Consider the following 64942-nt stretch of genomic DNA (forward strand, 5'->3'; position numbering starts at 1 on the left):
CCACCGTGAAAGTTTCGTTCAATTTTTGGGGATTTTGACTGAGTAAGTGTTTAAATTTATGACTCACGAAACTTCGTTCCGCCCCAATATCAAATAAGATGCATGCATAGATGTTGTTGAGGAGGAACGTACCGGTGACTACCATTGGATCCTACACAACATCCCCTTGTCCCATTGCTAGGACTCTGCTTGTCCCACCTACACTCCGATTTTTGGCCTTGGGACAGTTTCGTTTGTAATGGCCAGTCTCCCCGCACCCGTAACATGCTTGACTTGCTCCAACATTGTTGGGTTGGCTGTTTTGTTGTGGCAGTGCTCTGCAATACCAGGCGGTGTGCCCTCTTTGGTTGCAGTTGGTGCACTACAGGTCTCGGCACGTTCCATTATAGTGGAAATTACACTTATCACATTTTGGGAGAGAGCCTGCATATGGCTTTGCAGGTGCTGGTGCAGCTGTTGTTGATGTAGCAAGAGTGGTAGCAGCGTGAACTGCTACGATTTGTTGCTTCTTCCCCGACTCTTGAGTTTGTTGTCCCTTTCTCTTCTTTCCCCAGTTTTTCTTGTTATCATCCCCCTTATTTGGTTTAGTGACAGCAGCCTTCATGCCCTTTGGTTCTCCATGGTCGTAAAGCTTTTGCGCCAGGCGCTTGGCACTATCGAAGGTTGAGGGGTTAGCAGCAATCACGTTCCCTTGAATTGGGGGAGTTAGTCCCCAGATGAATCGTTCGACTTTCTTGCTCTCGGAGGTAATCATTCCTGGGCACAAGAGCGTCAGATCGCTGAACCTGGAAATATAAGCTTCAATGTCGGAATCCTTTACAGTAAGATTCCATAGCTCTTGTTCAAGCTTCTGCACTTCACCCCTGGGGAAATACTCATCAAGCATCAGGTTTTTGAGTTCCCCCCACGCCATGGAGTTTGCTACTGGTAGAGTCAGAGCCTTGACATGGCCGTTCCACCATGAAAGGGCCCTGTCGGAAAATGTACAAGTTGCGAAATTCACTTTACTTTCTTCAGGACAGCCGCAGATTTCAAAGACATACTCGATCTTTTCAAACCATCGGGTGAGAGCTATTACCCCTCCGCTCCCATTAAACGGTCTTGGCTTTCCGTTGGTGAAATCCTTATATGTGCATGTTCTCTAATGTCCTGGATTATCTCTGTGATTGGAGCTCCCCGTCCCATTTCCGTTTCCTCCTCCGTTTGTGCCATTGTTGATATGTGCCAGCACTGTAGTAATTGCAGCTGAGAATGCCGCCTGGAATGCAACATAATTCATTTCTGGTGGAGGCGGCGGCGGTGGTGGTGTTGTTGTGGTGTTTTTGCGAATGTACCTTCTGGGCATTTCCTGCTATGAAGTAGGAATGACGATGAGTTTATGGAAACCCTTTATTTTTAGCAGTTACGGTGGTTCGATTGTACTTATAATTGAAATTATATTATATCAAATAAAAATGAAAAGAGAGAACATAGCAAGTAACAACATCACAAATAAAACACATAATCGTTTCATTAATGACAACTTTTTAGTACATAATGCATGAAGATTGACCCTTTTAAAAAGGTCTACAGTACATCGAGGATAAAATCTGACAGCATAACAACCCTGCGAGTAGTGTAATCACTTAAACGTAGGGTCGATCCTACATACATAGAGAAAAGAAAAGGGGTAGCACCAACGCATACCCATAACCAAATCTAAATCAAGCTGTGGGTAGGATAAGTCCTACTCACGACGAGTGATCCCTGGTGGTGCCTGCGATGAGGTGGAAGCGCCCTGAAGCTCGGCGAGTCAGGGCTCGGTGATTCGCACCCTCTCCTCCAGAGCAGCATGTCGCTCCTGGTACTCCCTTACCTCTGCTCACGCAGTGGTAAGATCCTCAATGAGTCGCTCCATCGGATAGTAGTCCCGCTCGAGGTCCCATGTATGGGCGTCTGTAAGTGCGACTGAGACTCTCATCTCCACTACTCTAGTCACCATCATCTAGGCCTGGTCGCTTTTGTCGGAGATGCGACAAATCATAACAGGTTAGGCTCGGTCGGCGGGTCCTTCGTGGCGAAGGTCATAGAACCCTCGCTCCAATCCGAACGGTGGACGCTGTCCCTGGTGCCTGCTCCATCACTCTAAGTCGTAGGCCCACGGGGGCGTAGGGCCATTGGGGCCCAAAAGATGCATCGGTACCCTCACCATGTAGGGACGGTCGATGACTTTGGACTCGGCGTTCGAATCATCGTCCTCATCGCCAACCTCTTCTTCTATCTCCTCCTCTTCGAACTCTTCCTCCTCGATCTCTTCTGGATCCTTCTCGGGATCCTCCTCAATCCATCCCCTATTTCCCTGATTGGGGAAGTATGGGTCCCCTGGGTGATGGAAGCCAGCCATAGTGTCTGCACGAGAATATATAAGTATGAGAAAATAGATAGAATGTTAAAATACCCCTATAGTATTTTATGTCTTTTAGCTTTGTTCTTAGACCCTTTTGATTTACAGTTGATGAGTTTTAGATTTGTTGTCCACCTTGACCACTCATAGACACATGTTGGTCATATCTCGAATAAATATAGTTGATCGGGCTATACTTACCCTAGATAAGATTACATAACTGTCTAAGTTTAGTCACGATGTCCAACTCTTCTTATTGTGTAACACCTGGTTCCTGGTACGTATTTAAACTCATGTAATGTACCAATTTACTCTGGAACTCAGCGAGTTGGAGGCCTAACTCGTCGAGTAGACTCGACTTTGATCGAGGGTTTAAGTGACCTACTCGACGAGTCGGGAGACTGACTCGACGAGTAGGAGCTGTCTAGACAAAACCCTAATATTTAGGGTTTGCACTCTATTTAAACAACTTAACTCGTCCCAAACCAGCCTCCATCGTCCCTCTCACTTCCAGAAAACCCTAACTCGAAACCCTAACCATTATTGAGTATTCTAGAGCTTGCGGTGCCCTCTTTGTGTGTGTTTGAAGTTGGAGAAGAAGAAGGAAGCTTGGGAGTTCAAGTAGAAGCAAGGAGATCCAGAAGTTTTACTTCATTCTCAGCTCATTCAAGGTAAAAAGCTGCAACCTTGACCATTTATCTCTTAGATTTTGATTTGGGGCTATTTCTACCTTTTTATGAGTATAGAGAAGCCAAAAATCAGATTTAGTGGATATGCTTAGAGTTGCACTTCGGATCTGGGGCTATTGGGGGTCTTTATGGCCTAAAGGTGCCAACTTTGTTGCCATAAACACCCCGTGCATCTTGTAGACCTCCTTTTATGGCTTTCTGAGCCAAAGGCCCCATGCATGTACATTAAGCTTGAAGCTTTACGTATAAAATGGACCCTAGGAGGCCAGATCTATGGTTTTGACGCGTTAAGACCCATTATAATCGACTTTATAGTTTTGGACAAAGAGGGACTCGGCGAGTCACTTGGGTGACTCGGCGAGACGGGACACTTTTTCCCCCCAAAACGTCTTCTGGAAATGGTTTTGATTGAGTGGAGGGAACACTCAGCCTACTATGGGTTTGTCTTGGACCTGGAAATCATAGGACTCGGCGAGTGTATGAACAGACTTGGCGAGTCCAAGGCAATCTCCCAACTCATGAAGACGGACTCGACGAGTTGTTCATAGAACTCGGCAAGTCATAGACTGGACACATTCATATGATGAAGATGAACTCGACGAGTTCAAGGATGAACTCGGAGAGTCGGTTGAAGATGGTCCCGATGCTATGGTTGAAGGTGAATTCGTCGAGTTCTTGCTAAACTTGACGAGTAGAGTCGGGGGTTGTATCATTTTGAAAGAATAGGGACTCGACGAGTTGGTGGACCAACTCGGCGAGTCAAGTCAACTGGATGTTGACTTTGACCAGGTTTTGACCTCGACTTTGACTTGGATTTGGATTGACCCTTGTAAGGGTTATGAGTATGTAATAGTAATCAGAAAAGGTCGTTGTATAGGGATTGGGGAGTAGAGACGAGTCGATTCCCGTGCCGAGGACCGTGCAAATACTACACGACATCGAGGTGAGTTTCCTTCCAGTAGCGGTGGGTCTATGGCCACAATGCCGGCCCACCAGTAGGAGTTGTATGTTAGATGATTGTCTTTGTGATATTCATCTAGGTGTGCTACTACCTGAGATGTTTATGTGCTAGTATGATATGTTTTATGTGGTAGTGGTAGTAGGAGGGGAATAGTCCCCAATTTCGGTTGTTAGGACCAAGGGGTAGATCGGACACCCTGGTATGTCTGACAGGGGTAGGTTGAGCACCCCGGTATGCTCAGTAGGGTAGGTCGGGCGCCCAGATATGCCTGACAGTATGTTATTGTATGGTATGTGGTATGACGGGGGAACTCACTAAGCTCCATGCTTACAGTTTTCAGTTTTGTTTCAGGTACCTCTTCAACGAAGGGGAAGGAGCCAGCGCGGTAGCTGCACATCACATTCACATAGGATTCCATATTTTGAGATCTATGGGATTGTACTCTGATTTTATTACTATTTCTATGACATGACTTTGAGACATGAGATTATGGTTTTATGAAATGATGTGACTCAATGATATTTTCTTATAAATGTTTTCTAAATTATTATATCAAAATGAAATTTTTTTGTCTTGAAAATTGGGATGTTACAAGTTGGTATCAGAGCCTTGGTTTGAGGGATTCGGACACACCTTCGGGGGCATCTGAACTCAAATCGAGGGTTTGAAAGATTTTTCACCAGAATTTTTTTTTTCCAAAAGATAAAGTGAGGAGTTTTGAGAAAGAACGAGGTGTGTGATGTGCGCGATCGACTGAGCTCAAGTAAGTTTTCCCCAAGATACACATACATGTTATGTTACGATATGATTTGTATATGAGAATTGTGATGGGTTTTGAGCATTCTAACACTTCCTAAGTGTACATGCAACCCTAATAACCTTGAATCTATGTTTTCTCTATATACATGCAAATTTCTTTTCAAGGTTATTTCCTAACTAGCATGGCATGGGGATTACATAGAACATAAAACTAGTAGAAATACATACCTTGTTGTTGCTTGGATTCCTTCAAGACTTTGTGAGCCTAGCACCCCAAATGTTGTGCCTCAAATGCTTCACACAACACCACAAGACTTGGAATAACTTGAGAGAATACTTCTTACACTTGAAAATCGGTTATGCCCTCACTAGAAACACTAGGTCACGATTTTGCTAGCCATAGGGTTCCTTTTATAGTGTTGTCACAATTAGGGTTTACACATGAATGCCCTTAATTGTCATGACTCTTGATTTCTCATGACCCATGGGTTTGTAACTCCCATGGACTATCCATGGAGCTCCATATGGTTATAACCAAACCCATAAACCATGGATCATTAATCCACCATAAAAGAATTGATGATTGTCATAATCAACCCTATATATTTAATTAGTCTCACTTTGATCACCAAATTAATACTAGATTAATACTTGATCAATACTAATTAAATAATACTATTATTAATATATTAGAAATTATAATATATTAATAATCATAAGTGCCTTATTCTCTCATCTAGTCTATCCAAGTATTGCAATGCCATGCAACCCAAATGGACCATGCCGGGTCGGGTCAAGTACATACCAAATAAAGTTATGGACTTAGACACTATATCCAACAGTCTCCCACTTGGATAAGTCTAATAACTATATTTGCAAATATGACTTCAAAATCCGACTAGCAATCGTAGCTCTTTCAAAGTCTCTCGGAACTGAGATGATGATGATACGCCATTTAAGATAAGTGATCATATAATCCTCTGTTCTCATGATATCCGCCGGACAAACACATGGAACATGGTCTTACTTATTGTCCAGCATTTGTTTCTCGATCTCTGATTTGTTTCGACATAGAACTAAATTGAACACATCAATTAGGTTCTGACCGGGCCCGGTACATAGGTCAAAACCAAATCATCGAGGGGCCCAAATATCGCTTCTATTTCTAGAAGGAACAGATGAACTTCGACTGATATGCTTGTACTAACTACTTGTTGAATTATTCACAAAGGCACGTTTTATGACATCGAGTTACCAATGCGTTTTCGTGCAATCAATGAATAACCAACTCATAGTCAATAACTCATATCTCTAGGTTTGAAGATTTATATGATATTACCGTCTCACGATCACTCGAGATAAATTCCATGAAGTGATGCAAGTGAGCGTGGGTTGGATCCAATACTCAGCCCTTATGAGTACTCATGAATGTTGTAGCAACCATTGCATTGTCCAAAGTACTTTTAGACAAATCATACAAGCCAAATTCATGACAGTCTTAAATCAATACTTACTTCCAAAGTTTGACTGACTGTGGATGGTTTGAATAATAACATAATTATTCTGGAAGTAAAAACATGCAAAATTGAAACATAGTAAACAATCAACACAAGATAGTAACACCTTACTCATAAATAAATAACAACTTTTATTTATCATCAAATGTCAATTACATTTTACAAGTTTCAGGAATCTGATTATTGAAACTAATATCATCCTTCAGCCCAATGCGCCTCGCATGCTGTAAATGCTTAACCCTGCTCAGTCCCTTCGTGAGGGGATCTGCCGGGTTCTCATCTGATGATACCCTCTTAGCCACGAGGAGTCCTTCTTCTATTCGATGTCTGATGAAATGGTATTTTCTGTCAATGTGCCTAGATCTCCCGTGATCTCTCGGTTCCTTAGCCAAAGCAACCGCACTTTCGCTGTCACAGAAAATTTCCATTGGCTCCTTTATAGCTGGTACAACTCCAAGGTCTCCGATGAAGTTCTTTAGCCATATCGCCTCCTTAGCTGCTTCATTTGCTGCTATGTACTCTGATTCACAAGTAGAATCAGCTACTGTCTCCTGCTTGGAACTTTTCCAAGTAATTGCCCCTCCATTTAGGATAAAGACCCAGCCTGACTGAGAGCGGAAATTATCCCTATCTGTCTGGAAGCTAGCATCGCTATATCCTTCCACTCTCAAGTCATCACTGCCTCCGAGGGTAAGGACCCAATCCTTAGTCCTCCGCAGATACTTGAGAATGTTCTTTACCGCTGTCCAGTGTGCCTTGCCAGGGTTCCCTTGATATCTACTGACCATGCTCAAAGCAAAGGCCACATCAGGGCGAGTACAAGTCATAGCATACATGATCGAGCCCACAGCGGAAGCATATGGTATATGACTCATCTCAGCTATCTCAGCCTCTGTACTCGGACTCTGAGTCTTACTCAGCTTGGCATTACTCTGGACGGGTAGTTCCCCTTTCTTGGATTCTTGCATGCTGAACCTCTTCAGCACCTTATCCAAGTAAGTACTTTGACTAAGTCCAATTAGTCTCTTACTCTTATCTCTCAATATCCTTATCCCTAGGATATAGGCAGCTTCCCCAAGGTCCTTCATAGCGAAACACTTCCCAAGCCAGGACTTAACCTCCTGCAAGGTTGGGACGTCGTTTCCTATGAGAAGTATGTCATCCACATACAACACCAAGAAGCTAACTATGCTCCCACTAGCCCTGACATACACACAAGACTCATCCTCACTCCTAGAAAAGCCAAACTCTTTGACTTTCTCATCAAAGCAAAGATTCCATCTGCGAGATGCTTGTTTCAATCCATAAATGGATTTATCAAGCTTACACACTCTATTAGGGTATCTTGTATCGACAAAACCCTCTGGTTGAGCCATGTAAACATCCTCAGCCAACTTTCCATTAAGGAAAGCGGTTTTGACATCCATTTGCCATATTTCATAATCATGAAATGCAGCTATGGCTAACAATACTCTAATAGACTTAATCTTAGCTACTGGTGAGAAGGTCTCATCATAGTCAACTCCCGGAGTTTGAGTAAAGCCCTTCGCAACCAGTCGCGCTTTGTAAGTATGTACCTTCCCATCCATGTCGGTCTTCTTCTTGAAGATCCATTTGCACCCAACTGTCTTACGACCTGGTACATTGTCAACCAAGTTCCAAACTTGATTGTCATACATGGACTGAATCTCGCTATCCATAGCCTCCTTCCATTTAGCAGACTCAGGGCCTGCCATGGCTTCCCTGTAATTATTAGGTTCATCCAAATCTATTAGTGTACTATCACTAATAAATGTATCACCTTCAGTGGTGATGTGATAACCATAATAAAAATCAGGTGTGTTCCTCACCCTAGTGGAATGTCTTGGAGGTACAGACTCATCTATCGGATCAACAGGAGTTTCCTCCTCAGGTTGGTCGATAGCATTTGAGGTTCCTTCACCACTTGACTCTTGAAGATCTTCAAGGTCAATTTGCCTCCCACTGTCCCATTGGCTTATGAATTCTCTCTCACGAAAGACTCCTCTTCTTGCTACAAAGACCACATTATCACTGGGTCTGTAGAAGAGGTAACCAAAGGATCTCTGTGGGTAGCCGATGAAAATACACCTCTCACTTCGAGGTTCAAGCTTATCATGAGTCTCACGCCTCACGAAAGCTTCACAACCCCAAATCTTGATGTGGTCCAAATTGGGAACTTTCCCAGTCCACATCTCGTGAGGTGTTTTGGCAACCTTTTTAGTAGGGACTAGATTAAGGATATGGGCGGTAGTCTCTAAGGCATACCCCCAGAAAGAGATTGGTAACGAAGCTCGACTCATCATGGAACGAACCATATCCAGCAAGGTTCGATTGCGCCTCTCAGCTACACCATTCAACTGTGGTGTTTTGGGAGGTGTCAATTGTGAGACAATCCCACATTCCTTAAGATAGTCAAGGAACTCAATGCTAAGATACTCTCCTCCCCGATCGGATCGGAGCATCTTGATGTTCCTGCCCAATTGATTCTCCACTTCCTGCTTAAACTCTTTGAACTTTTCAAAGGTTTCTGACTTATGCTTGATTAAGTAAATACATCCATATCTACTGTAATCATCAGTAAAAGTCACATAATAGCGATTAGCATCCCTTGTAGCAACTCTGAAGGGCCCACACACATCCGTGTGTACAAGGTCCAACAAACCTTCACCCCTATCACAAGTACCTGTGAAGGGTGACTTTGTCATTTTTCCAAGTAAACAAGACTCGCAACTATCATCTGACTTGAGGTCAAATGATTCCAAGACTCCAGCCTTTTGGAGTTGGCCTATGCGCTTCTTGTTAACATGTCCAAGACGACAATGCCACAAGGATGCTTTATCCAAGCTATCTGAAGAATCAATATACAACACATTATTTCCTAGATTGTCTACAACATTCACGGCTTCATATACACCATCACAAGGTAATGATTTAAAGTAAAATACATCATTGTAATAAACATTAATAGCACCATTTTTATTATCAAATGAAAATGAAAAACCTTGTTTGTACAAGCCATGAAAAGAAATAATATTTCTCGCCGTTTCGGGCGAGTAACAACACTTATTCAAATCTAACATTAACCCATTATTAAGCAATAAAGAATAAACTCCTATCTTGGTAATAGGTGATACTTTCCTGTTGCCCATGACTAAGTTTATCTTCCCGTGCTCCACTTGCTCACTTCTTCTTAGTGCCTGCAAATCAGTACAAATGTGAATACCACAACCTGTATCAAGCACCCAAGAATTAGTATTAGATGAGTTATTAGACAATATTGTGTAAATACCTGCATGGGTGGGTTTAACCTTCCCATCCTTTACATCTTGCAGATATTTAGGGCAGCTTCGCTTGAAGTGTCCCTTATCCTGGCAATAGAAGCACTGTGCTTCCTTTGGGTTTGAAGAAGGAGTAATGGGACCTTTCTTTGTCCCACTTGAAGAGGAACCATCAAGAGTCTTACCCTTGGTACCCTTCGAAGGGCTTTTCCTCTTCTTACCCTTTCCCTGCCCAATAGCCAGAACAGGGGCTGTTGAAGGAGTAGAAGTAGCAACCGCTTTACCCTTAAGGCCATTTTCAGCTGTCCTTAAGAGTCCTTGAAGTTTGTTAAGTGTGACTTCCTCCTTGTTCATATGATAAGTCATACGAAACTGATCATAACTTGGAGGTAAGGAATGGAGAATGATGTCAATCGCCATTTCCTCAGGAAAGTCAACATTTAGCTCTAGCAACCGGTCAACGAACCTTTGCATCTTCTGCAAGTGACCGGTGATGGGTTCACCATCCTTCATCCTTGCGGTTATCATGGAGGAGATGATTTCATACCTCTCCTGACGCGCGCTCTGATGGTACCTTTCCATCAGATCCAGGTGCATCTCATAGGGGTAGAAATCTTCATAGGATTTTTGAAGTTCAGGAATCATGGTGGCCATCATGATGCATGCTACTTTAGTAGCATCCTTTTCATGTGCAACAAACTCCGCAAACTCTTCAGGAGTAGCAGTGGCTTCATTCACAACCTTAAGCTCCCTATCGAGGACATATTCTTTGTCCTCATAGCGGGTAATCATTCTGATGTTTCTGATCCACTCATTGAAATTGGATCCATCAAAGATGACCTTACCACACAAGTTCATAAGGGAAAAGGAGCCTGTTGGGTTTGAGCCAGAAACATTGTTGGAAGACATCTGAAAGGAAAGAAAGACAAGTTTCATTAGATTAGGAATCCTTAATAATTCACCCAAATGAAATATTAAGGCTAGGATCCAACAAACTCTTTATAGTTGGAAGAGGGATGCCGTAATCCATACTATAAAATATTTGAGATACATTGAACTTTTCAATGGCATGTTTGAATCTCGATTGTGCCCTCTCAAGTTTGTGACTGGGATGCCGAGGATCACAAACAAGGTGTGAATAACCATACAAATTGACTTGGTACCCTCAACAATATTACCTAATCGATGTGCCGGTTAACCACACACGCTCCACCGATCTATAATAAAGTCAAGTTACCCTTTGCCACTCTTACTAGTCCATGTTAGTGTGCTGGTTAACCACACACGCTCCACTAACGACTTGGTAAGGTACAAAGTGTAATTTTATGGGCTAGCACCAATTTCACATTTTCCTAAAGTAACTAAGATTGGGAATTTATAATGTATAGTTACTTTATAATTCATTATACTTTTAACGAGTATTTAAAGTCGTATCCTACCCGTTCGGATAACGACCCTCCACCGATCAAGGAAGCGGTGGGTGAGAGTGGACACCCATTAAGTCACCATTTTATAGGCAACAACCTTATACCCCCCTTATAGACCGGCTTCGTGAATGAGGCCTACTAACGGTAAGAATGACATATTCTTATACATATCTATATAATAAAATTATAATAATAGTATAAGTGTTGATTTTTAAACCTTTTAAAAATCTAAGGTTTAATTTGGAATTAAAGTATTAAAGTGTAAGACTTTTCAAATTCCAAAACTTGAGGGCAAGATTTGAAACTATTCCAAGTCTCTTCAATTTGTAACTTATGAGTTTTAATGGTTCATAAAAATGAAGACTCTTCATTTTATGAAACCTCTTTAGTTCTTTAATCATAATTAAAAGAAGTGACTTTTGGTTATCCATAACTTGAGGACAAGTTATGGACACCATCATAGCCATTAAGATCATGAATTAAACACACATGGAGGTTACACATAATTCCTATGATCTTCTAAACTCATATGAACACAAATTCATGTCAAGCAATTTCAAGAAAATCATATAAACATATACAATACTTGAAAATTGATAAAAGTCATGTAAAATGGGTTAACATAATCATTATCATTTTGAAAAACAGATTTTACAAGTCCAAAACAGATTGGGATAATGATCTTAATCCATTTCCAGCAACAAAACTCGAAAAAACTGCCCAGCACGCTCCTACTCGTCGAGTGCATTATTCTACTCGTCGAGTAGGATGAATTTGTTCATGGACTCGGCGAGTCCTCCCCATGGACTCGGCGAGTCCAGTCGTCAGAGTGCAGAATTTTCGATTTTTAAGCAGTTTTGCATCAAGTATACAGAAAACAATCCTAGGCTCTGATACCACTGATGGGTTTTGAGCATTCTAACACTTCCTAAGTGTACATGCAACCCTAATAACCTTGAATCTATGTTTTCTCTATATACATGCAAATTTCTTTTCAAGGTTATTTCCTAACTAGCATGGCATGGGGATTACATAGAACATAAAACTAGTAGAAATACATACCTTGTTGTTGCTTGGATTCCTTCAAGACTTTGTGAGCCTAGCACCCCAAATGTTGTGCCTCAAATGCTTCACACAACACCACAAGACTTGGAATAACTTGAGAGAATACTTCTTACACTTGAAAATCGGTTATGCCCTCACTAGAAACACTAGGTCACGATTTTGCTAGCCATAGGGTTCCTTTTATAGTGTTGTCACAATTAGGGTTTACACATGAATGCCCTTAATTGTCATGACTCTTGATTTCTCATGACCCATGGGTTTGTAACTCCCATGGACTATCCATGGAGCTCCATATGGTTATAACCAAACCCATAAACCATGGATCATTAATCTACCATAAAAGAATTGATGATTGTCATAATCAACCCTATATATTTAATTAGTCTCACTTTGATCACCAAATTAATACTAGATTAATACTTGATCAATACTAGTTAAATAATACTATTATTAATATATTAGAACTTATAATATATTAATAATCATAAGTGCCTTATTCTCTCATCTAGTCTATCCAAGTATTGCAATGCCATGCAACCCAAATGGACCATGCCAGGTCGGGTCAAGTACATACCAAATAAAGTTATGGACTTAGACACTATATCCAACAAATTGCATGCTAGATTAGGGCTAAGGATCTAGGAATGATGCCTTATATGCCTATTGTTGTACATGAGAACTGCATGCTAGATTAGGGCTAAGGATCTAGGAAGATGCCTGATATGCCTGCTATATGTGTTTATTGAGCAGCAAGATAATATTGATTAGTCAGTTATATGATGGCTTGGATAGAGAATGTTTGATTGGATTACTTAACGCCCGAATGCTGCTTGTTTTGTGCTAATAGGAGTTCTAGTTATCTTTACTTAACTAATAAACGAATACGTTACATTACATATTATGAGGATTAAATAATTTCAGAAGGTTAGGTTTAGCCCTATTTCGAAGAACCTCTCATTCGAAGAATTATCTAGTCTTAGTGATATGTGATGGTATTTGCAAGTTAGTTAGGTGAAGGTAGCATGGACTTCTTATGCAGCTAATGGCGGAGGGTGGGTTGGAGAGTTACCCTAGGGTAAGCCTAGGATGAGATTAGTGCAGAGAACAATAGTAGTAGAAGGGACTTGGTGAAGTCGAGGCAATCCTCGAGGAAAGTACGAATAGATGTGGAAGGTAGTATGGGCCCGTACTACTGAAAGCAGAGGATTCGTACTCGAGTCAAGGAGGGATAAGATGGAATCAGGGAACTGTAGAGTATATGAGACTTCCCGAGAGTTATGTATGATTCTGACGATTATGTGTTCTGTTCAGAATGGTGATGATCACACGTCATGGAGGGGGAGGTTCAGGATCAGGATCCGGTTCAGGATCAGGTTCGGGTGCAGGTTCCGAGCCAGTGGATGAGGGACTACACGATTTCATCACGTCTGAGATCACGAGAGGCATCCTTGAGTCGACCCCGGTGATTTTCGGGTCGATCAAGGAAGGGATCATAGAGCTGATGGAGGATCGCCGCAGGGCATTCAGGAGCGATATGGCATTCAGTCAGTCAGGATCACACACACTTTCCTTCAAGGACTTCAGGGGCAGTGGTGCGCCGGATTTCCATGGGGTGAAGGAACCTATTGCTGCCAGACGATGGATTGCAGACATGGAGACTGCACAGCTAACGAGCTTCTGCCCTGAGGGGTCGAAGGTTCATTATGTTGCGAGATGTTTGAGGGACAGAGCTAGGGATTGGTGGGAGTCGGTTGGTGACTCTCTGGGAGCCTCGGCTATTGAGGCTATGACTTGGCCGGATTTCGTAGCCCGGTTCAGGGCTGAGTTCGTGCCAACTGTGGAGCTTCAGCAGCTGGCCATGGAGTTTCTCGATATGAGGCAGACGACTGAGTCAGTGGCGAAGATTACTACCAAGTTCCGGGAGAGGGCATTGTTAGTGCCCCAGTATGCGGGGGATGAGGAGATGCGGAAAACCCGCTATCATGATATGTTACGAGCTGATATCCGGGAGCATGTCAGTTACTCAGCGTGCCCGACCCTGGATTCTATGATCGCCAGGGAGAGGGAGAGGGAGATTGATTTGGAACACATCCGGAAGAGGAAGGCGGAGGAGGTTCAGGTGACTGGGGTTTCGGGGAAGAAACCCAAGGGATCCGACGTTAGGTCGAAGGGCCATCAGGGTCGGAGCCGCTGTGGGAAGTGCGGCAAGCCGCACGAGGGGGTGTGTAGACTAGGGTCATCAGGCAGCTATAAGTGCGGCAAGGTTGGGCACTTTGGCAAGGATTATACTGCCACCACTCCCACATTCTAGAAATCAGAACTGATTTGCTTTCATTGCAATCAGAAGGGCCATAAAAAATACGATTGCCCGAGATTGACAACAGCAGCGTCAGTGGCGGCGCCAGCTCCAACGACCCTGCGGATTACTGATGGCCGGTAGGGCAAGTCAGAGGCTCCAGTGATGAGGAGCCGAGCCTTCCAGTTGATTACCGAGGAGGCACGCGCCTCACCCAATGTGGTGACGGGTATGATTTCTTCTCCCTAGCTTTTATTATATGTTGTTTATGATATTGATGTGTCATGTTGTACGCTTGTTTAGGATCGTTCCATGTGAACGGTATCCCAGTACAGGTTTTGTTCGATTCAGGTGCCACTCGATCATTTGTTTCTCTTGCACTTAGCAAGAGGTTCCCTGAGTCTTCGGGCATGTTGGATTGCCCTCTAGAGGTTGAGATTGCCGACGACCGATCAATATGGGCGTCAGAGGTTTTCAGAGATTGTGTTCTGAGGCTATTCGAGGAGTGCTACCTGGTAGACTTGGTTCCCATTCCGTTGCGTGGGAACAAGGTGATTATAGGCATGGATTGCTTGAGCCCCAATGGGGCAGTGATAGACTGCGCAACAGTTGGTGCGCGTCAGAACCCCGAGTGGGGGAGAGCTGGTGATTCAGGGTGAGAGGCCACAGGGCAGACCGACTTTATGTTCAGCAGCAAGGGCTAGGCGCTACCTGCAACAAGGTTGCGCAGAGTATGTCGCCTATGTTATGGATACCCGGGAGGTGGGTAAGGCGATGGTGAACGATGTTCTGGTGGTGTGAGATTACGCGGATGTATTCCCAGAGGAGCTGCCCGGGATACCTCCGGAGCGACAAGTGGAGTTCAGGATCGACCTTGTCCCTGGTGCGGCTCTGATAGCCAAGGCACCATATCGGTTGGCTCCTACCGAGATGCAGGAGTTGTCTACGCAGCTACAGGAGCTGTTAGACAAGGGATTCATCAGACCGAGCAGTTCACCCTGGGGAGCCCTGATACTATTTGTGAAAAAGAAGGTGATGGGTTTTGAGCAATCTAACACTCCTATGGTGTACATGCAACCCTAGAAACCTTGGATCTATGTTTTACTATCATACATGCAAATTTGATTTTCCAAGGTTCATGACCTATCTAGCATAGCATGGGAACTTTTAAACATAAATGCTAGTTGTAGAACATACCTTGTGTTGTTTGGATTCCTTGGAAACCTTGTGATCCTAGCACCTCAAGTGTGATGCCTCAAATGTCTCACACAACACCACAATATTTGGAATAACCTTGAGAGAAGTTCACCAACACCTTAAAATCGGCTAACCCTATATCTTGTACAAGTAGTGCCAATTTTGCTAGACTAGGGGCCTTTATATAGTTGTGGCACAAGTAGGGTTACATCATGTAAACTCTAATTGTCATGACTTTCCATATTCCATGATCCATGGGTTTGTAACCTCCATGGACAATCCATGGAGCACCTTATGGGTTTTAACCCAATCCATACAAACCATGGATCATTAGCCTACTATACAAGAATAGATGATTTACAAAATCAACCCCATATATTTAATTAGTCTCTTTTTGATCACTTAATTAATTTCAAATTAATTCGTTGATAAATACTAATTAAATAATATTATTAATATATTAGAACTTATAATATATTAATAACCTTAAGTGTCCTTTCTCTCATTTTGGTCTATCCAAGCATTGCAATGCCATGCAACCCAAATGGACCATGCCGGGTCGGGTCAAGTACATACCAAATATAGTTATGGACTTAGACACTATATCCAACAGTCTCCCACTTGGATAAGTCTAATAACTATAGTTGCAGATATGACTTCAGAACCCGACTAGCAATCGTAGCTCTTTCAAGGTCTCGCAGAACTGAGATGATGATGATACACCATTTAAGATAAGTGATCATATAATCCTCTGCTCTCAAGATATCAACCGGACAAATACATGGAACATGGTCTTACTTATTGTCCAGCATTTGTTTCTCGATCTCTGATCTGTTTGACATAGAACTAAATTGAACACATCAATTAGATTCTGACCGGGCCTGGTACATAGGCCGAAACAAAATCATCGAGGGGCCCAGATATCGCTTCTAATCCTAGAAGGAACAGATGGAGGAACATCGTAAGAGTGAGCGTATTGTGGGCCAGGTTTCCTACTTCGATTACGATAACTGAGGGTTCTTGACACTACACCGCAGGGTGTGGGTTCCATACCACGGGGGTGTGCACCAGGTTCTGATGGAGGAGGCGCACAAATCCTGATTTTCCATTCATCACAGGGCGACGAAGATGTACAGAGATCTTCGTCCTGATTACTGGTGGCCCTGCATGAAGCGGGATGTAGCCTGGTATGTCGAGAGATGCCTGACCTGTAGGAAGGTCAAGGCCGAGCACTAGAGGCCTCACGGGAAGACACAGCCATTGGATATCCCTATGTGGAAATAGGAAGATATTACTATGGATTTCATCACAAAGCTTCCCAGGACCGCACTGGGAGTAGATTCGATTTGGCTCATCGTGGATCGGTTGACCAAGAGTGCCCATTTCATACCGATCCAGGAGAGCATCTCGGCCGAGAAGCTGGCCGATATCTACATCCGATAGGTAGTAGCTCGACACAGAGTGCCAGTCTCCGTGATTTCAGACAGAGATGTACGGTTCACTTCCAGATTTTGGAAGAAATTCCATGACGAGTTGGGTACTCGTCTGCACTTTAGCACCGCTTTTCACCCTCAGAAGGATGGTCAGAGCGAGAGGACCATCCAAACTTTGGAGGATACGCTGCGGGCATGTGTTCTAGACTTCAGTGGTAGCTGGAATAAATATCTTCCATTAGCTGAGTTCTCCTACAACAACAGCTATCACGCGAGGATCGATCGTCCTCCTTTTGAGATGTTGTACGGGAGGAAGTGCAGGACCCCGATATATTGGGGTGAAGTCGGATAGAGGGTCATGGGGAGCACCGAAGTGGTGCTCAAGATGACATAGAGGATTCAACAGGTTAGGAGCAGGCTCCAGACTGCTCAGAGTCGGCAAAAAAGTTATGCCGACAAGCGCCGCTCGTGCCTGGAGTTCCAGGTCGGGGATATGGTCCTCCTGAAGGTGACGCCTTGGAAAGGCGTCATCCGATTCAGGAAGCGGGGCAAGTTGGGCCCCAGGTACATTGGACCTTTCAGGATTGTCACCCGGGTGGGCAAGGTAGCGTATAGGCTGGACATGCCAACCAAACTCAGTCAGATTCATAGTACTTTTCACGTCTCCCAGTTACGGAAGTGTCTGGTGGACGACTCGGCAGTGGTGCCTTTGGAGGATATTCAGGTGGACGACATCTTAAATTACATCGAGCGGCCAGTAGCTATCCTCGACAGGAAGTCGAAGGATCTGAGGAACATGAGGGTTGAATTGGTAAAGGTGAAATGGCAGCACCGCAAGGGCTCGGAATGGACTTGGGAGATGGAGGACGAGATGAGGGAGCAGTACCCCGAGCTTTTTCAGGACTCAGCAGCAGACTTCGAGGACGAAGTCTAAAATGAGTGGGGGAGATTTGTAACACCTGGTTCCTGGTACGTATTTAAACTCATGTAATGTTCCAATTTACTCTAGGACTCGGCGAGTTGGAGGCCCAACTCGTCGAGTAGACTCGACTTTGATCGAGGGTTTAAGTGACCTACTCGACGAGTCAGGAGACCGACTCGACGAGTAGGATTTGTCTGGACAAAACCCTAATATTTAGGGTTTGCACTCTATTTATACAACTTAACTCGTCCCAAACCAGCCTCCATCGTCCCTCTCACTTCCAGAAAACCCTAACTTGAAACCCTAACCATTATTGAGTGTTCTTGAGCTTGCGGTGCCCTCTTTGTGTGTGTTTGAAGTTGGAGAAGAAGAAGGAAGCGTGGGAGTTCAAGTAGAAGCAAGGAGATCCAGAAGTTTTACTTCATTCTTATCTCATTCAAGGTAAAAAGCTGGAACCTTGACCATTTATCTCTTACATTTTGATATGGGGCTATTTCTACCTTTTTTATGAGTATAGAGAAGCAAAAAAAATCAGATTTTGTGGATATGCTTAGAGTTGCACTTCGGATCTGGGGCTATTGGGGGTCTTTATGGCATAAAGGTGCCAACTTTGTTGCCATAAACACCCCATGCATCTTGTAGACCTCCTTTTATGGCTTTTTGAGACAAAGGCCCCATGCATGTACATCAAGCTTGAAGCTTTACGTATAAAATGGACCCTAGGAGGCCAGATCTATGGTTTTGACGAGTTAAGAACCATTATAATCGACTGTATAGTTTTGGACAAAGAGGGACTCGGCGAGTCACTTGGGTGACTCGGCGAGACGGGACACTTTTTCCCCCCAAAACGTCTTCTGGAAATGGTTTTGATTGAGTGGAGGGAACACTCAGCCTACTATGGGTTTGTCTTGGACCTGGAAATCATAGGACTCGGCGAGTGTATGAATAGACTCGGTGAGTCCAAGGCAATCTCCCAACTCATGAAGACGGACTCGACGAGTTGTTCATAGAACTCGGCGAGTCATAGACTGGACACATTCATATGATGAAGATGAACTCGACGAGTTCAAGGATGAACTCAGCGAGTCGGTTAAAGATGGTCACGATGCTATGGTTGAAGGTGAATTCGTCTAGTTCTTGCTAGACTCGACGAGTAGAGTCGGGGGTTGTATCATTTTGAAAGAATAAGGACTCGACGAGTAGGAGGGGAATAGTCCCCAAGTTAGGTTGTTAGGACCGAGGGGTAGATCGGACACCCCGGTATGTCTGACAGGGGTAGGTTAAGCACCCCGGTATGCTCAGCAGGGTAGGTCGGGCACCCAGATATGCCTGACAGTATGTTATTGTATGGTATGTGGTATGATGGGGGAACTCACTAAGCTCCATGCTTACAGTTTTCAGTTTTGTTTCAGGTACCTCTTCAGCGAAGGGGAAGGAGCCGGCGCGGTAGCTGCACATCACATTCACACAGGATTTTGCATTTTGAGATCTATGGGATTGTACTCTGATTTTATTACTATTTTTATGACATGACTTTGAGACATGAGATTATGGTTTTATGAAATGATGTGACTCGATGATGTTTTCTTATAAATGTTTTCTAAATTATTATATCAAAATGAAATTTTTTTGTCTTGAAAATTGGGATGTTACATATTGTTTTCTAATATGCATGTATGTTTGTACAGTTTGGTAAAATATTTATATTTTTAAAGTATACTTTTAATCAGAGTGTTTTAGTCTCATTGTATTTATAGTTGTATATCTTGTATGGTTAGATATACTAGTTCACTATAAACAATGCTCTGATTCCAATCTGTCACACCCCCAAACCAGGACGTCGGAAACGTCCGGGGGCGGATGACGTCATTGTATAGTATCATAACAATTGAATATGAATGAAACACAGTAACCAAACATCATACATTAAAAGATACCAACATACATTGTTTACAGATTGTATTTGTTCACAAATTTACACAAAAGTGACATAAAATATGATGTTCCAAAATGTAGCAAATATCCAACTTCCATAGCGCAAATACCTGCTCACTGAGTCCCTGAGAATACAAGTCGTTTTGAAAAGCGTCAACTAAAAAGTTGGTGAGTTCATAAGCATATTTGTATAAAAAGCTTTGTAACATCTTTGATTGTAATAATTTGTAAAACTCCAGAAAATCCGATATTTTCTGTGAAAAATGGTTTGTAAGTCTTGTTCTAAAACTGTGAATAATTGCATGCGTGTCCTTTGTTTTCTTTTATTTGTAATTAGAGAGAGTGTGTGTTCCCAGAAAATCCCATATTTCCTGTTTTATGAAAAATTGTAGTCTTAAAACCGTAAGACTGGGATGGTGATATTAATGTACAAAAATATGAGCGTAGTTTTATATTTTATAAAACCAGTGAAGTGTATAATTTCGTAAATCCAAAATAACATTGTTAATCCCTATGTGTGTCGTTACAACCATGTTTGATACGACTAAAATGCATGTCATGATGTTCTTCAGGCGTCGGTTTCGGTAAGATATTTGTCACCCTAGACTGGCCTCGTCTAGCTGTAGTGAACAACTCAGGTGTGGGGGTGTCAACCCCCTATAGATCTATACACAATTACCTCGCTCTCCCTCTAGGAGACTCTGGTTATAACTACAGGACTTACGGTATACGCTAGGTAGGTACGGCGAAGGAAAGTCTCACAAGTGACTTAACAAATTTATGCGAACTTTGACTCCCATTATTGAATAATGAAAATAACATTACTAGTGTAAATTCGTGACTGGAGTTTTATGACACGCGTTTTACAGCTTTATGACATACAGTTTATACTTGTACTTTTAAAAGCTTTATGATGGACAGATTATGACACACAGATTTTTCTGTCGTAATAATTCTGTTTTGTATACCGTTTTGGTTAAATTATTTATATTACATTTTATAAATAATCATTTATGGACTTGTCTACTTGTAAAATATGTTGTGTAAATAGCATAATCCTCTAAGTTTTTAACCCACAAAAATGGTGACAACATATTACGACTATCTTGCTAGTAAAAATTATTTTTAGTAAAATAATCAAGTTTTGTAGTTTGCTTAACACACCAAATTTAGTTTAAGACTTTTGTAACACCAAATATAACATTTTGTTGTGACTCTAGCATATCACGATTTTCACCAAAATACAAATAAAATCTTGAAATTTATTACGTCCAAACATTTTTGTAAGTATAAGGGGCCGTTTGATAGTTGTTGACTGAGTAAGATCTGACTGAGTCAGGGCCTGAAGCTCTGACTGCATCTATCTCTGACTAAAACTTGGTTGTTTGATTACGCATCTGACTGGCTGTGGTGAATGCTGAAAATGACCATTTTACCCTTATGTTATGTTTTGTGGCGAATAAAATGTATCTCGATAATTATAATGATGAAACACAATCATACAGGATTCCATGAATTCTCAAACACCATTTCAATTACTACGTGACATGATCAATACAACACATCTTTAGATCATATTTCAAGCTATCAAGATTCCATGTATGCTAAACTCCATTTGTGAAGGAAAGCTGGTAGATTGCACCTGAGCACCTGCCACGATTGCAACCAATGAATACTACAAGTTCAAAGAAAATCCAATTTCCTTAAATCATTTCATTTACAATAGAATAAACCATACTATTGGTAATAAATTCAGATGTTCAAACAAGCATTAATAACTCAGATGCAACAATGAGATAATTATCCTGGTGTACGAGCAATATGACACTATACTACACACGCTTCAAGTTATGAGAATAATTTTCCTTCCAAAACAAGTATTTGATAATGTAATTGAGGCATAAGAAATCTCGAGGCATAAGAATAACACAAAAATGTCGAGGCATAAGAATAACACCAATCAATTCATTCACACAGCTTCAAAAACGCAAAAATCAAAATCCATTCAACAAAGCTAAGCACAGCATCACCATAGTTGGTAGAAATTGTAATTGAATCCCTAACATAGTATTGAACATATAGAAACAGATATATCAAACACAAAAAATAAACAATTTAGATCTAGATTATTTACCTAAATCACTGGAACAATATAAGAGGAATTCAAGTTTTGTTTGGAAGCAAAGATTCTGGTAATCGGCGGCCGGAGGATGAAGTAATAGTGCTCAGTAACATCGTCACATCGTCAGGCATGAAGTGGCAGGAGGCAGTTAGTCGGACCTGGAAGAGGAGTGGCGGAGGAAGTCGATGGTCTGCGACTCTGTTGTGGTCGACGGAGCGGTTGTGGTCGGCGAAACTACTCTGATCAACGACGCTTCTACCTATGCCGACAATGGAAGTCGACGGACGTTGGCGTTCGGTGGAGGAAGCTAGAACGGGAGGATGAAGTAGAGGGGGACATTGGAAGCGGGAGATGGAAAAAAAAGAGGCGGGAACTTGGGGCACAAAGGGCAAATGATTTTATTTTCATCGGTCAGCTATATTTTTTTGCTTACCCAGTAGGAGGCAATTGACCGAGTAAGGGATGAAATTCTTGCAAAACAAACGATCTAACCCGGACCCATTCAGGCCTTACCTCTTACTGGACTCAGTAAGAGGCAAAACAAACAAGGCCTAAGTGTTAAAAAAATGCATATGTCCAAAGTTAACCATTTTTTAGTGTAACACCCATATTTTCGCCATTTTAGGTGTTTTAACATGACCCCACAAACTTTTATAACACAAATATGTTATTAACATTGTCTTTCATTTTTAACATACATTAAGCACCCTTTTTATTTGAGAATTTGTTTTATCTTCAACTCATAACCATGATACATGAAACTTTCCAAATGATAGATTTACTCTAGTCTCATGAGGCTTGTAAATCTCGAGTTTATGGAGTGTTAGCATGAGGTATTCAACATTTTAACCACAAGTAGTTACATAAATACACAAGTGCATGCAAATATCCAAAGATTTAAACAAAACTTGACTTGTATTCCCCCTAAAAGGATGAAAAACACGAAAATAGTGGGGTATGAAGCTCACCTTGGTTGATTTCGTGAGGTAGAAGAAGAAGAAGGAAATTTTCGAGCCTAGCCTTGTCTTGGAGAGATTCTCGAGAATGGTGGTGTTCTAAGAGCTTAACACACAACAAAAGTGTGTAAAAAAGGAGTTGTTATCATAATAATGTTTAGATTTACAAGAGTTAGATGAAGGTCTTACCAAACTTATGAACCTTTGAAGAAGACTCCTTTGAAGACGGTACACAGAGACCCACGAAATTTTAGAGGAGAAATGAGAGAAGTTTGATTTTTTGAGAGGAAGAAGTAGGAGGAGTTCTTGAGACTAAGTGAGGGAAACTGAAGTTTTTGAGGTGTGTTGGAGGGGGGGGGGTCGGGCGATCCTAAGAGAGAGGAGGGAGAAAGAAGTTGACTTGTGGAAAGTTGATGGGATGCATGCCTTGATACATGGAGGTTAAAACATTGTTGCATGTAGGGAAAAAATGAGGTGGCACCTCCTTGTTCTATTCATTTTTCCTTTTTTTTGTTCAAACCCTAACCGACCCCATAGGGTTCTTGGTCCAAAGGGTGGGTTTCGATTTTTGGCTTGGCCCAGTAAAAGTTTTCGGTTCATTAAAGCCCAAAGGTAGGAGTTTTCGGCCCAATAATGCCTAAGGAAGGGTTTTCGGCCCAATAGAACTTTTCGGCCCAATAGGGCCCAACGAAGGGTTATTGGCCCAACAAGGCCCAATAGGGTGTTGGGCCGAGAATTCTTGGATGAAAGCCCAAAATGGATTGGTCTTAACTATTGGATCAAGTTTTTGGGCTTGTTCGAGGATTGATTTACAATGTATGCACGTATGATTTTAAATAACATTGTAGTTTGAATTTCACTAAATGGGGTGTTGCAAGGTTAGATGGAGGAAATTGTCTCGTACAAGAATCAAAATCTCAACCCTAATTTGCTAGTTGTGACACCATGGCACTCGGATGTAAGACCATGTGGAGAGCCCATGACTTTCCTATTAAAGACCATGGGAGAGCCCATGGCACTTAGGTGTAAGATCATGTGGGGAGCCCATGGCAGCCTGGAGTAAGACCCTGGGGACGAGCCCGTGACATCCCTATATGTTGTATGCATGGCTTATGTCGTTTATGTAGCTTTTATAGCTAATATGATTATGTGATTATGTGGATTGTGTGGGGTATGCTTTGGGGAACTCACTAAGCATTAGCTTACAGTTTGTGGATTTGTTTCGGGTTCATCTGACCCTAAGGGCAAGGGCAAGGTTTGATGACTCGACGTGCGCCCTCTCAAGCGTTTTTATGGGACACTCTGATGTTTTGAAATAACATTGTTATTGATATGAATTTGAAAAAAATTGTATTTGAGATTTTATGGTTTATGGAAAGTGTGTTTGGCTATTGAAAAATGAAAATTTTCTTTTGAAAATTGGGTCGTTACAATTTCACTCATTTTACACTTTCGGAGGAGATTACATGCCATGCAAACAAAATACATTTTGGACAATGACTTTACACAAAGGTCCTAGATCTAATATATGATGGATAAAACTTTTAACCTTTGGGTAAGACTCTTACATGCATGTTTATGTTCTATTTATGAAATATATACATACATTCATATTTTCAAAGAAAACACACAAGTCTCATTCTTTCATATGCACAAGCTTCTAATATTGGATCTATTGTATGGTGGATAATATCTTTATCCATTGGATAATATTATTACACATTGGATAAACACAAATTAACATTTTTACCAAAAGTGTAGTTTTGAAAGATTAAAACTTTGTGTTTACACATTGGATAAAACCATTACCCATTGGATAATACCATTATCCACTGGGTAATACTATTATACACTGGGTAACCAACATACATGTAAAACAACACTTTGAACATGGGAAAACTTCAATTTCATTTACAGCCTAGAATAACATACTTTCGACGGGTTATGTGAGACATTTCTTCAACCATTATGCTAAGACCCGGACCTTATAATCGTTAAATCCTAAGTGAGCGAGATAATTGTGTATAGATCTATATGAGATTGACAACCCCCAACTATGGTTGCTAGCTACAACCACGATCGACGGGTCAAGGGTGACAATTGTCTTAACATTTTCACGACATCCGAAGAAGCATCGTGGCGGGCAGCATTACAGTCGATAGCTCGATTATAAGGGCTCACTATAACATCGAATAGTGAAATTCTAGTACAAAACACATTTATAAGTATGGTTATTTACTTATACACTCGATTTTTGGATAATAAAAATCACATGACAAGTCACACTTTCTATAAGTTTAGAAGTTATGGGAACTTTTATTTTATTAATGCTTTTGGATACATTCTACACACATACATTCTTCTTTTACGCTGAAGGCGTACAAATACAAAACTTTTTACAAGACGGAGATACAATTTTCATCTAAGGAAAAATATCGGATTTTTCTACAACTGGACTCTTATGAACTCACCAACTTTATGTTGACTTTTAAAACGGCATGTAATCTCAGGAAACAATTAAGCTCGGATCAGTGGAGCTACTTTTGAAGACAAAAGACCAAATATCATTACGAGAACTACTTTATTTGATAACATGCAAACCTTGTAATGTATTCTGATACTAAGTAACATTTGGGTCATGTAACTGATATAATCATATGATATGATGGTTGTTTATGTACTTGTGATAATGTGTTCTCATTCTACCCCCGGACGTTTCCGCCATCCGGTTTGGGGGTGTGACAATGGTGGTGGTGGTGGCGGCGGCAACGTGGTGGCGATAGTTGTGGTGGTGGCGGAATGACGGTGGTGACAAGGTGGCATATGTGTGTGAGAGTGTTTTTGTGGGGGTAGTGCTAGTGGTGGTGTGTGTTTATGGGGAGGGGGGGATGGATAGGTTGTATGTGTGTGTGTGTGTGTTTGGTGGGGGTGGGTGTGGGTGTGTTTGTAGGGGGTAATTGTGGTGTGCGTGTGTGTGTGTGTGTGTGTGTTTATTTGTGGGGGTGGGGATGGTTGTGTGTGTGTGTGTGTGTGTTTGTAGGGGTAGTGGTGGCGGTGTGTGTATTTGTGGGGGTGGGGGTGGGGTTGAGGTGAGCTTAGGGTATCCACATTCCATTAAACTCTACGAAGTTCAATGGATTGACACATCACTACAACATCAACATTTCACTTTTTATTCAACTATACTCTTTAACATCCATACTCCATTAAACTCTACAAAGTTTAATGGATTTCTATATTTGGTTTGAAATTTAATTGGAAAAGAAAAAATTAAATCTATTGAACCATCAATGATCATACAACTCTCTCATTCAACTCTCCTCCATGTCATCAGTCACATTCCATTAAACTTCTATTCAATCCTAGTCATCATGTATTCAACTCTGATTAAACCCCCATGATGCTCTTAGGAGTGTGTGGGTTGGGGGTGTTAAGGTGGGGGTATGTAGAGGTGTGTAGGGTTGTGGTGGGTGTATGTTTATATTTTTGAAATTAGAAAAATGTGGAAAACAATGATTATCGGTTTTCCAAAATTTTCTAAGTTCTTTGTAGTTTTAAAAAATGGAAAATATTTATTTTCCGAGAAAAATCGATGAATTAAACACGTTTTTAAAATTCTCATTTTTCTTGGAAAATTTTTCCAAAAAATGGCCCATTTATCTGTAACTAAATGCACCCTACGCATCTTATTCTTCTTATACTTGGAACATTTGCTCCATCTAGCCCCACCATCTTTTTCTTAGTCACGAACAATCATCAACATCTTCAGCTTCTACACTACTAGAAATAGAGGTATCACTGACGGACAATTCTGCGCTGATCCGTTGCTGAAGGCCATCAACGACGGATTAGCGACGGAATTTGGTAGTCGAAAAAACCTTGTCGCTAATAGTTAGCGACAAATTAGTGATGGATTAGCGAAGTCACAAATTGCTTATGGAACCTCTGGATTTTGTCGTTAATCTGTCGTTGATGTTTGTCGCTAATCCGTCATTGATGAGTTATTTAGCTACAAAATAATTTTTTAAGAAAGCTCATAAAACCAATAAATTCTGTAGTTGATTGCCAATTATATCATTTGTTTTAATATTCTAAATCTATAACCAAAATCTACAAAAGAAATCTAATGTATATAATAAATTACAATTAAAATCCAATTACTAAATTAAATATAAATATTTGACCAGGTAAATGAAGATTAATATTCAATTTCAAAGTATCGAAACCAAATCACATTCAAAGTATTGAAACTAAATCACAAGTATCAAGAGTCAAAGTGTAAATCGATTTCAAAGTATCGAAACCAAATTAGAAAAATCAAATGTGGAAGTTTAATTAGTTGGGTAGGTTACTTCCTCTAGTGAATTAAGTGTGAATGTCGTTATAAATCTTGAAATTTTCTTGTTTTTATGGCTTAATTTCTTCACGTTCCACCCTAAGCACATCCTTTATCTCCTCACGTATACGATCAAGAATAGCCTACAAAGAAAACAATTTGTAACAATGTACTTTCAATAAGCTCATCCTTTATCCTTTAAAACTAAAATCATTTTAAAAGGAAAACAAACCATTAAGTGATGATAACATTATACATTATAAGAGATTTTGCACTAGTTTTCCATCTCGGGTGAATCATTTGGAGTTTATCTTGGTACTAGTAGCAAACCAGAAGGGCAAATACGTCAATTTGACTGTGCAGGGGTGAATATGTCCAGGGCTCTCTCACTATAATTCTTGTACCTGTAAATAATATACAACTAATAATGATGTCTTAATTTCTAGATTCAAATATATCATATATCAGGATATGCCTAATATATTTAGCCATATTCTTTTATATTGTATGTGCTTCCAAGTTTCTTTTCCCTTATCCCAAGTAAGTATTTGCTGACATCTAGTACCATTTTATAATAAAATTAAGTTACTTAAATAGTTAGTTATAAATAAGTTGTAGCAGCACTAAAATATAAAAACTAACAGAATACGAGGGGAGGATTGCAATTATACCTTATTAGGTTCAATTATCTAAACATGGAATAGCATATATCTAATTAAAATCACCCCATCGACAAAAACCAGAAAAATATTGTAGACAAGTCCAAATATATTGTCCACCAACTGTAGCAACACAACACCATATCTTTTACGCAATAGTGAGTTCAGGTCCCTCCAATCATGATCTAACTAGAGAATAGATTGAAATTAATTGAGATGTAAGGCTAAATGGTCACACCCACACAATTTGCACATGATAGAATGGATTAGGGATATAATCATATATTTGAAACTTCTTACTTTTTCCTCTTGTAGTCATGACATGCTCATCTCTATTTTTTAGATTCATGAGAGCATTTCCTGGAGTAGGTTTATCAACCCAAATGGAGAACCTCCATAAGAGAAACTCAAGGAAAGCATCAAGCTCAGCTTCGTATTGAAAAACAATCCTGGCTAATCCCAAAAGGATAAGATTTGGTAATTAAATTAAAGATGGAAACAAAAAGAAAAACCTCGACTATGTGATAATATACCTTCATTTCAGAGCAAACCTTGACTAATTGCTCTTTCAACATGGCTGACATCTCAACATCAAGTCTTGCTGTATCCACCTGGTTAACTCTAGATATCACAACTGGAATTGCAGACTGCAGGGAATTCACCAACAAATCCATTAGGTCGTGTTAAAAATGAGAGGGGCTAAGGAACCTTCAGGGATATGAAAAAAAAAACTTGTTTTCTCCTAGAAAGATGTTGATGAATTTATATGAGGTCTTTGAGCATTAATTTTGTTTCCAGTAACCCAACTAAATAACTCTGAGGTTAATCATTTAGTTCAATATGAGATTCATAATCCTAAATAATGATTTTGCTTCTAACAGCTCAATATATTATCACTCTGATTTTAACTATTTAGTACGAGATGAGATTCATGAACATTGATTTCGTTTGGATTGACATGGGAAGAAGAATTAATAGAAAGCAAACTAAAAAAAAAGATGTCCAGTCAATACCTGAGAAGGAGGGGTGAATGATTTTCAGCGCGGTGATAATCTTTCATATGTATTAACCCAAGCTGCTTCGGCTGGTGGGATGACGTTTGTTGTCGTCGATGATGAATATGATGCTATCGCTAGGGTTTCTCGCATTTTGTAACTTCAGATCGATCGGCGCCATCTCGATGTGCAATGGAGGATGAGAAAGACGAAGGGCTAAATGTAAAAGAATGTTACATAAGATTTACAGAAGATTTGGGAGGAGAAGTGAGGGAGTCGATTTGGGAAGAGAGGTTGAGGGTGTCGATTTGGGAGAGATGAATGGGGGGAACGAAATAAGTGGGAGGGAAACAAAAAGTTGAACCAAATAAATGGGAGGGAATTAAAAAATCAGGTACTGATTTTTCCCGGATGAAAAGAATCCATTGAATCAACCACATCTGAAATTTAGTATTACACATTAATATAACTTCGGTCGCTAAACCCTTGCAAGTCCATCACTGATTAGCTAGGGATTTTTTCGGTGGCTAATTCATCGCTGATACCTCTTTTTCTAGTAGTGCTATTTGAGACCTTCAAGCTTTCTGCAATTTGACAAATTCTAGCCAACATAAGAATCCTTAATGACTCTGCACCAAAGTATCAAGTTCATATTTTAACAGTTACATTATTTGGTTAGAGCATATATTCGTTCCAAGCGCTGCAAAACTTCTTCACTTGAAGGTCTATCCTTAGAATCGGTAGCTACACATCTTAATGCGAGTGCAGCACATTTGAAAGCACCTTTTAGCTGGTAATCTTTCTGTAGACGTGGATCCATTATTTTATCTAGCTTGCTTCTACTTGTTAGGAATGGACCTGCCAGTTCTGCCAAATTTAATTGATAATTAGGCGACCCCCATGCCCCATCACCTGTTAGGGTTACCAGCAATACCACTCCGAAGCTATAGACATCACTCTTCATAGTCAGATGACCTGTAATTTGTATTTTTTTTTATGATCACAATATAGAGATTAACCTTTAAATTAATCACTACAACTTGGCATATTTGTTTAACAATCCATGGTTCCTGTGAAAATATATACTTATAGACAAAAGAGTTCAAGTATGATCTTTTTTCTACATATTTACATTTCCATATTTATCTAAAATGGGCTCATTCTGAAACTCTGGAAGAATGATTTGTTTTCTTTGGGAGGAGGGAGTCGTTCCCTCCCAACACACTGAACCCACTGTCACATCAATTTTTGTCTCTTCTTTTTCTTCATCTTTTCCAACCCATAACAAACGGAAATCCTATCTTTCTCAACCCACTCAACCCACTCAACCCACTAAATTAAATAAAATACAAAAAAACCAAGGTACAAATTTTAAAATACATTGTACAAGAGAAAATGAGAGAGAGAAAGTAGAGAGAGATGATGAAGTGGGTTAGTGAAACCAATTAAACAACCCATTGAAACGGAAGTGGTATCGGCGGTAACTCTATTGCTAATTAAGATTTTACCTTGATTGCTTTGTATGTTTTTTTTAATTGAATGAGTTGAATGGGTTCAAAAAGATAGTGTTTCCGTGTGTTGTGGGTTGGGAAAGATGAAGAAAAATAAAAGAGAAAAAATGATATGGCAGTGGGTTCAGTGGGTTGGGAGGGAATGACTCCCTCCTCCCTTAGGAAAAATTAATCGCAAATCTGGTAGAAGTTCACTTGATTAAATATTATTTTGTAGGTAGCCTACCTGTCTTTACATACAATGGGTCAACATAACCAATGGTACCCATAACACGTGTAGTAGCATCTAATTTGTGAATTTCAGACCCAAATTTAGCAAACCCAAAATCCCCGAGTTTTGTATTAAAATCCTGGCATAATCAAGAAAAATAATTTGTTAATTTTCATGGCAAAAAAACAAATGCCTGGAAGTGGTTCCCTCACCACCAAAAATCTTCAATAACTTAAGACTACCTGATCGAGGAATATATTAGAGGGTTTAACATTACGGTGTATCACTTGATAGCTTGACGAATGTATATACGCAAGTGCACGTGCTACTCCTATCAATATTATAAGTCGTCGTCCCCAGGAAAGTGGTGCATCTGCAAAATTGTTCATGTTAGATAAAGTACTTCTGAGTCAAAATAATCCAATAATATATATTACCTTCAAATAAGAAGTGATCAAGATTTCTCTTTTCCATGTACTCGTAAACAAGAAAGTATTCGTGGGGTTTATCATTAGAGTGTCCCAAAAGACTAATAATATTTGGATGAGCCAAACTTCCTAATACGCCTACCACTGTCTGATCTCACAAAATTTAAAGTTAGTCATTGAAAGGATTTCAATCAACAAAACATTTAGCATTGAGATTTCGCCTATCATATCATACTATTTTTTTTCATATTTCGACTTCTATGAGCTTCTTTCTTTTTTACATCCGATAAAAATCGTTGTTTTAGACAATGCATTGTTCTATGAAAAAATGACTCATGAGTTTGCACATACAACTTAAAACTAAGATGTAGAAAGAAATATAGGCTTAAGTTTAATCCAATTTAAAGGTTATCATTAGATCCGCATTTGTTCATCTGTCACCGGTTAACAGCCACAATCTACCTATATGTCAGATTGCCATGGTTGAAACGTCATGTTCTTTTCCACCTATTGTTAATAATGTTAAATATGCAGTATTTTCATTAGATTTGAATTTTAAAGACCGGAAAGTTTTGGGCAGGCCAATTTTTTCTATTTTGTTTTTTTTTGTCTTTATTATTATTATTATTATTATTATTATTATTATTATTATTATTTGTGTTTTTCAGTTGGGCTTGACCTTTTAGGTTTAGGTCAAGTTTTCTCGTATATATACTTATGAATAGCCGTATCTGTAACATTGTAGCAGAATAGCTGGAATAAAATCTCTCTCTCTCTCTGGTTGGACAATGGACGTAGCCTATTGTAAGATAGTATGAACCACTTAAATTTTGTGTTGTGTTCTGTGTGCTTTTATTTTGTTTCTGATTTCTTCTATTTCTCATATCTATTTTTCGTTTACCGTTGTTCTTTACCTAACAAATAAATCTGTCCTTTTGAGTTACTTTCTTGTAGAAAAAAAGAGTGATTTTGAAAGAAATAAAAAGAAATAAAAAGAAACAAAAAAATTGCATGTTCTCGAGCTTTTCTGGAGAGAACATAAAGGAAGGGTAGATAAAATTTTGGATGATATTCTCTCTATGACATGCCTCATAAATTTCGAAACATTTGAATAGAACGGAAAGCATATGATTTATCATTCTTTTTTCGAAACGAATTAACTACCTCGGACTTGAATTAACCTATTTACTCTCGGTGAATTTGTTATCTTTCTTTTGCCTTCTCTCAGGCACATGATAATAAATAACAGAAGACCTTTCTTAGACCACAAACCTTTTTACCATCTTTTATCCTCGTTTCTTTTTGTTTCGCTCCAAAGTATAAGGTATATATCTAGAAAGAAATTTTCATGAAGTTCTAGTAATACTTCTGCAACCATACTGTGACAATGCTACTTGGAGCTCTCAACAAGACAGAAACTAGGATAGTTTGGCTGATGCTTAAGTTAGCATGGTGTTTCAGATAATATATTGTATGTGCTACTTCTTGTAAATGATGATTTTGCATTCGGTGTGAGGTTGATTTTGATGTTAATGGTATATAAAGACTCTGGGAGACAAGTCTCTAATAGAACTTCCACAAAGTTTTATTATATTAATGAATGTAAATTGATGTGGATTCATTCTTACTTCATATTCTTGAAGACCTTGACACCTTTTAATAGCAACTGCAATCCCAACACCCTTTGGTGAAGGAACGGATGTGAACTTGTCAACCCAACATAAGAACATAACTCCATTATCTCCCAAGAGAAAGTCTTGACTAAAATTTTTAGTTGCCCTTTGCAGATCAGCAAACTTAAACGCTTTCAAATTCGGAGAAGGATTTGAGGAATATTTGTTGTCAGCTTTTATTGTATGACCAGCATTTCGACTCTTTCCCTTTTTATCACCTGATAATATCACAACACCATGGGCTGAAACAGAGGAATAGAAAAATATTATATAATTGCTATTGTTACTTTTTCAGCACCATATATACTCGGTTAATTATTATTTTTTTCACTAGGTTTTGATGTGACTTGTAAAGTCTCTAGAGTACTATTCTTAATTACAATCAATGAATATGTTTAAAATTGTAACTACTTTAGGTAATAGGCTGCATCTCTTCGATCCGTGCACACTTCCTCATAGACTCCAGGAAAGCCGTAGGATTTCGACTAGTATACCCATTTTACATCGTCAGATATTACATTCAACAAAAGGTATATTCCCATAGAATAAGGAAAGCAAGAGTATAGTATACTAAAATACTTTTATTGCACCCACTAGCTTACAGAATAAGATGAATGTGATGAAGAACATGCATTAGGACTTGTGATGCTAAAACATTGCACATACAACTTCTCAAGCATATCATAGTTGATGACCACAGCTTTCACAAGTAACAGTGTAATTGAGCCTCTAGGAATCAACACATTTGTAATAAACAAGCACTACGTTGTAACAGCATAGATAACTTAAAACTGTAATAAATGACTATTATGGTGTTTGTCAAGCTAGGGATGCCACAAAACCTTTTACAAGAGGATTTGTACAAGAAATTTGGATAGTCAAAAGACCAATAACAGACAGTACTGTAATAAACGACTATATAATTGGTTTCTAGTGTTTTTCTTGTTTTAAAAGTATAATACATGGATTTTTAGAGTTCAGTACATAAGCCATTCTTATCATTCCCACCTTATAAAGTAATTCATAATTCTCTGAATGATGATTTATATAAAGACAAGGCTTGAAATCGTTAACAGATTGTACCTTTGATAGTTTGTTCACATCAAATTCTTATATTGGTTCAACTTTCCATTACCATGGACTCCATAAAAACAGAAAAGGAATGTAAATACATGTATTATGTTACAATGTTAGAATGACCTCTTATATAATGTGATCTTGTTCATGTCAATTTCAATAAAATACGGATATATATATATATATATATATATATATATATATATATATATATATATATATATATATATATATATATATATATATATATATATATATATATATATATATATAGAATTCGACCACATGGAAGGGAAGTGTAAACTTGAAGCTAGAGACAGAAAGTATAATCCCTGAACAAAAAAAGGATTTTGTCTAAGTTGAGAAGAGAAGAAGGTAAAAGGCATAAAATTGAAGCTAATCTTTCTTATAATTTTGCAAGTTATGTCACATAAAAAAGTTTCGCTCTCAAAGTCTGGACATATATGAACGCCATAAACTATCATTCAGCAATCTTTCCAAAACTACTAACTATAATGTTGATTGACAAATCAACGTCAGTACTCTTTTGTTTTTTGACGTTGGGAGAAAATTTAAAGTATTTGCGTGCATAATTAAATTGGATTTTGAAATACCAGAGTTCTCTTCGTTGGAGGGAAAGGGCAACAAATCAAGCATTCTTTCATATAATGTTTTTGCGGAAGTCTGCAAGGAATTATTGGTTTTCTCCTGTAATGTTAGTATAGAATCAAGACTGACCACAACCTCAGCCATCGTAGGTCGTTGTTTTGGATTTCCAAGCAAACATCTATCTACCATTCGAATAAACTCCTTCAAACATTTTGTGGATATTTGACCCCTTATATCAGAATCAATTATATTCTTTAGTTTTCCCTCTTTGACAGAATCTTGAGCCCATGTCACTAAACCGCATTGCTCCTCATCAAGACTTCTATCCACTGCACGCTTCCTACACAACACTTCCAACAACACTACCCCAAAAGCATACACATCAGATTTCCTAGTCAACCTTCCAGTTGTGAAATAATTTGGATCGAAATATCCAAAAGTTCCTTTAACAAGTGTGTTGACATATGTAGATGGCTGGTTGGTTGGGCCTATTTTGGACAACCCAAAGTCCGAAATTTTAGCCGCCCCACTTTCATTTAACAAAATATTTGAACTCTTAACATCACGATGTATAACACCCGACTCAATCCCTGTACCTGTATGGAGGTAGTCTAACCCACGTGCAGCACCTATGCAGATCTTGAGTCTCTGAAGCCAAGAAAGAGGGGTACCAAGTTTATGGAGGTGGTCTTCAAGTGTTCCATTGGGCATATACTCATAGATGAGGATCATCTCTTTTTCATAATTACAATAACCAAACAAGGATACAAGATGACAGTGACGCAACTTTGAAAGCATCTCAACTTCAGCCCAAAATTCTACTGCCCCTTGAGTTGACTCAGGATCCAACCGTTTAATAGCAGCAATAACGACACTTGAACCGTTAAGAATGTTGCCTTTGTAAACATTTCCAAAACCTCCGTTCCCAATTACTAATGACTCGTCAAAGTTATTGGTTGCTAACAGAATCTCAGGAAATTCAAACTGACGGCATGGTTGTGATGATTCCATAGAGGAGGAGGTGGAGGCTTGAGATTCCTTCATTGGTCCAGTAGCATCGAACATAATCATTGTTGAAGTAAAAGCAAAAGCAGATTACAATGGTTGTTTCATAAATGATATTGGAGCTCTATAGTCAACCTATTAAATGGTAGTCTTCTTCCCAGAAAGAGAGATGGACCCCTGCCACATCAGAGACATCTATATTTAATTTGTTTTTTTTTAAATGGCAGTTTTGTTCCTACATTACCAGAGGAAAGACAATTTGTGCATAATTTTTTTATAGACAGCAATTTGTTTCCAACATGACATACTCCACAACCTTTGTATACTTATCTTCTGAAAAAGAATAATTGTGTTCCTACATGACCCCGTCTAAGACTAAATATCAATAGACGCCATTTTGTTCCTGCATGGCCCACTCAAGGACATCTATATAATATGTTCAATTATTTGTTTTATACACTGCAAATTAGTTTCAACCTGACCTCATCAAAGAAATTCTGTATTTAATTTGTTTTATAGACGGCAATTTTGTTTTTAATTGAGTTTATCGATCAAAGACATTTGTATTTAATTTATTTTAGAGACGGCAATTTTGTTTTTAAGTGACTTTACCATGGCAATTTGTGCCTACATGATCCGGATAAAGTCATTTGTATTCATTTGTTTTTTTTTCTTTAAACGAAAAATTAATCTATTTATAATTACCGTTAGGCCAAATACCATTTGTTATTCAGTTGTTTGCTAGACAATAATTTTGTTCGAAGATAGACTCAATCAATTCAAAATGGTACCAAGTCCACCAAAGATTTTAAGAATAAACATGATGTGTGATTAACTATATATAAATATCGATGAAAATTTTAAATTCGTAAAACTGATTTTATCACAGCCATATTATTATACACACTAGACAGTGAACCTAATTGTGTAACAGTATAGTTGTGGTAAACCATATTGTCAAACACTAGGAGAACGATAGTAATATTAGAATGTTTGATTATATGATAAACTTGGCACACACAAAGCAACAAAAATGGGTTTTGATGATAAACTCAGTAGACATAAATCAATAACTAACTAGATAAAGTGATTAGAATCAAACCACTTCAGGTATTTTTGTTTAAACACGGTTACATCTCAAAATCATGGTTAATTACTACAATACAATGGATATTTATTCATTATTCACCGATTCCTATTGTGATTACTTTTTTTTTTTCTGAATCGTATTGTGCATGTTTTGATTTTCATTAATCTTAATGGTCGTAAGAAATAAATCATGTATATAATGATCCTTTAATGAATGTATGCACATTAAGGTTCAAGGATTTATCATCCTAACACTACCATCCGGTAAATCACTACTCATAATTATTTTAATAAAATAAAACAACTGTGATACAAGAAGACACGGTTGGACCGGTCCTTATAAACGCATAAACTCGGCAATAGGTAATTAATGATCTTTAACACATGTGGATCTTTGTAACATCCGATTTTTCCGAGGTATGAATTTTTAAAAAAATTATATATATATATATATATATATATATATATATATATATATATATATATATATATATATTGAAAATATGGCTGGCCATAACATGGTGAAGGTATCACCAACACGTGGCAAATTGGTTTGGAAACGTGCATCTTAAATGAGTGTCACGACATGACACCATGTTGCCCACGATGTGGCAACCATTTTGGGCCAAACCCTATTTTTTGGGCTTTAAACCCTATTTAAAGGAAATGATGGTTAGGGTTTCCTCCACCCTCAGCCTCCATCACCTTCAAACAACTATTTGTCCAAACCCTGGCCGTGTTGAAGCTTTTGTGCTAATTTTGCAAGTTCTTGGTGGTTTTAAAGGAAGAAGAAGAGTTGGTGCCTTGATTCAACAAACAAATCTTTCCTTCACTTGTGTGCATCTCGCGGACTCTTTGTAAGTCCTCATGTTTCCATCTTTTGATTCTTTCCTCTTTATATCTAGGTTTTATGTCATATTTTGGTTCACTTGATGTGGTTGGTATGGTTTGAAGAGATAAAAGTTTGCAACTTTATGGTTTCTCTATGTCCCAAGAGCATTATATCTCATAGATCTAGGAGGTGGTGGTGATTTGGGAACCTTGCATGAATTTTAGGTTATATTGCATCTTTTGGCCTAGATTTGGGAAAGGACATGCATTTTTAGTAATCATTTGGGTCCCTAAAGTCCTTTTGGAAGTTTTGAACTAAAGACTTCATGGATTAAGTGGTTAATGGTTAAATCCCATGCATTAAGTTGCCTTTTTGGACCTTAGAATTCAGATCTAGGCTTAGTGGGATGTATTAATGGATAAAGTTGGAAACTTTATCCATCCAAAACATGAAAAGAATCATATCTGAGCTTTAGAGCTCATGGGTTCGATGGAAAACGGCTTAACCCTTTAAGTTGTTAGACCCAATTTCCACGACATGACGTTTGGCTGCCATGACGTGGCGACTGGGGAAGACACACGACTATTTTTTCTTTATTAGGCCACGACGTGACCAATAGGAGGTCATGACGTGGTGACCCTATGAAGTCAACTTGGGACAATTGACTTTGATCGCTGACTTTGACATGGGTTGACTTTTGGTCAAATTACTAGTTTGGTAGGTGAACTAAGGTTTCATCTTGTATGGTTGACTAGGTGGTGTTTATCACATGTTCCTCGACTGTATGAGAGCTGTTGGATTTTGACTACATCGAGGTGAGTCTTCTCACTATAATGTAGGATGTTAGGCGGTCTGTGTAACTCGTGCATGATTGTTGGGCGAGGCTTGTTTGTATGTTAGGTGAGGCCCTTTGGGTGAGACTCGTTGTATGTAGGAAAGGCTCGTTATATCTATTGGTCGAGGCCTGTTTGTATGTTGGATTAGGCCCGTTAGGTGAGACTTGTTTGTATGTTGGGCGAGGCATGTTTGTATATTCGGGAACTTATTAAGCTTTGTGCTTATAGTTTTATGTTTAAACGTTTTCAGCTACTTCTGGTTCCAAAAGATCTCGGTATGATTGCATTGCACACCCCGTGATTTTATTTTGCACTATCTTTTTTGTTTTATCGTTGTTGTTTTGAGGATACACCATAAATTTGATTATCGATGATTTGAATGAAAGGATGTTGGGTTTTTGGTTGATTTAAAAACAAAATTTTTGCTGTGACTTTTGTTAAATCTATATGCCCAAGAATCATTGTTGAGTGATATTGATAATAACATATTATCATATAGGGTCATACATTTATCAAGTTGGCACATTTTGTATATTTATTACTATGATTATTAATAAATAATATCAATTCTTGTATTTATTTTGGGAATAATTATTGTTTTGTGAAAATAATAATTAAAGAGAGTATAACTAGTTATTATATCACATGGTATGATTTAATAATTCATGTACAAAGTTTTGGACACTTTGGTTAACCGTGATTAAGTTAATGAGTTAAGATACCATGGTTAATAAACTAGCTAGAAAATTTTTGTCTTCTTTTTAAGCAAGGCCAAAATCATTTTTATAAGAGAAGAGATTGCTTGTCAACTTTGTTCTTATGTCCTCCATGCTTCTAAAAGGCTACCAATATTTTATGTTATTATAATCTAAAGGTATGTATTGCATGGGAGTATAAAAAGATGCATGTGTTTGCATTTTTTGGCTAGTTTTTCTACATGGATAGTAGTTCCATGTAGATTTAAATTACATGGATAGTAGCTCCATGTAGATTTTAATTACAATTACACGTCATAGTTGGAGTACATTATTGTCGGGGAACCACATACTAAGATGCTTAATGTATAGTTCATTTTGACTATGAGTAATCCCATTACACATGTATTGGTATCTAAGTCATATTTAAGCATCTAATTTGTTCTCAATAGTTTTCTCTGTAATGAGTTATATATATATATATATATATATATATATATATATATATATATATATATATAACTGAAAATGTTTGTATTCACACAGTTTATACCAATCAAGTTTGTCAAATCTACTTAACATAACTCATTCATTCGCTAAAGTATGAAAGTCAAGTTGGTGCTATAGGGTCGTGTTGATATATGTAGATGTATTTGATTGAAAAATAGTATTTAGATATTGGAACAATATAAGCAACATATATTGTTGTGTTCTATATTAGCATGTTTAATCCTTGAATAACTAGGTTTTTCTAAATGTCCATAGTCATTCATAGTTGTGGGAGCATCTATGTGATAAAACTAATGTAAGTGAATTGGATGATTTGCATATAGATGAAAATAGCAAGAGTTGCTACCAACTTCATAGGTACTTGATTAAGAGAATAAGTATTGGACCTGACCCGCATCAAAATCACTCTATGGATCGTATTCATGAGTGAATTTTTGATCAAGGTAGTATCTTTGTATTCTTTGACCTAAGATACCTATTTGGGACTTGAAGTGTATGAATTTTTGTGCTTTGACATCTTTTAACACAGTTCCGTAAAAGGCAGTCATAAGAGCCATCATTAGGTATGACATGAACTACAATGATGGGCATATGTAGTCAAGATGAGATTTGTTCCTCTTATTTTTTTAGAATTAGACATCTAAGCCCTTACTAAAAGTTAAACACCAAATGAGATTGATGGCGATCCGTATCTCATGTTCAACATGATGTCTAAGACAAATGAATAATTGATACCACACCTTTTAGTAAATATTGTAGCTTAGAGCTCATGGAATTGGTTGTTGATAAGATGGCACCCTTCATATGTTATTAAGGGCAGTAGCTCGTTGCTTGATGTAAACTATTGTCTATGTCAGTCTATAATGAATCTTGTACAAGTAGGAGATTGTAAAATCTATATGTGTAAGAATCGTTATTGAGAGATATTGTTAATAATATATGATCCTATAGGGTCACGCCTTTATCAAATTGGCACATTTTGTATATTTATTAATATGATTATTAATAAATAATATCAAATTTTGTATTTATTTAGAGAATAATTATTGTTTTGTGAAAATAATAATTAAAGAGAGTATATGTAGTTATTATATCATAAGGTAGACAATTTTTGTCTTCTTCTTAAGCATGGCCAAAATCATTTTTACAAGAAGAGGTTGCTTGTCAACTTTCTTCTTATGTCCCCCATGCTTCTAAAAGGCTACCAATACTTTATGTTATTATAATCTAAATGTATGTCTTGCATGGGAGTATAAAAAAGATTCATGTGCTTGATTTTTTGGCTAGTTTTTCTACTCTTTCATCTAGTGGTCGAATCCTCTTTCTTCCTCTCATCTCATCTATCTCTCTCTCCCTCTCTCTCTATCTTTCTCTCTCTCTCTCTCTCTCTCTCTCTCTCTTGAAGCTAGTTTGATGATTAAAAGACCTATTGAGTTGTCTCCTTTAGTTCTTATTGGAGTAAAGTACTTAAAGGCTTAAGACACTCAACAATACTATAAGGAACTAGCATTCGAAGTGCCTTAATCTTGATGGTGGATATTTGTAGAGAAAATCATACTCTTTGATTTTTCTATCTTCATCAACACCCCAAAACCACGCGGGTTCAAAGGCTCCAAAGTTTGTCATTCTAAAACACTCTACGATTGTTTTAATATCATTATAACCTCTATAAATGGATCGTAGATGGTTTGGTTTTGTTATAAACTCAAAATAAACTTGTTATTTTTTATGCTTCTATTGACCGTTTTATATGAAAAAACACACTTATATTTTGTATCAAAACCCATCAATTTTTGGGACATTTCAAGTTAGGATCAGAGCCTTGGTTTAAGGGATTTGGGCATACTCTCGGGTGTGCCTAAACTCAAACTAAGGAGTTGGTAAAAAATTAAAAGAAAAGAAAATTTCTAAAAAGTCTTATAAAAGAAAAATGGGCGTGATGCATGCAATCAGCCAAGCTCAAGTAAGTGTCTCCCCAAGATATATATATATATATATATATATATATATATATATATATATATATATATATATATACACACACATTGATATGTCTAGTATGTTTATATGTGGATTGCATGCTAGAGTAGGGCTAAGAATCTGCTTACGATTGAATGATAGAATGCATGTTTATGAGAGATACCTTTATGCCTGTTATATGAGTTTGTAGTGATGCATGCTAGTTATTAGAGATCTTCAGGTGTTACGAGATAGAATTCCCTAATTGTTTAATGTCAATGCTTGAATGCTGCTTGCTTTGTGCTATGTAGAAACTTTCATTGATGTCAATTGAGTGTTATGCGAATGCGTTAGGTTACATACTGTAACCATTTCAACAATTCATGATTCCTCTTCTTAGCCATAGAAATGCACTAAGATGTCCTTAGAGGACTAATTGTGATATGATTTCTAAACCATTAAGATGATCACAAAACATGATACTAAGTTACTCTCCCATCTTTTCAGATTTGAGAAACTTTTATCTTTCTACCTAATTTGATTCTTCTCATTCGTCCTGCCATACATTGAAACTTTTCCAATGTTTCAGAATTATACTTAAACTGGTAAGTATAACCATATTTACTAAACTTTAGTAAATCATGGTGAATAGTCTTATCGATCTTTTTGTGGTGGACTTAACCAGTGCACAAGAATGTGTACTCGATCCCTTAGTCCTTCACTTGACTCACATATACATGTGAATAAGGAACTACTCTTAATTTTCCAAAGATGAAAATTCTCATTCATCATACAATACAACTTGCATGATTCCAAGTTTCTTTCCAACTGAAACTTGGTCGATGAGAATCTTTCCTTATTTGGTAAATTATGACACTACCACAAACGACAGAATCAGATCCATTTTCCAATGTTGCTATCAATGGAATCATATAAACAACAATTTTTCACAAATGCCATTGTAAGGATACTTAAAATAAATAAAATCAAACATTTTCTTTTATTTTAAACTTGCGGAAAAACTTACCCTTACAATGCAAATGCATATGAAAACTATGTTGTTATCTATTCCTAAGCAATCTATCACAACTCTTAAGCAGCAGCTCAAAAATTCTGATCACCAAACCATACGATCGAAATCCATCTTCGCGATCAGAATCAACTTACTCTTCTTTAAGCTTCCTCTCTTTTCTTTGATTCTTAAAACTTCAACATGTGACCCAGTCACATCATGTAATAAGAATCTCAAAATAGGAACTTAATAGAGTTATATAGTGGACTTACCTGAAGTAGAGTCAAACTTTTGACTTGACCTTCTCTCAGATCTTTCAGGTAGTTAAGGCAGCTTCGCAACCAATGCCCCTTCCTTTGGCAACAGAAACATATGGACCCTTTGGGAACGGCACACAGGACTATCTTAGACTTAGCCTTTCTCTTTACCATTTGGTCAACCAAGTTGACTATGGCTGATCCCTTTCCATTGGGAAGAAAAGGCTTTTCTAGATATCCAATGTTACCAATTGTCAATGTCCATGGTAGTTTGGAAGTTGATCTACTAATCAAATTGCTTTACCAGAGCTCCAAATCATTGCTAATTCAGCAGCACCAAGCAAATAGATAAGATCATTAGGGTCATGTCATAGTCTGTTACATAGTAGTCCCAAAGGAACTCACTGTGTGACTTAGAAAGTGATTGAACAACCAACTTTCTCAAGACTTTGACACCCAACTCTCCCGACTTGTCAATATGTGACTTTATCTCCAAGATGTGAGCACATATAGACCTTGCTTGCCAATAGGGCTTGAGTGACCTTGAACTATTCAAGAACTTGTGGGTTAGGGAGAATGATTGGAGGAGGTGGAGGGAGTGAAGAATGATTTTCGGGACATCATCTTCAAGAGTTTTTGGGAAGATCATAATTGTCTGAAGCAGACATCTTTTGGGAGATATTAAAGATAGTTGATTTAAAGTCCTTAATATAACACCCAATATGAAATATTAAGGCTAGGACCCAACACAATATTTGATAACTTAGAAGAGGGATGTCGTAATCCAAGCTATAAAATATTTGAAGGTAGGTGAATGATGATTCACCAATTTCCACCATGAAAAATGAAATAAATTATTAGGTTTTAATTGGTTTTGAAACTCCTAGATCCTTTGAGATTCATTGAACTTTTCAATGGCATGTTTCAATCTCGAGTGTGCCCTTCAGGTTTTGTGACTGGGATGCCGAGGATCACAAAACAAGGTGTGAATAACCATGCAAATATACTTGGTACCCTTAATATTTACCCGTCAATCGATGTGCCGGTTAACCACACACGCTCCATTGATACTATTATAAACATTAAGTTACCCTTTGCCTACCTTGTTAAGTCCATGTTAGTGTGTCGGTTAACCACACACACTCCACTAACGACTTAATCAAAGTGTAAAGTGTAATTTCATGGGTTAGCACCTTATTCACATTTTCCTAAAGTAACTAAGATTGGGAATTTTATAAAGCATTTAGTTACTTTATATTCCATCATACTTTTAATGAGGATTTAAAGTCCTTGTCTTACCCGTTCGGCTAACGACCCTCCACCAGTCAAGGAAGCAGTGGGTGAGAGTGGACACCCATTAAGCTGCCATTTTATAGGCAACAACCTTATACCCCCTTATAGACCGACTTCGTGAATGAGGCCTACTAACGGTAAAACGACTTATTTTTATACATATATATATTATTAACTTATAATACTATAAAGTATAATGGTTGAATTTTAACTTTTAAAATTCTAGGGGTTGGAACTAAAGTTTTTAAAGTGACTTTACATGTCCCAAAACTTCAGGGCAAGTTTTGTAACTTTCAAAACTTTTCATCTTTCATAACATATGAGTTAATGGATTAATAAAATGAGAGACTTTTCATTTTATGTAACCTACGTGTTTAATAATGGACTTTAAAAGAGTGACTTTAGGTAAAATCCATAACTTGAGGATAAATTATGGATTCCATTAAAACACATCAAGATCAAGAATTAAACTAACAAGCAAGTTACAAATAATTCCTATGAACTTCTAAACTCATAAGTTCATGAATGTTCATATCAACAATTTCAAGAATCATAAATAAACCATGTAAAACTTGAAATTTCGATAATAGCTATTGAAAATGGATTAGCATAACCATTACACCATCTAAAACAAGTTTTATAACATCAAAACAGTTTAGGGTAATGTTTCTAGTCCATTTCCAACAGCAAAACTCGAAAATCTGCATTCAGGGGCTCCTACTCGTCGAGTGCACAAACCTACTCTACGAGTAGGCTGAATTTACTCATGGACTCGTCGAGTCCCCCCCATGGACTCGACGAGTTCATGCTGCAGAATACAGAAAACTGAGTTTTTTTAACAAGTTTGCATCAAGTATCAAACAAACAAGCCTAGGCTCTGATACCACTGTTGGGTTTTGAGCATTCTAACATTCCTATGGTGTACATGCAAACCTAGAAACATTGGATCTATGTTTTACTAAGATACATGCAAAATTGATTTTCCAAGGTTCTTCAACTATCTAGCATAGCATGGGGAACTTTTAAACATAAATGCTAGAAGAAGAACATACCTTTTGTGGTTTGGATTCCTTGAGAACCTTGTGACCCTAGAACCTCAAGTGTGATGCCTCAAATGTCTCACACAACACCACAACACTTGGAATGACCTTGAGAGAAGTTCACTTACACCTCAAAATCGGCTTGCCCTCTTTCTTGTACTAGTAGTAGTCATAGTGCCGATTTTGCTTGCATAGGGTTCTTTATATAGTTGTGGCACAAGTAGGGTTACACCATGTAAACCCTAATTGTCATGGCTTTCCATATTCCATGATCCATGGGTTTGTAACCTCCATGGATTATCCATGGAGCACCTTATGGGTTTTAACCCAATCCATACAAACCATGGATCATTAGCCCACTATACAAGAATAGATGATTTACACAATCAACCCCATATATTTAATTAGTCTCCTTTTGATCACTTAATTAATTCCAAATTAATTCTTTGATCAATACTAATTAAATAATATTATTAATATATTAGAACTTATAATATATTAATAATCCTTAAGTGTCCTTTCTCTCATTTAGTCTATCCAAGTGTTGCAATTCCATGCAACCCAAATGGACCATGCCAATCGGGTCAAGTACATTCCAGGAATAGTTATGAACTTAGACACCTAATCCAACAGATACTACACGACATCCTCCAGTAGCGGTGGGTCTACGGCCACAATGCCGACCCACCAGTAGGAGTTGTATGTTAGATGATTGTCTTTGTGATATTCATCTAGGTGTGCTACTACCTGAGATGTTTATGTGCTAGTATGATATGTTGTATGTGGTAGTGGTAGTAGGAGGGGAATAGTCCCCAAGTTCGGTTGTTAGGACCGAGGGGTAGGTCGGACACCCCGGTATGTCTGACAGGGGTAGGTTGAGCACCCCGGTATGCTCAGCTGGGTAGGTCGGGCACCCAGATATGTCTGACATTATGTTATTATATGGTATGTGGTATGATGGGGGAACTCACAAAGCTCCGCGCTTACAGTTTTCAGTTTTGTGTCAGGTACATCTTCAGCGTAGAGGAAGGAGCCGGCGCGGTAGCTGTACATCACATACACACAGGATTCCGCATATTGAGATCTATGGGATTGTACTCTGATTTTATTACTATTTTTATGACATGACTTTGAGACATGAGATTATGGTTTTATGAAATGATGTGACTTGATGATGTTTTCTTATAAATGTTTTCTAAATTATTATATCAAAATGAAATTTTTTTGTCTTGAAAATTGCGATGTTACATATTGTTTTCTAATATGCATGTATGTGTGTACACTTTGGTAAAATATTTATATTTTTAAAGTATACTTTTAATCAGAGTGTTTTAGTCCCATTGTATTTATAGTTGTATATCTTGTATGGTTAGATATACTAGTTCACTATAAACAATGCTCTGATACCAGTCTGTCACACCCCCGAACCAGGACGTCGGAAACATCCGGGGGCGGATGACGTCATTGTATAGTATCATAACAATTGAATATGAATGAAACACAGTAACCAAACATCATACATTAAAAGATACCAACATACATTGTTTACAGATTGTATTTGTTCACAAATTTACAAAAATAGTGACATAAAATATGATGTTCCAAAATGTAGCAAATATCCAAAATCCATAGCCCAAATACCTGCTCACTGAGTCCCTAAGAATACAAGTCGTTTTGAAAAGCATCAACTAAAAAGTTGGTGAGTTCATAAGCATATTTGTATAAAAAGCTTTGCAACATCTTTGATTGTAATAATTTGTAAAACTCCAGAAAATCCGATATTTTCTGTGAAAAATGGTTTGTAAGTCTCGTTCTAAAACTGTGAATAATTGCATGCGGTGTCCTTTGTTTTCTTTTATTTGTAATTAGAGAGAGTGTGTGTTCCCAGAAAATGACATATTTCCTGTTTTATGAAAAATTTTAGTCTAAAAACCCTAAGACTGGGATGGTGATATTAATATACAAAAATATGAGTGTAGTTTTATATTTTATAAAACCAGTGAAGTGCATAATTTCGTAAATCCAAAATAACGTTGTTAATCCCTATGTGAGTCGTTACTACCATGCTTGATACGACTAAAATGCATGTCATGATGTTCTTCAGGTGTCGGTTTCGGTAAGATATTTGTCACCCTAGACTGGCCTCGTCTGGCTGTAGTGAACAACTCAGGTGTGGGGGTGTCAACCCCCTATAGATCTATACACAATTACCTCGCTCTCCCTCCAGGAGACTCTGGTTATAACTACAGGACTTACGGTGTACGCTAGGTAGGTACGGCGAAGGAAAGTCTCACAAGTGACTTAACAAATTTACGCGAACTTTGACTCCCATTATTGAATAATGAAAATAACATTACTAGTGTAAATTCGTGACTGGAGTTTTATGACACGCGTTTTACAGCTTTATGACATACAGTTTATACTTGTACTTTTAAAAGCTTTATGATGGGCAGATTATGACACACAGATTTTTCTGTCGTAATAATTCTGTTTTGTATACCGTTTTGGTTAAATTATTTATAACACATTTTATAAATAATCATTTATGGACTTGTCTACTTGTAAAATAAGTTGTGTAAATAGCATAATCCTCTAAGTTTTTAACCCGCAAAAATGGTGACAACATATTACGACTATCTTGCTAGTAAAAATTATTTTTAGTAAAATAATCAAGTTTTGTAGTTTGCTTAACACACCAAATTTAGTTTAAGACTTTTGTAACACCAAATATAACATTTTGTTGTGACTCTAGCATATCACGATTTTCACCAAAATACACATAAAATCTTGAAATTTATTACATCCAAACATTTTTGTAAGTATAAGTGTTAAAAAAAATGCATATGTCCAAAGTTAACCATATTTTAGTGTAACACCCATATTTTCACCATTTTAGGTGTTTTAACATGACCCCACAAACTTTTATAACACAAATATGTTGTTAACATTGTCTTTCATTTTTAACATACATTAAGCACCTTTTTTATTTGAGAACTTGTTTTTATCTTCAACTCATAACCATGATACATGAAACTTTCCAAAGGATAGATTTACTCTAGTCTCATGAGGCTTGTAAATCTCGAGTTTATGGAGTGTTAGCATGAGGTATTGAACATTTCAACCACAAGTTGTTACATAAATACACAAGTGCATGCAAATATCCAAAGATTTAAACAAACTTGACTTGTATTCCCCCCAAAAGGATGAAAAACACGAAAATAGTGGGGTATGAAGCTCACCTTGGTTGATTTCGTGAGGTAGAAGAAGAAGAAGGAAATTTTAGAGCCTAGCCTTGTCTTGGAGAGATTCTCGAGAATGGTGGTGTTCTAAGAGCTTAACACACAACAAAAGTGTGTAAACAAGGAGTTGTTATCATAATAATGTTTAGATTTACAAGAGTTACATGAAGGTCTTACCAAACTTATGAACCTTTGAAGAAGACTCCTTTGAAGACGGTACACAGACACCCACTAAATTTTAGAGGAAAAATGAGAGAAGTTTGATTTTTTGAGAGGAAGAAGTAGGAGGAGTTCTTGAGACTAAGTGAAGGAAAATGAAGTTTTTGAGGTGTGTTGGAGGGGGGGGGGGGGTCGGGCGATCCTAAGAGAGAGGAAGGAGAAAGAAGTTGACTTGTGGAAAGTTGATGGGAAGCATGCCTTGATACATGGAGGTTAAAACATTGTTGCATGTAGGGCATCCTGGAGTAAGACCCTGGGGATAAGCCCATGACATCCCTATATGTTGTATGCATGGCTTATGTCGTTTATGTAGCTTTTATAGCTAATATGATTATGTGATTATGTGGATTGTGTGGGGTATGCTTTGGGGAACTCACTAAGCATTAGCTTACAGTTTGTGGATTTGTTTCAGGTTCATCTGACCCTAACGGCAAGGGCAAGGTTTGATGACGCGACGTGCGCTCTCTCTCACGCGTTTTTATGGGACACTCTGATGTTTTGAAATAACATTGTTATTGATATGAATTTGAAAAAAAATGTATTTGAGATTTTATGGTTTATGGAAAGTGTTTTTGGCTATTGAAAAATGAAAATTTTCTTTTGAAAATTGGGTCGTTACATTTTCACTCATTTTACACTTTCGGAGGAGATTACATGCCATGCAAACAAAATACATTTTGGACAATGACTTTACACAAAGGTCCTAGATCTAATATATGATGGATAAAACTTTTAACCTTTGGGTAAGACTCTTACATGCATGTTTATGTTCTATTTATGAAATATATACATACATTCATGTTTTCAAAGAAAACACACAAGTCTCATTCTTTCATATGCACAAGCTTCTAATATTGGATCTATTGTATGATGGATAATATCTTTATCCATTGGATAATATTATTACACATTGGATAAACACAAACTAACATTTTTACCAAAAGTGTAGTTTTGAAAGATTAAAACTTTGTGTTTACACATTGGATAAAACCATTACCCATTGGATAATACCATTATCCACTGGGTAATACTATTATACACTGGGTAACCAACATACATGTAGAACAACACTTTGAACATGGGAAAACTTTAATTTCATTTACAACCTATAATAACATACTTTCGACGGGTTATGTGAGATATTTCTTCAACCATTATGCTAAGACTCGGACCTTATAATCGTTAAATCTTAAGTGAGCGGGATAATTGTGTATAGATCTATATGGGATTGACAACCCCCACCTATGGTTGCTAGCTACAACCACGATCGACGGGTCAAGGGTGACAATTGTCTTAATATTTTCACGACATCCGAAGAAGCATCATGGCGGGCAGCATTACAGTCGATAGCTCGATTATAAGGGCTCACTATAACATCGAATAGTGAAATTCTAGTACAAAACACATTTATAAGTATGGTTATTTACTTATACACTCGATTTTTGGATAATAAAAATCACATGACAAGTCACACTTTCTATAACTTTAGAAGTTATGGGAACTTTTATTTTATTAATGCTTTTGGATACATACTACACACATACATTCTTCTTTTACGCTGAAGGCGTACAAATACAAAACTTTTTACAAGACGGAGATACAATTTTCATCTAAGGAAAAATATCGGATTTTTCTACAACTGAACTCTTATGAACTCACCAACTTTATGTTGACTTTTAAAACGGCATGTAATCTCAGGAAACAATTAAGCTCGGATCAGTGGAGCTACTTTTGAAGACAAAACACCAAATATCATTACGAGAACTACTTTATTTGATAACATGCAAACCTTGTAATGTATTATGATACTAAGTAACATTTGGGTCATGTAACTGATATAATCATATGATATGATGGTTGTTTATGTACTTGTGATACTATGTTCTCATTCCACCCCCGGACGTTTCTGCCATCCGGTTTGGGGGTGTGACAATGGTGGTGGTGGTGGCGGCGATGATGGCGATAATTGTGGTGGTGGCGGCGGCAACGTGGTGGCGATGATGGCGATAGTTGTGGTGGCGGCGGTATGACGGTGGTGACAAGGTGGCATAGGTGATTGTGGCGGTGACAGGGTAATGGTGGATGTGATGGTAGGTCGGAATTTACAGTAGTGGTGTGTGTGAGAGTGTTTTTGTGGGGGTAGTGCTAGTGGTGGTGTGTGTTTATGGGGGGGGGGATGGAGTGGTTGTATGTGTGTGTGTGTGTGTGTGTTTGTAGGGGGTGGGTGTGGGTGTGTTTGTAGGGGGTAATTGTGGTGTGCGTGTGTGTGTGTGTGTTTATTTGTGGGGGTGGGGGTGGTTGTGTGTGTGTGTGTTTGTGGGGGGTAGTGGTGGTGGTGTGTGTATTTGTGGGGGTGGGGGTGGGGTTGAGGTGAGCTTAGGGCATCCACAATCCATTGAACTCTACCGAGTTCAATGGATTGACACATCACTACAACATCAACATTTCACTTTTTATTCAACTATACTCTTTAACATCCACACTCCATTAAACTCTACAAAGTTTAATGGATTTCTATATTTTGTTTGAAATTTAATTGGAAAAGAAAAGATTAAATATATTGAACCACTCAATGATCATACAACTCTCTCATTCAACTCTCCTCCATGTCATCACTCACATTCCATTAAACTTCTATTCAATCCTAGTAATCATCTATTCAACTCTGATTAAACCCCCATGATGCTCTTAGGAGTGTGTGGGTTGGGGGTGTTAAGGTGGGGTATGTAGAAGTGTGTAGGGTTGGGGTGGGTGTATGTTTATATTTTTTAAATTAGAAAAATGTGGAAAAGAATGATTATCGGTTTTCCAAAATTTACTAAGTTCTTTGTAGTTTTAAAAAACGGAAAATTTTTATTTTCCGAGAAAAATCGATGAACTAAACACGTTTTTAAAATTCTCATTTTTCTTGGAACTTTTTTCCAAAAAATGGCCCATTTATCTGTAACTAAATGCACCCTAAGCATCTTATTCTTCTTATACTTGGAACATTTGCTCCATCTAGCCCCAACATCTTTTTCTTAGTCACGAACAATCATCAACATCTTCAGCTTCTACACTACTACAAATAGAGGTATCACTGACGGACAATTCTGCGCTGATCCGTTGCTGAAGGCCATCAACGACGGATTAGCGACGAAATTTGGTAGTCGAAAAAACCTTGTCGCTAATAGTTAGCGACAAATTAGTGACGGATTAGCGAAGTCACAAATTGCTTATGGAACCTCTGGATTTTGTCGTTAATCTGTCGTTGATGTTTGTCGCTAATCCGTCATTGATGAGTTATTTAGCTACAATATAATTTTTTTAAGAAAACTCATAAAACCAAAAATTTTTGTCGTTGATTGCCAATTATATCATTTGTTTTAATATTCTAAATCTATAACCAAAATCTACAAAATAAATCTAATGTATATAATAAATTACAATTAAAACTAAAATCATTTTAAAAGGAAAACAAACCATTAATTGATGATAACATTATACCTTATAAGAGACTTTGCACTAGTTTTCCATCTCGGGTGAATCATTTGGAGTTTATCTTGGTACTAGTAGCAAACCAGAAGGGCAAATACGTCAATTTGACTGTGTAGGGGCGAATATGTCCAGGGCTCTCTCACTAAGATTCTTGTACCTGTAAATAATATACAACTAATAATGATGTCTTAATTTCTAGATTCAAATATATCATATATCAGGATATGCCTAATATATTTAGCCATATTCTTTTATATTGTATGTGCTTCCAAGTTTCTTTTCCCTTATCCCAAGTAAGTATTTGCTGACATCTAGTACCATTTTATAATAAAATTATGTCACTTAAATAGTTAGTTATAAATAAGTTGTAGCAGCACTAAAATATAAAAACTAACAGAATACGAGGGGAGGATTGCAATTATACCTTATTAGGTTCAACTATCTAAACATGGAATAGCATATATCTAATTAAAATCACCCCATCGACAAAAACCAGAAAAAGATTGTAGACAAGTCCAAATATATTGTCCACCAACTGTAGTAACACAACACCATATCTTTTACGCAATAGTGAGTTCAGGTCCCTCCAATCATGATCTAACTAGAGAATAGATTGAAATTAATTGAGATGTAAGGCTAAATGGCCACACCCACACAATTTGCACATGATAGAATGGATATAATCATATATTTGAAACTTCTTACTTTTTCCTCTTGTAGTCATGACATGCTCATCTCTATTTTTTAGATTCATGAGAGCATTTCCTGGAGTAGGTTTATCAACCCAAATGGAGAACCTCCAGAAGAGAAACTCAAGGAAAGCATCAAGCTCAGCTTCGTATTGAAAAACAATCCTGGCTAATCCCAAAAGGATAAGATTTGGTAATTAAATTAAAGATGGAAACAAAAAGAAAAACCTCGACTATGTGATAATATACCTTCATTTCAGAGCAAACCTTGACTAATTGCTCTTTCAACATGGCTGACATCTCAACATCAAGTCTTGCTGTATCCACCTGGTTAACTCTAGATATCACAACTGGAATTGCAGAGTGCAGGGAATTCACCAACAAATCCATTAGGTCGTGTTAAAAATGAGAGGGGCTAAGGAACCTTCAGGGATATGAAAAAAAAAAACTTGTTTTCTCCTAGAAAGATGTTGATGAATTTATATGAGGTCTTTGAGCATTAATTTTGTTTCCAGTAACCCAACTAAATAACTCTGAGGTTAATCATTTAGTTCAATATGAGATTCATAATCCTAAACAATGATTTTGCTTCTAACAGCTCAATATATTATCACTCTGATTTTAACTATTTAGTACGACATGAGATTCATGAACATTGATTTCGTTTGGATTGACATGGGAAGAAGAATTAATAGAAAGCAAACTAAAAAAAAAGATGTCCAGTCAATACCTGAGAAGGAGGGGTGAATGATTTTCAGCGCGGTGATAATCTTTCATATGTATTAACCCAAGCTGCTTCGGCTGGTGGGATGACATTTGTTGTCGTCGATGATGAATATGATGCTATCGCTAGGGTTTCTCGCATTTTGTAACCTGAGATCGATCGGCGCCATCTCGATGCACAATGGAGGATGAGAAAGACGAAGGGCTAAATGTAAAAGAATGTTACATAAGATTTACAGAAGTTTTGGGAGGAGAAGTGAGGGAGTCGATTTGGGAAGAGAGGTTGAGGGTGTCGATTTGGGAGAGATGAATGGGGGGAACGAAATAAGTGGGAGGGAAACAAAAAGTTGAACCAAATAAATGGGAGGGAATTAAAAAATCGGCTACCGATTTTTCCCGGATGAAAAGAATCCATTGAATCAACCACATCTGAAATTCAGTATTACACATTAATATAACTTTGGTCGCTAAACCCTTGCAAGTCCATCACTGAGTAGCTAGGGATTTTTTTGGTGGCTAATTCATCGCTGATACCTCTTTTTCTTGTAGTGCTATTTGAGACCTTCAAGCTTTCTGCAATTTGACAAATTCTAGCCAACATAAGAATCCTTAACGACTCTGCACCAAAGTATCAAGTTCATATTTTAACAGTTACATTATTTGGTTAGAGCATATATTCGTTCCAAGCGCTGCAAAACTTCTTCACTTGAAGGTCTATCCTTAGAATCGGTAGCTACACATCTTAATGCGAGTGCAGCACATTTGAAAGCACCTTTTAGCCGGTAATCTTTCTGTAGACGTGGATCCATTATTTTATCTAGCTTGCTTCTACTTGTTAGGAATGGACCTGCCAGTTCTGCCAAATTTAATTGATAATTAGGCGACCCCCATGCCCCATCACCTGTTAGGGTTACCAGCAATACCACTCCGAAGCTATAGACATCGCTCTTCATAGTCAGATGACCTGTAATTTGTATTTTTTTATGATCACAATATAGAGATTAACCTTTAAATTAATCACTACAAATTGGCATATTTGTTTAACAATCCATGGTTCCGGTGAAAATATATACTTATAGAAAAAACAGTTCAAGGATGGTCTTTTTTCTTCATATTTACATTTCCATATTTATCTAAAATGGGCTCATCCTGAAACTCTGGAAGAATGATTTGTTTTCTTACGAAAAATTAATCGCAAATGTGGTAGAAGTTCACTTGAATAGATATTATTTTGTAGGAGCCTACCTGTCTTTACATACGATGGGTCAACATAACCAATGGTACCCATAACACGTGTAGTAGCATCTAATTTGTGAATTTCAGACCCAAATTTTGCAAACCCAAAATCCCCCAGTTTTGCATTAAAATCCTTGCATAATCAAGAAAAATAATTTGTTAATTTTCATGGCAAAAAAACAAATGCTTGGAAGTGGTTCCTTCACCACTAAAAATCTTCAATAGCTTAAGACTACCTGATCGAGGAATATATTAGAGGGTTTAACATTACGGTGTATCACTTGATAGCTTGACGAATGTATATACGCAAGTGCACGTGCTACTCCTATCAATAATATAAGTCGTCGTCCCCAGGAAAGTGGTGCATCTGCAAAATTGTTCATGTTAGATAAAGTACTTCTAAGTCAAAATAATCCAATAATATATATTACCTTCAAATAAGAAGTGATCAAGATTTCTCTTTTCCATGTACTCGTAAACAAGCAAGTATTCGTGTGGTTTATCATTAGAGTGTCCTAAAAGACTAATAATATTTGGATGAGCCAAACTTCCTAATACGCCTGCCACTGTCTGATCTCACAAAATTTAAAGTTAGTCATTGAAAGGATTTTAATCAACAAAACATTTAGCATTGAGATTTCGCCTATCATATCATACTATTTTTTCATATTTCGACTTCTATGAGCTTCTTTCTTTTTTATATCCGATAAAAATCGTTGTTTTAGACGATCCATTGTTCTATGAAAAAATGACTCATGAGTTGCATTTACAACTTAAAACTAAGATGTTGAAAGAAATACAGGCTTAAGTTCAATCCAATTTAAAGTTTATCATTAGATCCACATTTGTTCATCTGTCACCGGTAACAGCCACAATCTACCTATATGCAATATGGTTGAAAGGTCATGTTCTTTTCCACCTATTGTTAATAATGTTAAATATGCAGCCTTTTCATTAGATTTGAATTTTAAAGACCGGAAAGTTTTGGGCAGACCAATGTTTTCTCTTTTGTTTTTTTGTCTTTATTATTATTATTATTATTATTATTATTATTATTAGTGTTTTTCGGTTGGGCTTGACCTTTTAGGTTTAGGTCAAATTTTCTTGTATATATATACTTATGAACAGCCATATCTGTAACATTGTAGCAGAATAGCTGGAATAAAATCTCTCTCTCTGGTTCGACAGTGGACGTAGCCTATCGCAAGATAATGTGAACCACTTAAATATTGTGTTGTGTTCTGTGTGTTTTGATTTCGTTTCTGATTTCTTGTATTTTACATGTTTGTTTTTCGTTTACCGTTTTTCTTTACCTAACAAATAAATATGTCGTTTTGAGTCACTTTCTTGTAGACAAAAAGAGTAATTTTGAAAGAAATAAAAAGAAACAAAAAAAAATTGCATATTCTCGAGCTTTTCTGGAGAGAACATAAAGGAAGGGTAGATAAATTTTGTATTCTCTCTAAGACATTCTCATAAATGTCGAAACATTTGAATAGAATCGAAAGCATATGATTTATCATCTTTTTTCGAAATAAATTAACTACCTCGGACTTGAATTAACCTATTTACTCTCGATGAATTTGTTATCTTTCTTTTGCCTTCTCCCAGGCACATGATAATAAATAATATAAGACCTTTCCTAGAACACAAACCGTTTTACCATCTTTTATCCTCGTTTCTTTTTGTTTCACTACAAAGTATAAGGTATACATCTAGAAAGAAATTTTCATGAAGTTCTAGTAATACTTCTGCAACCATACTATGACAATGCTACTTGGAGCTCTCAACAAGACAGAAACTAGGATAGTTTGGCTAATACTTAAGTTAACATGGTGTTTCAGATAATATATTGTATGTGCTACTTCTTGTAAATGATGATTTTGTATTCGGTGTAAGGTTGATGTTGATGTTAATGGTATATAAAGACTCTGGGAGACAAGTCTCTAAGAGAACCTCCAACAAGTTTTATTATATTAATAAGGGAAAATACTGGCTATAGACATTTTTTGGGGTTGAATTCTAAAATATAGACACAAAAAATTGAATTTCCGGGTATATACATGGATTCCGCGGAGGTAGCTCCGAGGGGCTTTATGGAATTCACTGTAGCTCCGCGGAATGACAAAATCATAAATAAATCAGGGTATTAAAAAAAAGCTCAAGATCCATTCCGCGGAGCTACCTTCGAGAAATGAACTCATTCGGCGGAGGTAGCTCCGACGAATGGATCTTCAGAATTTTTTTTTCACATCGATTCTTCGGGGTTTATATTCATTCGCCAACTAATTATTTTCAAGAAAAGATTATGATAGTATAAATTTTTCTTGACAATGTTTGGAATGAATGTGAGGTGGAAAAAAATTGGTCTTTTAATTAGAGATCTTTACATAAAAGAATCATTGGAGGTGATTTTTTTTTCTTTCTGAAGATTCATTCCTCGGAGGTATCTCCGAAGAATGGATCTTGAGTTTCTTTTTTTTAATACCCTGATTTATTTATGATTTTGTTATTCCGTGGAGCTACAGTGCATTCCGCGGAGCACCTCGCAGCTACCTCCGTGGAATCCATGTCTATACTCGGAAATCCAACTTTTTGTGTCTATATTTCTGAATTCAACCCCAAAAAATGTCTATACCCGGTATTTTCCCTATTAATAAATAGTATAAATTGATGTGGATTGATTCTTACTTCATATTCTTGAAGACCTTGACACCTTTTAACAGCAACTGCAATCCCAACACCCTTTGTTGAAGGAACGGATGTGAACTTGTCAACCCAACATAAGAACATAACTCCATTATCTCCCAAGAGAAAGTCTTGACTAAAATTTTTAGTTGCCCTTTGCAGATCAGCAAACTTAAACGCTTTCAAATTCGGAGAAGGATTTGAGGAATATTTGTTGTCAGCTTTTATTGTATCACCAACGTTTGGACTCTTTCCCTTTTTATCACTTGATAATTTTACATCACCATGGGCTGAAACAGAGGAATAAAAAAATATTATATGATTGCTATTGTTACTTTTTCAACACCATATATACTCGGTCAATTATTATTTTTTTCACTAGGTTTTGATGTGACTTGTAAAGTCTCTATAGTACTATTCTTAATTACAATCAATGGATATGTTTAAAATTGTAACTACTTTAGGTAATAGGCTGCATCTCTTCAATTCATGCACACTTCCTCATAGACTCCAGGAAAGCCGTAGGATTTCGACTAGTATACCCATTTTACATCGTCAGATATTACATTCAACAAAAGGTATATTCCCATAGAATAAGGAAAGCAAGAGTATAGTATACTAAAATACTTTTATTGCACCCACTAGCTTACAGAAGAAGATGAATGTGATGAAGAACATGCATTAGAAGGACTTGTGATGCTAAAACATTGCACATACAACTTCTCAAGCATATCATAGTTGATGACCACAGCTTTCACAAGTAACAGTGTAATTGAGCCTCAAGCATAACGTAGTGCTTGTTTATTACAAATGTGTTGACTCCTAGAGGCTCAATTACACTGTTACTTGTGAAAGTTGGATAGTCAAAAGACCAATAACAGACAGTACTGTAATAAACGACTATATAATTGGTTTCTAGTGTTTTTCTTGTTTTAAAAGTATAATACATGGATTTTTAGAGTTCAGTATATAAGCCATTCTTATCATTCCCACATTATAAAGTAATTCATAATTCTCTTAATGATGATTCATATCAAGACAAGGCTTGAAATACCTTTGATAGTTTGTTCACATCAAATTCTTATATTGATTCAACTTTCCATTACCATTGACTCCATAAAAACAGAAAAGGAATGTAAAAACATGTATTATGTTACAATGTTAGAATGACCTCTTATACGATGTGATCTTGTTCATGTCAATTTCAATAAAATACGGATATGTATAGAAGTCGACCACATGGAAGGGAAGTGTGTATATACTGAATATATAATTAATTTTGAATAAGTTGAAAAAAATCATTGTTACAAAACATTTGTCTGACGATCTAGAGACAGAAAGTATATTTGCTGAACAAAAAAAGTATTTTGTCTAAGTTGAGAAGAGAAGAAGGTAAAAGGCATAAACTTGAAGCTAGTCTTTTTTATAATTTTGCAAGTTATGTCACATAAAAAAGTTTTGCTCTCAAAGTCTGGACAGATATGAACGCCATAAACTATCATTCAGCAATCTTTCCAAAACTACTAACTATAATGTCGATTGACAAATCAACGTCAGTACTCTTTTGTTTTTTGACGTTGGGAGAAAATTTAAAGTATTTGCGTGCATAATTAAATAGGAGCTTGAAATACCAGAGTTCTCTTCGTTGGAGGGAAAGGGCAACAAATCAAGCATTCTTTCATATAATGTTTTTCCGGAAGTCTGCAAGGAATTATTGGTTTTCTCCTGTAATGTTAGTATAGAATCAAGACTGACCACAACCTCAGCCATCGTAGGTCGTTGTTTTGGATTTCCAAGCAAACATCTATCTACCATTCGAATAAACTCCTTCAAACATTTTGTGGATATTTGACCCCTTATATCAGAATCAATTATATTCTTTAGTTTTCCCTCTTTGACAGAATCTTGAGCCCATGTCACTAAACCGCATTGCTCCTCATCAAGACTTCTATCCACTGCACGCTTCCTACACAACACTTCCAACAACACTACCCCAAAAGCATACACATCAGATTTCCTAGTCAACCTTCCAGTTGTGAAATAATTTGGATCGAAATACCCAAAAGTTCCTTTAACAAGTGTGTTGACATATGTAGATGGCTGGTTGGTTGGGCCTATTTTGGACAACCCAAAGTCCGAAATTTTAGCCGCCCCACTTTCATTTAACAAAATATTTGAACTCTTAACATCACGATGTATAACACCCGACTCAATCCCTGTACCTGTATGGAGGTAGTCTAACCCACGTGCAGCACCTATGCAGATCTTGAGTCTCTGAAGCCAAGAAAGAGGGGTACCAAGTTTATGGAGGTGGTCTTCAAGTGTTCCATTGGGCATATACTCATAGATGAGGATCATCTCTTTTTCATAATTACAATAACCAAACAAGGATACAAGATGACAGTGACGCAACTTTGAAAGCATCTCAACTTCAGCCCAAAATTCTACTGCCCCTTGAGTTGACTCAGGATCCAACCGTTTAATAGCAGCAATAACGACACTTGAACCGTTAAGAATGTTGCCTTTGTAAACATTTCCAAAACCTCCGTTCCCAATTACTAATGACTCGTCAAAGTTATTGGTTGCTAACAGAATCTCAGGAAATTCAAACTGACGGCATGGTTGTGATGATTCCATAGAGGAGGAGGTGGAGGCTTGAGATTCCTTCATTGGTCCAGTAGCATCGAACATAATCATTGTTGAAGTAAAAGCAAAAGCAGATTGCAATGGTTGTTTCATAAATGATATTGAAGCTCTATAGTCAACCTATTAAATGGTAGTCTTCTTCCCAGAAAGAGAGATGGACCCCTGCCACATCAGAGACATCTATATTTAATTTGTTTTTTTTAAATGGCAGTTTTGTTCCTACATTACCAGAGGAAAGACAATTTGTGCATAATTTTTTTATAGACAGCAATTTGTTTCCAACATGACATACTCCACAACCTTTGTATACTTATCTTCTGAAAAAGAATAATTGTGTTCCTACATGACCCCGTCTAAGACTAAATATCAATAGACGCCATTTTGTTCCTGCATGGCCCACTCAAGGACATCTATATAATATGTTCAATTATTTGTTTTATAGACTGCAAATTAGTTTCAACCTGACCTCATCAAAGACATTCTGTATTTAATTTGTTTTATAGGCGGCAATTTTGTTTTTAATTGAGCTTATCGATCAAAGACATTTGTATTTAATTTATTTTAGAGACGGCAATTTTGTTTTTAAGTGACTTTACCATGGCAATTGGTGCCTACATGATCCGGATAAAGTCATTTGTATTCATTTGTTTTTTTTTTCTTTAACGAAAAATTAATCTATTTATAATTACCGTTAGGCCAAAACCATTTGTTATTCAGTTGTTTGCTAGACAATAATTTTGTTCATAGATAGACTCAATCAATTCAAAATGGTACCAAGTCCACCAAAGATTTTAAGAATAAACATGATGTGTGATTAACTATATATAAATATCGATGAAATTTTTAAATTCGTAAAACTGATTTTATCGCAGCCATATTATTATACACACTAGACAGCGAACCTAATTGTGTAACAGTATAGTTGTGGTAAACCATATTGTCAAACACTAGGAGAACGATAGTAATATTAGAATGTTTGATTATATGATAAACTTGGCACACACAAAGCAACAAAAATGGGTTTTGATGATAAACTCAGTAGACATAAATCAATAACTAACTAGATAAAGTGATTAGAATCAAACCACTTCAGGTATTTTTGTTTAAACACGGTTACATCTCAAAATCATGGTTAATTACTACAATACAATGGATATTTATTCATTATTCACCGATTCCTATTGTGATTACTTTTTTTTCTGAATCGTATTGTGCATGTTTTGATTTTCATTAATCTTAATGGTCGTAAGAAATAAATCATGTATATAATGATCCTTTAATGAATGTATGCACATTAAGGTTCAAGGATTTATCATCCTAACACTACCATCCGGTAAATCACTACTCATAATTATTTTAATAAAATAAAACAACTGTGATTCAAGAAGACACGGTTGGACTGGTCCTTATAAACGCATAAACTCGGCAATAGGTAATTAATGATCTTTAACACATGTGGATCTTTGTAACATCCGATTTTTCCGAGGCAAATTGGTTTGGAAACGTGCATCTTAAATGAGTGTCACGACATGACACCATGTTGCCCACGATGTGGCAACCATTTTGGGCCAAACCCTATTTTTCGGGCTTTAAACCCTATTTAAAGGAAATGATGGTTAGGGTTTCCTCCACCCTCAGCCTCCATCACCTTCAAACAACTATTTGTCCAAACCCTGGCCCTGTTGAAGCTTTTGTGCTAATTTTGCAAGTTCTTGGTGGTTTTAAAGGAAGAAGAAGAGTTGGTGCCTTGATTCAACAAACAAATCTTTCCTTCACTTGTGTGCATCTCGCAGACTCTTTGTAAGTCCTCATGTTTCCATCTTTTGATTCTTTCCTCTTTATATCTAGGTTTTATGTCATATTTTGGTTCACTTGATGTGGTTGGTATGGTTTGAAGAGATAAAAGTTTGCAACTTTATGGTTTCTCTATGTCCCAAGAGCATTATATCTCATAGATCTAGGAGGTGGTGGTGATTTGGGAACCGTGCATGAATTTTAGGTTATATTGCATCTTTTGGCCTAGATTTGGGAAAGGACATGCATGGGGGTATGCATATCCATAAATTTTGCATTTTTTGTAATCATTTGGGTCCCTAAAGTCCTTTTGGAAGTTTTGAACTAAAGACTTCATGGATTAAGTGGTTAATGGTTAAATCCTATGCACTAAGTTGCCTTTTTGGACCTTAGAATTCAGATCTAGGCTTAGAGGGATGTATTAATGGATAAAGTTGGAAACTTTATCCATACAGACCATGAAAAGAATCATATCTGAGCTTTAGAGCTCATGGGTTCGATGGAAAACGGCTTAACCCTTTAAGTTGTTAGACCCAATTTCCACGACATGACGTTTGGCTGCCACGACGTGGCGACTGGGGAAGACACACGACTATTTTTTCTTTATTAGGCCACGACGTGACCAATAGGAGGTCATGACGTGGTGACCCTATGAAGTCAACTTGGGACAATTGACTTTGATCGCTGACTTTGACATGGGTTGACTTTTGGTCAAATTACTAGTTTGGTAGGTGAACTAAGGTTTCATCTTGTATGGTTGACTAGGTGGTGTTTATCACATGTTCCTCGACTGTATGAGAGCTGTTGGATTTTGACTACATCGAGGTGAGCCTTCTCACTATAATGTAGGATGTTAGGCGGTCTGTGTAACTCTTGCATGATTGTTGGGCGAGGCTTGTTTGTATGTTAGGCGAGTCCCTTTGGGTGAGACTCGTTGTATGTAGGAAAGGCTCGTTATATCTATTGGTCGAGGCCTGTTTGTATGTTGGATTAGGCCCGTTAGGTGAGACTTGTTTGTATGTTGGGCGAGGCATGTTTGTATATTCGGGAACTTATTAAGCTTTGTGCTTATAGTTTTATGTTTAAACGTTTTCAGCTACTTCTGGTTCCAAAAGATCTCGGTATGATTGCATTGCACACCCCGTGATTTTATTTTGCACTATCTTTTTTGTTTTATCGTTGTTGTTTTGAGGATACACCATAACTTTGATTATCGATGATTTGAATGAAAGGATGTTGGGTTTTTGGTTGATTTAAAAACAAAATTTTTGCTGTGACTTTTGTTAAATCTATATGCCCAAGAATCATTGTTGAGTGATATTGATAATAACATATTATCATATAGGGTCATACATTTATCAAGTTGGCATATTTTGTATATTTATTACTATGATTATTAATAAATAATATCAATTCTTGTATTTATTTTGGGAATAATTATTGTTTTGTGAAAATAATAATTAAAGAGAGTATAACTAGTTATTATATCACATGGTCTGATTTAATAATTCATGTACAAAGTTTTAGACACTTTGGTTAACCGTGATTAAGTTAATGAGTTAAGATACCATGGTTAATAAACTAGCTAGAAAATTTTTGTCTTCTTTTTAAGCAAGGCCAAAATCATTTTTATAAGAGAAGAGATTGCTTGTCAACTTTGTTCTTATGTCCTCCATGCTTCTAAAAGGCTACCAATATTTTATGTTATTATAATCTAAAGGTATGTATTGCATGGGAGTATAAAAAGATGCATGTGTTTGCATTTTTTGGCTAGTTTTTCTACATGGATAGTAGTTCCATGTAGATTTAAATTACATGGATAGTAGCTCCATGTAGATTTTAATTACAATTACACGTCATAGTTAGAGTACATTATTGTCGGGGAACCACATACTAAGATGCTTAATGTATAGTTCATTTTGACTATGAGTAATCCCATTACACATGTATTGGTATCTAAGTCATATTTAAGCATCTAATTTGTTCTCAATAGTTTTCTCTGTAATGAGTTATATATATATATATATATATATATATATATATATATATATATATATATATATAACTGAAAATGTTTGTATTCACACAGTTTATACCAATCAAGTTTGTCAAATCTACTTAACATAACTCATTCATTCGCTAAAGTATGAAAGTCAAGTTGGTGCTATAGGGTCGTGTTGATATATGTAGATGTATTTGATTGAAAAATAGTATTTAGATATTGGAACAATATAAGCAACATATATTGTTGTGTTCTATATTAGCATGTTTAATCCTTGAATAACTAGGTTTTTCTAAATGTCCATAGTCATTCATAGTTGTGGGAGCATCTATGTGATAAAACTAATGTAAGTTAATTGGATGATTTGCATATAGATGAAAATAGCAAGAGTTGCTACCAACTTCATAGGTACTTGATTAAGAGAATAAGTATTGGACCTGACCCGCATCAAAATCACTCTATGGATCGTATTCATGAGTGAATTTTTGATCAAGGTAGTATCTTTGTATTCTTTGACCTAAGATACATATTTGGGACTTGAAGTGTATGAATTTTTGTGCTTTGACATCTTTTAACACAGTTCCGTAAAAGGCAGTCGTAAGAGCCATCATTAGGTATGACATGAACTACAATGATGGGCATATGTAGTCAAGATGAGATTTGTTCCTCTTATTTTTTTAGAATTAGACATCTAAGCCCTTACTAAAAGTTGAACACCAAATGAGATTGATGGCGATCCGTATCTCATGTTCAACATGATGTCTAAGACAAATGAATAATTGATACCACACCTTTTAGTAAATATTGTAGCTTAGAGCTCATGGAATTGGTTGTTGATAAGATGGCACCCTTCATATGTTATTAAGGGCAGTAGCTCGTTGCTTGATGTAAACTATTGTCTATGTCAGTCTATAATGAATCTTGTACAAGTAGGAGATTGTAAAATCTATATGTGTAAGAATCGTTATTGAGAGATATTGTTAATAATATATGATCCTATAGGGTCACGCCTTTATCAAATTGGCACATTTTGTATATTTATTAATATGATTATTAATAAATAATATCAAATTTTGTATTTATTTAGAGAATAATTATTGTTTTGTGAAAATAATAATTAAAGAGAGTATATGTAGTTATTATATCATAAGGTAGACAATTTTTGTCTTCTTCTTAAGCATGGCCAAAATCATTTTTACAAGAAGAGGTTGCTTGTCAACTTTCTTCTTATGTCCCCCATG

At 37.3% G+C, this 64942-nt stretch overlaps 2 protein-coding genes across 13 annotated transcripts; both read right to left on the reverse strand.

Moving 5' to 3' along the window:
• Positions 1-27278: 27278 nt before the first annotated feature.
• Positions 27279-35646, reverse strand: LOC145124680 (putative receptor-like protein kinase At5g59700). Of its 8 annotated transcripts, XM_079060110.1 has the most exons (12): positions 34466-35646; positions 32730-33016; positions 31111-31249; positions 30916-31046; positions 30689-30812; positions 29618-29926; positions 29497-29535; positions 28970-29391; positions 28490-28590; positions 28257-28409; positions 27530-27701; positions 27279-27440 (listed from the first exon to the last, which is right to left on the reverse strand). In XM_079060110.1, the coding sequence occupies exons 1-6, from the start codon at positions 35529-35531 to the stop codon at positions 29619-29621; spliced, it is 2055 nt and encodes a 684-aa protein (XP_078916236.1). In that variant the 5' UTR covers positions 35532-35646; the 3' UTR covers positions 27279-27440; positions 27530-27701; positions 28257-28409; positions 28490-28590; positions 28970-29391; positions 29497-29535; position 29618. The 8 variants fall into 8 exon arrangements, with proteins under 8 accessions (XP_078916236.1, XP_078916237.1, XP_078916231.1 ...); XM_079060111.1 differs by having other exon boundaries at positions 28970-29535; positions 32730-32992; positions 34466-35645; XM_079060105.1 differs by having other exon boundaries at positions 28257-28405; positions 28970-29535; positions 34466-35645.
• Positions 35647-51788: 16142 nt separating this feature from the next.
• On the reverse strand, positions 51789-59996 carry LOC145124679 (putative receptor-like protein kinase At5g59700). 5 transcript variants are annotated; one of them, XM_079060102.1, is made up of 11 exons: positions 58891-59996; positions 57263-57549; positions 55003-55141; positions 54808-54938; positions 54581-54704; positions 53991-54299; positions 53343-53908; positions 52862-52962; positions 52629-52781; positions 52348-52520; positions 51789-52080 (listed from the first exon to the last, which is right to left on the reverse strand). In XM_079060102.1, exons 1-6 carry the CDS (start codon positions 59954-59956, stop codon positions 53992-53994), a joined length of 2055 nt encoding a protein of 684 aa, XP_078916228.1. In that variant the 5' UTR covers positions 59957-59996; the 3' UTR covers positions 51789-52080; positions 52348-52520; positions 52629-52781; positions 52862-52962; positions 53343-53908; position 53991. The 5 variants fall into 5 exon arrangements, with proteins under 5 accessions (XP_078916228.1, XP_078916225.1, XP_078916229.1 ...); XM_079060099.1 differs by having other exon boundaries at positions 52348-52524; XM_079060103.1 differs by lacking the exon at positions 52348-52520 and having other exon boundaries at positions 52862-52939.
• Between the last annotated feature and the right edge of the window lie 4946 nt (positions 59997-64942).

Source organism: Lactuca virosa, chromosome 7, assembly GCF_052849685.1.
Source record: "Lactuca virosa cultivar CGN04683 chromosome 7, Lactuca_virosa_CGN04683_v6, whole genome shotgun sequence".
Lineage (NCBI taxonomy): Eukaryota > Viridiplantae > Streptophyta > Magnoliopsida > Asterales > Asteraceae > Lactuca > Lactuca virosa.

What these genes read in the sequence shown, in the direction of transcription:
- LOC145124680 (XM_079060110.1), bottom strand. Translation starts at nt 35,531, where the DNA reads ATGATTATGTTCGATGCTACTGGACCAATGAAGGAATCTCAAGCCTCC. An exon ending in CTCCAACGAAGAGAACTCTG is followed by an intron (nt 33,017 to 34,465) that starts GTATTTCAAAAT and finishes CCTCTGTTTCAG; the next exon opens with CCCATGGTGTTGTGATATTA. An exon ending in AAGGTCTTCAAGAATATGAA is followed by an intron (nt 31,250 to 32,729) that starts GTAAGAATGAAT and finishes TTGTGAGATCAG; the next exon opens with ACAGTGGTAGGCGTATTAGG.
- LOC145124679 (XM_079060103.1), bottom strand. Translation starts at nt 59,956, where the DNA reads ATGATTATGTTCGATGCTACTGGACCAATGAAGGAATCTCAAGCCTCC. An exon ending in AAGGTCTTCAAGAATATGAA is followed by an intron (nt 55,142 to 57,262) that starts GTAAGAATCAAT and finishes TTGTGAGATCAG; the next exon opens with ACAGTGGCAGGCGTATTAGG. An exon ending in CTAATATATTCCTCGATCAG is followed by an intron (nt 54,705 to 54,807) that starts GTAGTCTTAAGC and finishes TGATTATGCAAG; the next exon opens with GATTTTAATGCAAAACTGGG.